The 60,948-nt window shown below is 44.2% G+C and overlaps 2 protein-coding genes across 12 annotated transcripts in view; both read left to right on the forward strand.

The window, feature by feature from the left end:
• LOC110537710 (protein Aster-B) overlaps positions 1 to 5,015 on the forward strand; it is a 174,680-nt gene extending 169,665 nt beyond the window's left edge. For all 11 annotated transcript variants that reach the window (XM_021623988.2, XM_021623980.2, XM_021623981.2 and 8 more), the window contains one exon: positions 1 to 5,015. This exon is cut by the window's left edge and continues 238 nt beyond it. The gene's annotated coding sequence lies outside the window, so the exon portion shown is untranslated.
• Positions 5,016 to 19,759: 14,744 nt separating this feature from the next.
• Positions 19,760 to 48,518, forward strand: LOC110537711 (dapper homolog 3). The gene is made up of 4 exons (XM_021623991.2): positions 19,760 to 20,227; positions 36,084 to 36,213; positions 41,928 to 42,056; positions 45,929 to 48,518. Exons 1-4 carry the CDS (start codon positions 19,979 to 19,981, stop codon positions 47,644 to 47,646), a joined length of 2,226 nt encoding a protein of 741 aa, XP_021479666.2. The 5' UTR covers positions 19,760 to 19,978; the 3' UTR covers positions 47,647 to 48,518.
• Positions 48,519 to 60,948: the final 12,430 nt, after the last annotated feature.

A 60,948-nucleotide genomic window follows, 5' to 3' on the forward strand; every position in this document is an offset into this window, starting at 1 on the left:
GACTCCACTCCCACCGCCCAACGTCTGGCAGAAAGTTACCTCATCACCACCAGGACAGGATTGGGGCGGACGCCGTCTGCACCGTTGCATCATGGGAAAAGACAGCGGTGCCATGACCTACATTGGCCTAAACTCTTGACTTTTTTATCACCTCGTTCTCTGAGAATGTTGTACTGTAAAGTGTTTTTTGTTTTGTTCGTTTTTTTGGGCCACGTACGGACAAAGCAAAGATAGAAGGGATGGGTCAGGGAAGCTTGCATTTCTTGTCTCCGTCTGAGAAAAAAATAACGTTTTCGGTGGAGATGTGTATTGAAACGTCGGCATATTTGTCTCAGAAGAGCAAAAATAATACTGGGTCAGGGTTCCTTGTGTTCCTCCATAGCCTTTTTAGGAACTCTTGGACAAAGTTTTGGCGCTGCAGTATCCCTTTTTTTTTTTACAGACCTTTGGACTCTGGGACCAGGTTACGATCATAAACGGAACCACAATCAACATGCAGTGTTTCAACACAACCCATCATTTATAGGATAGAACCTCCAGGAATCATAGTATATTATAAATGCATATATATATATATATACATATATATATACGAATATGAATATATTATAATAACGTATATCTTTTTTTTGTAGAATTGCAGTCAGGGCAAATTTTTACCAGGCTTCCATGGTGTATCAGGGCAGGTTTCCCTGAAAGCTTGTGCCATGGCGTTGTGTTTCTATGTTTGTGTTTGTGTGTTCATGTTTTCTAAGGCATGCTCTCTACTGCGTGTAGAGTACCCCCTACCCCTTTGATTTGTATTCGTGGACAGGGGAGCTAGCCATAGCTTTTAGCAGCAGTGAGAATGTATTGGATAACTGGTTACGTTGCCAGCTTGTTAGCATACACGGATGAGAAAGCGGTCAGCTTTTGCAGAGGTACACAGTAGGTGTTTCTCAATATGCATACTACCGTGCTCCACACTGTCATGCTCCGAGTGCATTCTTAGAAGACGCTCTCTTGAGTACATTCTTGTGAGGACGAGAGTGTGGAGAACGCATAAAACATTACATTTGAGAAGCACACCCCTTATTGTATTCTCATGCTGCACTTCCCCATTCACGGAACTGTCTTCCAGCCAGGACAATGACAATAGAGATGAAACCAGATATACACAAAGCAAATTGTTTTACTTTATAACTATCAGCTAGCTACATGTGCATTGTAATTATCTAGCTCATCAGATAGTTTAACAGGCAAAAAATGACCTAAAACTAATGTCATGCAAAGTAGATGTCAATTCTTCATGGTTAGCTAGCTAACAGTTCTTTGTGACCATCTGGCTAGCTAACAGTAGTAGCTAGCCAGTTAGCCCTATTGACTTACTACGGGCTTGCGATCTACATATACTACAGTGGGTATTGTAGGCAGGTAAACATGCCAAAATTAACACAGCATGTATTTATTAACGTATCCAGATAAAATATTGTAGTCAGGCAACATATGAGATGTCAGAGTTTATTTTCTCTCACTTCAGCTAAAATAATATCTGCCATTGATTTCTAATAATTTTGTGTCATTTTTTTGACATGGTTGCATCATATTTCTGTGCATACTTTCCATTGAAACTTGCATTGATTCATGCTTCAAAATATGTACAAACAGAGTATGCATTTGAGAAGTGCCCTCCGTGCTCTGTTTCGCATACTTTGATTTGGACTCACACTCCTGTGCTTCACTTTGCGTGCTCGGAGCATGATAGTATGCATTTTGAGAAACGCCCAGTATTTTCCAGTGATGCAACGTTCTTCCGGGAACAGGGCTTTCTTGGCCCTAGCCAACCCCAAATGTTATATCAACGTTGTGCTTAGGTTTTATCCATATACGTCTTCAACCTTGTCCCTCAGGATGATTTGTTTTAGGTTATGGATACATCTATTCATTGTTGCCAAGATTTACGTGTCAAGTTTTATGCTAACGTATCATTTTTTTTAAATTTTGGACAGTATTGTTATCATCTTTTATTTAGCTGCTTTGTGTTGTATCAATTCATTTGTGGCTGTCCTGTATTGGCTGGAATAGGATGTACTTGGGAGTGTACTGTATAGGCATTGGTATAGTGATTTTACACATTCGATGGAGCTTGAATGTGTCTCTACCGGCACTTCAAAAATAATTTAGGTTGTTTTACCCAGTATTTGTTATCAGCCCAAATACTGTGTCAGACAGAGAGAACATAATGATCAGTGTTATGATCATGTGGATGTTAAACTACGTCGCTCGATGAACCTTCTTCACAGGGCACCTGGTTGTTCAGCTGTTAACCACAGACGGAGTGGACAGTATTTTAGGGAGGGTATTTCTTCGGAGAGGGGCGTCATTTTACGAAGGGATACTGCAGCTGAACCCGAAAAACTTTGATCACTACGAAATATTTGATGATTAAAACTGTGAACTTCCTCATTGAAAAATATGCTTGAAGCTGGAAAAAACAAGACTAGCGGAAATTGTACAGTATTCAGAGGCAGATATTTAGGGATTTATTTATGTACAGTGTATACGGGAAATGTAAAAGAAACGTTTGGGGAAACGGTCAGTGGTCACCCACTGCAGAACTGGATTCAAATACAGTACCATTTGAAATCATTTCAAATATTTCAGCTGTGCTTGATTGAGTTTTCCTGGCTTTTATGGACCAATAGAAAAGTCCTAAAACTGCAGACACCACCCATTTGACACTCTAGGCAGGCTAAAACAAAACTCAAAGGTATTTTAAAGATTTCAGATAGTATTTGAACTCGGGTCTGACCTACTGTACTCCTCTGTCTTCCCAAAGATGTCTGTTGTGGGCTATGTCCTGGCATATTGGATGTGTCAAGTTGACACAGTCAACCATTCCCAAATCGTTTGTGTTTGTTGATTTAAAATGCCCCAAATGTAAAAATGTACAAGAATGGTATCAACTGTGGCTAAAGCTAGAATTTTAGTATCTCCCCATCTGTCTATGGAAGAAGCATAGCTATCAAAATAAATTTTCATTTCGAATTGAATTTCAACAGCTAAACACTTCCATATTTGCTTTGCCACCCATGTTTGTTCAATTGGTTGGACTCTCAAGGTTTCCTGTGACGACTTTGGAAACGAACAAAGCCTGTGGCCGTTGATTCAGCCACTAACTGGTATGTTTGAGGGATTGGGATGAAGACATACACAGTGCACGGTGTGCAGAAGTAACATTTAGGCCAAAATAATGATGTCAACGTTACGCATTGGGATACCAAGCTTTAGACATGGGTCAAATTCACTAAGACGCAAACGGACGAAAACAGAGAAGGACGTACCTGAATTTGTCCAATAAGAAACACTAGTTTTCCTCTACAAAGCATTTTGCTATTGTGTGCGCTAATGACTATGACCCTGCACTCATTGGCTTTGCAGACAGTGGACCGGCACAACTCACGTACATTCCAAAAAGAGGAGGGTTTCATCTGAAAGAAGAAACGACAAAATATGCAATGGATTGATACAGTGGGTAGCACTTCATACAATATGAATGCGAGTCATTTACAGCATTGCTGAATGATTTTCCCCACTCCCTTGCGCTATGACATGGTCAATGTTGCTGAAATGGCCATTTGACCTAGTTCAGGTCAAGTTGTTAAGCCTAATTTTAAGAGTGATAATTGAGACGAGATCTATTCATGGCAGATTAAATGGTATTCTTGAGGAAAAGGGCCCGTGATGAGATTACAATGATTTATACTGTACCTTACATTTTTCATCAGTCGACATGACAATCATTTCTGTTGACTTGGTGAGAGGAGTAGAAAGCGGTCAACCAACGTGAGATGATGTGCAACCAAAAGGTGACCCTTGGAAAGGTGACCCTTGGAATAAAATGGAATACGCAGCAGGAGGAAACAACGCAACTTGCCGCTCCACCACTCGTTATTGATTTTGTTGCCGAGGAGGGTCGCACAACTGTGTGCAAGTACATATTGTGCTCTTCTATCGTGTGTGCAATGCTGTTGAGGTGGGAAAAAAACAGTGTTCGTTGATTGCAGTAACTTTGTTGTTGTAATTTCTCAAACGGACGTGGCTGTTTCACCATTAGGGATTCAAAGAAAACGCTTGATTAATCCGATGCAATACATATATTTAATACATTATCTAACATTTCGATAGTAAGCTGCCTTCGTTTGAGTTTCTGAAAAACGTAGAGACCCTTTGATGACCCTTCTATAGAGAATGCATGCTAGATTCCTGTCTCATTCGATTTAATTCATGATCTCAGATGTGTTCTATGCATAGGTGCTTTATATATGCAGGAATGCCTCAAATGGCCCTGAAAATGAAATTGTTAAATCGTGTTTTTAATAGAATGGTCAGTAAGCATGTCTGAGTGTCTGAGAAAACAAACAAAATATGTTGCACCCAAAAAGTAGTGTTCTTAAAAACCTGAAACTGAAAGAGCTTTCTTTATTCATTTGAACGCTCACAAAGCTGCAGCTTGACCTGTTCATGTTTGCCAAATGATAGTAAATTCTAAGGAAATTATGAACAATATGCACAATATAGGTAGAAAATAGTGTCTTAAATTGAGCATGAGACATAAATAGCGAATTGAAAGGATGTATTTTAGAGCTTGTGTTTGTGGTTAAGTTTCCATGACAATCCCACGAAGCCTGACCTCCAATGCTTTCAAACCCTTCACTTCAGTACACACACGAGCGCACGCACAAAGTTTTCCATCTCAGAAACACTTGTTGTGGTATTGTATATCCTCTGTGTGTGTGTGTGTACAATACCTGATATGTTTTTTTTAAGTGTTTTGATCTCCTATATATATGACTGAAATATTTCTACAGATAATACTGTATGTATATGTTGTGTATAGCTCCGGTGTACACAGACTAGAGAAACCCATCCACGCTGGGCGTGGTCTTTGGGGGGAAAACTTTGAAAGGAAAAAACATTCTAAAAGCTTTATTGGTTTGTGGAGGAGTAGAGATGAAATAAAATAATGGAAAGTATGACTCGTGTCTGTTTGACTCACCCCGTTCAGCGGTCTGTTTGTGTGTTCTTACCAACAGGACAAAGGAACTGTGATATTATTTCAATATGGGTCAAGTATTTTTCTGTACCCCTTTGAGCAAATTTCACATGGCTTCCATTTGTGTTTGTGCTACATTTGGTCATGCATTCATTCATTCATTCATTCATTCATGTAAAGTCAATATGTTCATTCATGTCTTTACTCTGATAGTGATGCTGCCATGTTACCAGGATATTTCTAAATTAGACATTTTATAGCCCTATTTAAAGGATAGAATAAAGGAGTGAATGCATTTAGAATTTCAGCTCTTCATCATTGTTCATTCATGTCCTTGCCTATGATTTCCCATGTTATCTGAGGTTGTGTTCCAAATGGCACCCTATTCCCTATATAGTGCATTACTTTTGTCCAGAGCCCTACACAAACATACATTCAGAGACATCCACTGAGTGTACAAAACATTATGAACACCTGCTCTTTCCGTGACATAGACTGACCAGGTGGATCCAGGTGAAAGCGACAATCTTTTATTGATGTCACTTGTTAAATCCACTTCAGTCAGTGTAGATGAAGGGGAAGAGACAGGTTGAAGAAGGATTTTTAAGCCTTGAGACATGGATTGTGTATGTGTGCCATTCAGAGGGTGAATGGGCAAGACAAAATATTAAAGTGCCTTTGAACTGGGTAGGGTAGTAGGTGCCAGGCGCACCAGTTTGAGTGTGTCAAGAACTGCAATGTTGCAGGTTTTTTCATACTCAACAGTTTCCTGTGTGTATTGAGAATGGTCCACCACCCAAGGGACATCCAGTCAACTTGACACAACTGTGGGAAGCATTGGAGTCAACATGGGCCAATATTAGGAACGTGTTCCTAATCTTTTGTACACTCAGTGTGCATTCCCTACATAGGGAATAGGGTGCCATTTGGGACTCACTTGGCTGGGTCGTTCCCCGAAATGAGTCTCTTTTGCATCCCTTTGATATTTTAAGTAGAAATTGTACACCAATATTGCATTTTAAAAGCCTGTTATATTAAATGATGTGCTCTTTGATATAGACCATATGGAAAATTCTAGAATTCTAAAAATAAACAATTTTGACATTCCTCTGTGCACTCTGTGACTTCTAGGAAGATTTTAACCCGAAAATGTCTCACAAGTTTTTACCATCATTGTAAAGCCCTAATTATTTTATTGCTTTGACAAAGACTTTTCTGAAGATTATTGTTATTAGGGATTCATTAAAAAAAAATAAAACGGTCCCTTATTTTAAGGTCAACCCTGTTATGTGAGCTGAACTCTCGTAATATGGTGAAAATATTCCTTTTTAAATATTTTTTTTCTAAAGAAACATTGAACATCTAATGGTGAAATCATAATGTAAAAGCAGATGAGCTGGTTCTACACTCTTTGGGCTTTTACTGGTGATTTGTGGTAGAAAACTGAGTGGGTCGAGCATAACACGTCAACCTGGTTACCATTAGATAGACAGGCTAAATTGTTTTGTGAAGCTTGCATTCCCAGTTGCACACAACACACTTCCATCCCCCCTGTCAGAAGGTGATTTATGGCTGATTTAAGGTTAAATCATTGTCAACTCAGTTACTTTATTTGGCACTTAGTAGGCACTTACTATAGTAATTTTTTATGTAATCTCTTGAGATGGGAAACCTTGTTTTTTTTATTCAGTTGAAAATGACAGAATGTGAATATTAGGTTAATTCATATGTTTTTTGTTCACCAAGTTACACTACCCAAAAGGGGCTCATTTCGTGGAACAACCCATCTACTGTATCTCCCAGAAATGAGCAGGCTAGAGTAGTGGCCACTGCAGGCCGCATGTTCCATTATAGGCAAATGTTCCAGACACTTAAAGATGAGCGAAGAGGACAACTGTTGTTATGTACACCCAAGGTGTTAATTAGATAATATGTAGCACTAATGTGATTAAATTGTGTGAGTGATTGAGTGAGCGATCGTATGCATATAGCCACCAAATGGCGTCTTCCCCTTGTTAGGCTATAACGTACCCAATCTACAGGCAGAAAGTAGGTATCCAGTAGGCTACTTATCAGTGAACTAATTGCAACCAACCTTTGTTCTTTTGTTTCTAGTACAAATTATGTATAGAACCGGCTGTCTCCCTTGCTACTAGACAGTCATATGATGGCCTTATGTTGAATGTAATAAAAAACTATCCACCGGATGTGTACCAAACTTACTAAAAATGGCAGTAATAAAGCCTCTCTTGAAAAAGCCAAACATTGACCCAGAAAAAAAAAAAATATCGGCCTATATCGAATCTCCCATTCCTCTCAAAAAATTTAGAAAAAGCTGTTACTGCCTTCCTGAAGACCAACAATGTATACGAAACGCTTCAGTCTGGTTTTAGACCCCGTCATAGCACTGAGACTGCACTTGTGAAGGTGGTAAATTACCTTTTAATGGCGTCAGACCGAGGCTCAGCATTTGTCCTCGTGCTCCTAGACCTTAGTGCTGCTTTTGAAACCATCGACCACCACATTCTTTTGGAGAGATTGGAAACCCAAATTGGTCTACACAGACAAGTTCTGGCCTGGTTTAGATCTTATCTGTCGGAAATATATCAGTTTGTCTCTGTGGATGGTTTGTCCTCTGACAAATCAAATGTAAATTTCAGTGTTCCTCAAGGCTCCGTTTTAGGACCACTATTGTTTTCACTATATATTTTACCTCTTGGTGATGTAATTCGGAAACATAATGTTAACTTTCACTGCTATGCGGATGACACACTGTACGCTGTACATTTCGATGAAACATGGTGAAGCCCCAAAATTGCTCTCCTTGGAAGACTGTGTTTCAGACATAAGGAAGTGGATTGCGACAAATGTTCTACTTTTAAACTTGGACAAAACAGAGATGCCTGTCCCAAGAAACAAAGAGATCTTCTGTTGAATCTGACAATTCATCTTGATAGTTGTACAATCGTCTCAAATTAAACTGTGAAGGACCTCGGCGTTACTCTGGACCCTGATCTCTCTTTTGACGAACATATCAAGACTGTTTCAAGGACAGCTTTTTTCCCTCTACGTAACATTGCAAAAATCAGAAACTTTCTGTCCAAAAATGCTGCAGAAAAATGTATCCATCCTTTTGTCACTTCTAGGTTAGACTACTGCAATGCTCTACTTTCCGGATAAAGCAATAAATAAAATTCAGTTAGTGCTAAACACGGCTGCTAGAATCTTGACTAGAACCAAAAAAATGTGATCATATTAATCCAGTGCTAGCCTCTCTACACTGGCTTCCTGTTAAAGCAAGGGCTGATTTCAAGGTTTTACTGCTAACCTACAAAGCATTACATGGGCTTGCTCTTACCTGTCTTTCTGATTTGGTCCTGCCGTACATACCTACACGTACGCTACGGTCACAAGATGCAGGCCTCCTTATTGTCCCTAGAATTTCTAAGCAAACAGCTGGAGGCAGGGCTTTCTCCTATAGAGCTCCATTTTTATGGAATGGTCTGCCATGCGACCCCTAGGAGGTGTGCATCACTTGAGTGGGTTGAGTCACTGACGTGATCTTCCTATCCGGGTTGGCGTCCCCTCTTGGGTTGTGTCGTGGGGGAGATCTTCGTGGTCAACACTCGGCCTTGTCTCAGGGTGGTAAGTTGGTGGTTGGAGATATCCCTCTAGTGGTGTGGAGGCTGTGCTTTGGCAAAGTGGGTGGGGTTATGTCCTGCCTGTTTTGCTCTGTCCGGGGGTATTGTCGGACGGGGCCACAGTGTCTCCCGACCCCTCCTGTCTCAGCTTCCAGTATTTATGCTGCAATAGTTTGTGTCGGGGGGCTAGGTCAGTCTGTTATATCTGGAGTATTTCTCCTGTCTTATCCAATGTCCTGTGTGAATTTAAGTATGCTCGCTCTAATTCTCTTTCTCTTTTTCTCTCTCTCTTTCTTCATTTTCTTTCTTTCTTTCTCTCTCTCTGAGGACCTGAGCCCTAGGACCATGCCTTAGGACTACCTGGCCTGATGACTCCTTGCTGTCCCCGTCCACCTGGTCGTGCTGCTGCTCCAGTTTCAAGTTTCCAGTGGTCAACTATGAACATTTGAACATATTGGCCATGTTCTGTTATAATCTCCACCTGGCAGAGCCAGAAGATGACTGGCCACCCCTCATAGCCTGGTTCCTCTCTAGGTTTCTTCCTAGGTTTTGGCCTTTCTATTGAGTTTTCCTTAGCCACCGTGCTTCTACACCTGCATTGCTTGCTGTTTGTGTTTTAGGCTGGGTTTCTGTACAGCACGTTGTGCCATCAGCTGATGTAAGAAGGGCTTTATAACTAAATTTGATTGACATTTGATTGATAGCAAGAGACAACAAGACATCACACAAAACAGCCACAACTGTCTGTAAGAGTGTCCATGATTGAGTCTTTGAATCAAGCGATGGAGATAAAACTGTCCAGTTTGAGTGTTTGTTGCAGCTCGTTGCAGTCGCTAGCTGCAGCGAACTGACAAGAGGAGCGACCCAGGGATGTGTGTGCTTTGGGGACCTTTAACAGAATGTGACTGGCAGAATGGGTGTTGTATGTGGAGGATGAGGGCTGCAGGCGGCTGCAGTTTATATATCTCAGATAGGGGGGAGTAAGGCCTAAGAGGATTTATAAATAAGCTTAAACCAGTAGGTCTTGCAACGGGTATACAGAGATGATGTCTCGTCCTGACCTTAGTTCTTTTGTTATGTCTTTGTTTTAGTATGGTCAGGGCGTGAGACGGGTGGGTTGTCTATGTTTGTTTTTCTATGATTTGGTATTTCTGTGTTTGGCCTGGTATGGTTCTCAATCAGAGGCAGCTGTCAATCGTTGTCCCTGATTGAGAACCATACTTAGGCAGCCTGTGTTCCACACGGAACTGTTTCGGTTTTTGTTATTTCACGTTGTTATTTTGTATTTTTTCTGTGTTCTATTAAAAGTATCATGAACACTTACCACGCTGCGCATTGGTCCTCCGATCCTTCTTACTACTCCTCGTCAGAGGAGGAAGAAGACCGTTACATATGACCAGTTTACAGAGGAGCGTAGAGTGCAGTGAGTCCTATAAGGAGCATTGGTGGCAAATCTGATGGCCGAATGGTAAAAAGGGGTTCTTCATGGAAGATCATAGGAAATCCCAGGACACAGTGTCTATAACATTGTAGTAAGCTCACATAGTTGCTGTCACATACTCCACACAGATGTCACTGACTAGTGGGATATCCATTTCACACTGAGCCAACAATGTACGTACAGCATTCTTATAAATACATTTTTTATCAGGTTTTTGCTTTGGCAGACCATCTTTATTGGACATTTGTCAATGAAGCTCATGAAACTGTTTGTCAAACTGTTTTGTCTTCTACTTGTAACCCTGAAAATAGAAACCGACTTCAATGTGAGGCTAAATACGAGGGCATTGCATTTCAGATTTTTCACTGGGGGAGTTAATGGGACTGACTATGACTGACACCAAACTAGAGTTGTCTTGGGGGTTGTTTTAATATGGGTGTCTTTTTTTGTGTGTTCGCATGTCACAAGCGTTTGTACATTCACTCTGGTGTAAAAGTACACAATCAGTCTCTCACCTATCTAGATCACTTGAAACAGTCTAACCACTAACCAGGTTCCGTGTCTTTAAGTTGCCTCAGGAAGAAATACACAAATCCAATGCAACAACCCAGCAGTTTGTAGCTTGAGCACACCGTTTAAAAGGGGTTAGAAACCATAAATCACGCAGGAGTGATGGTGGGACTCAAAGAGTTAAAGGGCAGCTGAACTTCCCGATTTGACGACGACCAAATTCAAAAAGAAATGTGAGTTATAGATTTATCATTCTCATTGAAAGCAAGTCTAAGAAGCTGTAGATCTGTTCTAAAGCTTCCTTTTCTTAGGTTTTGTTTTTGCATCTTTTTTTGCATATTGCACCTTTAAGAAATTCATGACTGAATTCAAACCTAGGTTCATTTCTTGGGTGTAGTTTGGTGTGGGAGTCTGTGTGTTCACAGGTGGGAAGAGTTAGCCAAATTATTTTGCCAATTAGCTTTAGGTGGCTGGTGTGCAACCATGGCAAAGTTGATTTTGGAAAGCCTATTTGTGGGGCTAGTTAGGGACTGTCAATAAATGACACAATGTAAATGAGACAACCTTTTGTCTATCCATGCCGGCTTCGTGGGCCTGACACATGAAACAGTCTCAACAATTTCTTAATGCGCATCCTGAAAAAATGGGTAATGGGAGCACTTCAACCACAACATTATTATTCAACACTGTAGGTTTTTGCAGAAAATACATCGTTTTTTTTCTCTGTGTGACGTCATTACGTCCTGCTGTTTTATCGACACAAGATAGTTACGTGGAAACACACTCTAGCAGGCAATTTTCACATATTTTCCATGCAAACTTTCTAAAATGTTGAGAAAAAAATCACTGGACAAGTTAATGGAAACATAGCTAAGATCCACTCACTGGGCACAAACTGAATCAATGTTGTTTCAACCTAATTTGTCAACGTATTGTCACATAGAATCTGTGGAAAATACCCTGGATTGGCAAAAAGTCATTAACGTAAACGTTTGTTTTGAGGGTGAAACTTCTTACCACAGAATTATGTCATCATGGTAACCAATTTTCAACATAGCTTATACACGGTTTGTCTATTTTGCATTTGTACCTTTCATACAATGTCAGATATTCAATGGTATATCCACTATCAGAAATTAAACAGGCTGGGCAGCACCTCCTAATCTAGAGTCTATCTACAGTATCCATTTGGTCTCCGATCCAGGGTTTTCACCAAGCCCTACTTAGCTTTGATATTGTTTCCTGACTACTACCAATGTGCTATCGTGAGAATGAGTCTTGAGAGATCTCTTAATAACTAAATAGATTCACTGTTGCTATCCAAGTCATTCCAAAGGAAAGGAACAAATTAAATGTAACCATACTTTATAAGTCATATATCATCAATAATACTATTTAGGGCTTTTTGGCATTTGCAAAGTCATCAACAGCTATTGTTAGGGGGCGGCAGGTAGCCTAGTGGTTAGAGATTTGTTCCAGTAACGAAAGAGTGCTGGGTCGAATCCCCAAACTGGCAAGGTAAAAATCTGTTGTTCTCCCCCTGAACAAGGCAGTTAACCCACTGTTCCCCCAGTAGGCCGACATTGTAAATAAGAATGTGTTCTGAACTGACTTGCCTAGTTAAATAAATGGAGATGGAGATGTGAATCCAACATATCAAGTAATAATTTGTAGACAAACTGGAATTAAATTCAGACCAAGTCAGCGGCCAAACACAATGTTGCTATTTGGGGAAACAAATATATTTGCTAGTTAACCATATGTTTAATAAAGTTGATAGCTGTCAACATGTAGCTAGCTAACATTACCTACGGTAAATCGAAACTGCAGGGGGGTTAACTCCCACCATCATCACTCCAGCTAATAATGTTCGGTTTCTAGAAAGGAAAAGCAATATATTTGCTAGCTATATTTTAAACAGTTGTTACTGACTATTGAACACTTTTTGTCAAACTACTTTGTTCCACTGCCTGTTTATTGATTGAAAAAGTTGACAAGAAATAGGCCCCTCCTACAAATAGGCTGTATTGTTTTGGTAAGATTTGGTTGAAAAGGCTTGTTTACATTTACATGAGTGTTTAGTTAGCCAAGTTACTGACTGACTAGGCTCATTATTATTCATGTTTTTGTTGTTATTGCATTTCAGAAGGAGTAAGGTCACTAGAAAGCAGAATGCTGCCAGACAACCACAGGACCCTAGAGGTATTACAGTCAATGCTTATGAACTGGATATTGGATATGAATTGCCCGTTTATGTCAATGACACTAACAAAATGGTTGAATTGTTCAGCAACATGTGCAGTAAATGGTAACACGGCTTTGGTGGTGAAAGGTACTTAATGTATATATTGTCATCTTCCCATCAGGCCTCTGCATGCTGTGACATGGGTCTGGATGGTGATACATCTACTTCCAGCTGCCTGACTGTTACTTTACCTGACAATTAAAGCGAGAGTCTCCTTATCTCTGTCTCGTAGCCATTTAACATGTTAACGTGTATTTTATGTAGTCACTCATTCATACAAACTGCCACAGTAACAATAACTGACTTATATTCACTTGTCTATTTGTCCTATTCTTCAGGCTAGTGTGGTATATATATTTTAGTTGGCACAGCTGTGTGATGTCTTATATACTTATATTCAATACAAATTGAAGTCTGCATGTTGTTTGATGTTTAAGTTACAATAGTAGTTTGTGAAAAACAGGCTATTTTGTAACAACTTTTAAAAAACGAACATGAGTAGTTATTATCCTCCAAATTTGGCCTTTGAAAAGCCTTGATACTCTAGTTGCATTCCTTCCTCAGGGAACTGTCTGCTGATAGCTGACAACAGGGTGGCAGTTGTTTTAATGTGCAGCGCTAGAGTTCCATGGCCCAGCAGACTCACCTGGGGATAGGGGGATGGACACGTGTTAGTTTGTCTGGGTGACTTGTCTGGAGGAGATGGCATGAGTTTTGGAGTCAGTACATTAAATCCAATCCAACCAGTGGCCCTGGATAATATGCTGTATGTCATCACACAGACAGACAGCCATAGTGAAGGAGGTTTATGTAACAGTGTTGCTTCCGTCCCTCTCCTCACCCCAACCTGGGCTTGAATTAGGGATGCGTAAAATATACAGTACCTCAATGGCATTCAAAGAGAGGAGTGTGCTGTCCATCAGAAAAGTTGCAAAGACTATCCTTCAACCAATTAAAAACGTAAAACAGTGTATTTCCTGACCAAACAGCTGTGTTGGATATGCGTTTCATGCATTTTGGTTTATAAACAGCCTTACTCTGTGGTTCAATTTGAATCTTCCCATTGGCCCATGGCCTCCTGCCAAAACCCTCTAATGAGTCTCTTTGACAGGTTACTCCAGGGGTAGACAGGTTTATGATGTATAGGGCTTCTCCACTCCTCTTATGAGTGGAGAATTATATATATTTAAAAAATATGCATGACATTTATGACATTGAGTGCTCCATGTTCCTGCTGGTAGCAGGCCTTAACCTGGATGCATGGAAATGTCTTGCAGGACTCCTGCATTGGAGTACGGTTGTATATATCTCCACCAGGCTCCTGGAAATCAAATAACAAACCTGCATAGATTAACAAAATAAAATGGTACTTGCATTTAGTCAATTGAAGTCATGGCAGCCATATATGTTTTACACAGCAGTGTACAGGTTTTTGTTCCAGCACTTCACTAAAACCTCATTCAACTAACTGTGGTCTAAATAGAACAAAAACTTCAAATTAAAATCAAATCAAATTTTGTCACAAATACGTGTTTAGCAGATGTTATTGCGGATGTAGCGAAATGCTTGTGTTTCTAGCTCCAACAGCGCAGTAATATCTAACCAGTAATATCTAACAATTTCACAACAATTCACACATCTAAAGTAAAGGAATGGAATTAAGAATATATAAATATTTGGGCGAGCAATGTCAGAGCGGCATAGACTAAGATACAGTAGAATAGGATAGAATACACACTATGCTGAACATATGAGATGAGTAATGCAAAAATCATGAACATTATATAAGTGACTAGTGTTCCATTATTAAAGTGGCCAGTGAATTCAAGTATGTTGGGCCTCTAATGTGCTAGTGATGGCTATTTAACAGTCTGATGGCCTTGAGGTAGAAGCTGTTTTTCAGTCTCTCGGTCCCAGCTTTGATGCACATGTACTGACGTCGGCTTCTTGATGATAGCAGGGTGAACAGGCAGTGGCTAGGCTGGTTGTTAACCTTGATGATCTTTTTGGCCTTTCTGTGAAAATTCGATGTTGTAGGGTTCCTGCAGGGTAGGTAGTTTGCCCCTGGTGATGCGTTGGGCAGACCGAACTACCCTCTGGAGAGCCCTGCGGTTGCGGGCAGTGTAAATACCGTACCAGGTGGTGATACAGCCCGACAGGATGCTCTCAATTGTGCATCTGTGAAATTTTGTCAAGGTTTTAGGTGCCAAGACAGATTTCTTTAGCCTCCTAAGGTGTTGAGCCTTCTTCACCACACTGTCTGTGTGAGTGAACCATTTCAGTTTGTCAGTGGTGTGTACGCAGAGGAACTTGAAGCTTTCCACCTTGTCCACTGCGGTTCCATCGATGTGGATAGGGGGTTGGTCCCTCTGCTGTTTCCTGAAGTCCACGATCAGCTCCTTTGTTTTGTTGACGTTAGGTGAGAGATTATTTTACTGGCACCACACTCCCGGGGCCCTCACCTCCTCCCTGTAGGCTGTCTCGTCATTGCTGGTAGTCAGGCCAATTCCTGTTGTGCTGTCTGCAATCTTGATGATTGAGTTGGAGTTGTGTGTGGCCATGCGGTCATGGGTGAACAGGGAGTACAGGAGAGGGCTGAGGACGCATCCTTGTGGAGCCCAAGTGTTGAGGATCAGCGAAATGGAGGTGTTGTTTCCTACCTTCACCAACTGGGGGTGGCACATCAGGAAATCCAGGACCCAGATGCACAGGGCGGGGTTGAGACCCAGGGCCTCAAGCTTAATGATGAGCTTGGAGGGTACTATGGTGTTGAATGCTGAGCTATAGTCAATGAACAGCATTCTAACATAGGTATTCCTTTTGTCCAGATGGGATAGGGCAGTGTGCAGTTCGATGGCGATTGCATCGTCTCTGGATCTATTGGGGTGGTAGCAAATTGAAGTGGGTCTTGGGTGTCAGGTAAGGTAGAGGTGATACAGTGCCTTGCAAAAGTATTCACCCCCCTTGGCGTTTTTCTTATTTTGTTGCATTACAACCTGTAATTTAACAGTATTTTTATTTCATGTAATGGACATACACAAAATAGTAAGTAAAAAAAAAAAATAATAACTTGTTTAAAAAATTAAAAAAAAATATTCACCCCATTTGCTATGAAGCCCCTAAATAAGGTCTGCTGCAACCAATTACCTTCAGAAGTCACATAATTAGTTAAATAAAGTCAATTTCTGTGCAATCTGTGTCACATGATCTGTCACATGATCTCAGTATATATACACCTGTTCTGAAAGGCACCAGAGTCTGCAACACCACTAAGCAAGGGGCACCACCAAGCAAGCGACGCCATGAAGACCAAGGAGCTCTCCAAACAGGTCAGGGACAAAGTTGTGGAGAAGTACAGATCAGCATTTAGTTATATAAAAATATCAGAAACTTTGAACATCCCAAGGAGCACCATTAAATCCATTATTAAAAAAATAGAAAGAATATGGCACAACAAAAAACCTGCCAAGAGAGGGCTGCCCACCAAAACTCACGGACCAGGCAAGGAGGGCATTAACCAGAGAGGCAACAAAGAGACCAATGATAACCCTGAAGAAGCTGCAAAGCTCCACAGCGGAGATTGGAGTATCTGTCCATAGGACCACTTTAAGCCGTACACTCCACAGAGCTGGGCTTTATGGAAGAGTGACCAGAAAAAAGCCATTTGATAAAAAAATAAAAAAAATAAAACACATTTGGTGTTCGCCAAAAGGCATGTGGGAGACTCCCCAAACATATGGAAGTAGGTACTCTGGTCAGATGAGACTAAAATTTAGCTTTTTGGCCATCAAGGAAAACTCTATGTCTGGCGCAAACCCAACACCTCACATCACCCCGAGAATATCACCCCGAGAATATCATCCCCACAGGGAAGCATGGTGGTGGCAGCATCATGCTGTAGGGATGTTTTTCATCGGCAGGGACTGGGAAACTGGTCAGAATTTAAGGAATGGTGGATGGCGGTGAACCTGTTTGAGTTTCTGCCTATAGGAAGGGAGGAACAAAATGGAGTCATGATCAGATTTTCCAAAGGGAGGGTGGGGGAGGGCACAAACACAAAACAGGAAACAACTACCCACAACCACAGGTGGGAACAGGCTACCTAAGTATGGTTCTCAATCAGAGACAACGATGGACAGCTGCCTCTGATTGGGAACCATACCAGGCCAAACACAGAAATACAAAACATAGAACAAAACAGAATGCCCACCCCAACTCACGCCCTGACCAAACCAAAGTATAGACATAAAAAAGGAACTAAGGTCAGGATGTGACAGTAACGTAGTTACTTTGTATAAATAACTTTTCTTCTCCCCATCAAGTTATTTCCTGAGATTTGCGAATCGCTTTCTACAAACTTACAAAACTTTCTACAAGTTTATGAATCTCTTGGTAATGTGACAACAGTGACAGAACCCTGAGCGTGCACAGAAAAAAATCTGCACATGTATTTTTGTTTCACAGCGGAGTGTTCATAGTCATAAATGTTTTAGTAATAATTCTGAAATGTGCTTGCATATCTTATTGAATATATTCAAATGTCAAGTTACACGTTTGGGACCATAGTCAAATATTTCACACATCATGATACAAGTTTACGAAATTAAATTACACATTTCCAAATTGTCCTTACAACCACGAATATCTATGTGTGACCACGCAATTCAAAATTCAAATTTACGTGGTTCTGTCATCATTATTATCCCATAATCATGTAGGCCATACCCGCACTGTATCTGCGAGTTCGAGCTGTTGGCTATGTACCAAGACCAGAGTGGACATATTTGCTATATATAACGCAACATTTTTAGTCCCAAACCATCAGTAGAGCTGAAAATGCGATGTAAACCCTTTTAACTAGTATTTGTTATTTGGTACACGGGAAATTAACTGCAACAGTTATTTTTATGTGCACGCACAGCCATTTATCTGCAACAAGTAATTTGATGAAAACACGCCACTGGGTACAAACTGGTTGAATCAACGTTGTCTCAACGTAATTTGTCAACGTATTCTGAGGGGGAATCCTTGTGGAAAATAGATTGGATTTGAAAAAAGTAATCAACATAAACGGTTGTTTTGAGGGTGAAAGTTCAACCACAGGATTATGTCATCATGGTAACCATTTTTTTTTACATAAACAAACCTTGTATAAAATATGTTTGAATTTGTATGTTTGAAACAACATGAGATTTTCAACGTTATATCCACTATCAGAAAAAAAGAAGTTTGTGCAGCATCTCATACTGGAGAGTTATTGATCTACAGCTAGCCCTTTGGTCTCCCATCCAGGATTTTAGCCAAGCCAACCACTTAGCTTTGATATTTGTCATTGAATACTACACATGTGCTATCCTGAGAATAATTATTGAGCGATCTCTACTGAATAACCAAATATATTCCCTATTGCTATTGAAGTCATTGCAATGGGTAGGTTTAACAGAGCAAATTCAATTTGTCATACAATATATCATCAACAATACTATTTAGGCCAATACAGCATTTGCAAAATCATCAACAGCTATTGGTTCCAACCCAGGGTTTGGCTAAACCTTTGGTTGACTTCAAATGTAATCTACAACTTAATAATCAATATGTTGGATTCACATCTCCTTCTCAACCAAATATCTATGTTAAAGAATAGGACTAGATCAAATCAAACTTTATTTAAAGTCCATTTAAAGTTTGATTTGATTTAGTCCTATTCTTTAACAATATTATATTTTATATTTGTTTGAGATGAAGACATAAATCAAACATATCAATGATTAATTTGTAGACAAACTGGATATTCAATTGTGTTTGGTTGTAAATGCAACCAAATATCAACACTTGAAGGAGATGTATCTTCTGATTGGATAGTTCCATCTGTGCCACTGACTTAGTCTGGCTTTAATTCCAGTTTGTCTACAAATTAATAATTGACATGTTGGATTCATGTCTCATTAATCTAGGTTAAAGAATAGGACAAAATCAAATCAAACTTTAAATGCACTTTAAATGAAGTTTGATCTGATTTTAGTATGTCACTAAAGTGACATGGACAGATTTTGATTTGACTGTATTTGTCTTCTAATGTAATCACAGAAAGCATGTATGTTCAAGATAGCACGCAAATGTCACCGGTCTGTGGAGATCTTTACATTTGCTATAATAATCTGCGCTGAATCTTGAACAGCATTGTTCACTTACACTATGTATTTTTAATGTAATCACAAATGCATTAGGTTGTGTTAATAGATGAAGCACAGATGTTGTAAGTTGTTGTATAAATACGCAATAGGCTTATCTGATACAAAGTAATGAATGTTGTTGTGCTTTTAAATGGTTGAAAGCATAGTGATAATACATTGAGAATTCAACAAACTTCTGGCTGTCTTTTTGAATGGGTGAATAAAAGGTTGAAGTCTCGTTGATCAACATCTCAACCCAATATAATCAAAATATCCACGTTGACATGACATGGTGTGCCCAATGGGACATCTCTGGTAGGAAAATGCGTATATTGTTTTTATGCGGATTTTAGAATATGAAAATCGCATGAAATTTTGTCACCTATTGGATGGAGACCTAGCTGGTGACTGCAATGGGTTTAGGCGAGGTAGCCAGAGAATGTGCATGGATTTTCATTAAAGGCTGGCCTGGTACAACTTGATCAACGTGTTCCGCTCCCTTGGTGTCAACTTTTACGCATTAAAATTGTCAGAGGGAATATGATGTTGCAAGCAATGGAAAACTAAGGAGAGCTCAGTGTCCAATGGCATCTTAAAGAGTAGAATACCTTTTGAATATTAACTATTTTGATGTTCTGGGCAACCAATGGACCCTCGGAAAAGGCCGGGCATGCTAATGTCAAATTGACAGCTGCGGAATTGGAATCCAGCAACAGCATTGAGCCAGCAGGAGGAATGGGTTCGGTTCTGGCTACAATGTTGCGCAGCTGTAACCTAACGCTTGCTGTGGCTACTTCGAATATCATGAATATCAAAGACTGAAGTAACTTTGAAATTAAAGAATATATGCAGAACATTTAGCCGTACTTGGATACTAAATAGGAAGGAACGGCTGAAAAACGATCGAAGAAGAGTCAAAGAGCAAGGAGAACGATGTACGGAGCGTTTTCTTTCCCAATGACAGCGGAGCGCAGACGGAATAAGGAGCGCCTTGAGGCGAGTTTGGCCGGTATATGTGAGTTGGAGCTACTGAAACAGAGCCAGGAATGCCTAGTGCTCAGCGCCCTCTCCATCCGGGACTCTGTCCCAGGACGCCCGGCATGGGGCAACCTCCAGCCGACCCGGCCTTCTCCCGACACAGCCAACTGTGCGCTGGAGGACTTGAGTTATAGGCGCAAGCCGGTAAGACTTTCGTATTTTACTTAAAATTGCATATTAAATCGATAAAACATTTTCGTATCGATCTAATTCATAGTCTCTTGTTGGACATTTTTTTGGTATTAGTGCGTGGTTATGCTTTTCGTGCTCTTGGAATGAAATTGGCTCATAGCCTAGTGTATCTGTGCGGAATAACAGTACCATCACAAATGTTGACCCGACACCCACATAGAGTGTGCTCAGAGCGCGCGTGACTATTTAAGGCAAAGTTGGTGTATTCTGCGCTTGTGTTTTTTTCATTCCATTGTCTATTGACGCTGTTTCGAAAAATATGTTCACCTGGCTATATTTTCGATATCAGGTCTTGTTTTGAAAAGGTCGGACCGTGCCCACCATCATACTGTAGCATCGACCCTGAAGGTTGTTCATAGTTTCGGGGATAATCTTAGTGTCCACCATTGGTTGGGACACCTGTCAATTATTTATCTAGCCTACTCGGTACTAATCCTATGATGAACTATAATATCTCCATATTTTTTATTGTGTTTTGCAATTCGTATTTCTCTTTCTGATTATTATTTATTTAGGCCTATTGCATGTTATCTCCTGGCTGCTTTTTAAAGAGACATTGGCCGAATTCTATGAATTACCTAGGCTTAATTAGGTATGCCTAAAACACATGTTAAAATATTTTTAGAAGTTAAGATATTTGTGCAGTCATTGCACAGGCAGTTGTTCATTGACCAAGCAATGTTGCCTGGCTACCCAGACTCCTTGCTCTGGAAATACACTGCCATGCCCATGGATATTAGTTTATTCTCAGCAATAAATCTTGTTCTGACTACCTTACCTACCCTTCACCAAATGAGAACACATTCGGAGCCATCTGATTGGTCCAGAAACCGATGGGTCGGGCCAGAGCCAGAATACATGTAGGTAAAGTGGCCGTTTGAAAATTATCCTTGCTATCAAGGATCCTTGGGACATCCCTACCCCATTGAAGTTGAAATGTAAAATAGTAAGGGTTAAGGTTTCGAGTTTGGTTCTCTGTGGCTCAGTTGGTAGAGCATGGCACATACAACTCCAGGATCGTAGGTTTCGCGACCCACTGAGGCCACCAATATGGAAAGTGTATACATTCATGACTGTTAATCGTTTTGGCTAATAGTGTCAGCTAAATAGCATATATTATAGGTAAGGGTTATAGTTAAGGTCAGGGTGAGGGTAGGGGTTAATGTTAGGGTTTAGGGTAGGGACTTCCCAAAGATTCCGGATAGCATTGGCCGTTAGAACATTCGTAATTAGCTTTGATACTCTGATTGGTTAGAGACGATCCAATCGCTGATGACTTTGTACAAGCCCCTCTTGCTCCTTGACACCATAAAAGTGTTGGGAAGATCAGCTCTTTTTACTGACTCTTGAAATCTTCGACTCGTTCAGTCAAAATAATACATCTTTCGACTCATTTAGTTCATTTGAGTCAGTAATGCCCAGAGCACACAGGACCCCCTACCGGCCAACGATGAACTGAAAACTCGAAAAAAACGAAAGAGTCTACAAGCCTCTCGTTCACATGCCCTTCACCATAGGGGGCTTATTGGAGCCGTCATTTTTGACGGAGACTTGTAAACGTGGGCTTTAAACTATTTACATTTGATTGCTAGTCATACAACAAATATACTTTTTTTTAGACATTTGAAACGAGTTCTGGTTGTGGCCGCAACCGGACTAGATTGTGAACGACTCTTGGCGGAGTGCATTGCTTGTCTGCCGTGAGGGTGATGAGCACAATATTGTCCGTGGACTTCAGCCACCCAAATGGTTCGTTCTCGAGTTCCAGTTTGTTGAGCAGAGGCCGTCTATGTTTTGGTTCTACAAAGCTGTGTCTATAATAACATTCAATATTCAATTGATTGCATTCATTCTTGCACCACGCGATCAACTATCAGTCTGTTTCTTCTCTCTGCTGCCGGCAGCATGATCTATTTTCCCATCGTGCAGGTGAAATGAACAACTTAAATGAAACGGGTCACTCAGAAAAACAAATCATGACTCTCGAATCAGTAAAAAGAGTAGTTAAAAAAGAACTAATCGTTCATGAACTGCACATCAATACATCACAAACGACTTCAATGGATTGCTGCGTTGCAAATGACAGAGCAAGGGAAGAATTTGCTGTGAGTTGTCAGACTACAAGGGCTGTACTTGATGCAAGTGTTGCTATCGCCTCATCATGGTCTTGGGTGGTCTCCATAAAGCATGGATTACAATAGCATTGGTAAACAAACAAGACAGGACAAGTATCATTTTCTCCATTGATTAAATTGGTGATATGGGGATAACCTGGACATGGCTTAGAAAATTTGCCACGGGCTACTAAAATAAGAACCATATATATATATATATATATATATATATATATATATTTTTTTTTTATATTTTTTTTTTTACCCCCCTTTTTCTCCCCAACTTTGTGGAATCCAATTGTTAGTAGCTACTATTTTGTCTCATCGCTACAACTCCCGTACGGGCTGGGGAGAGACAAAGGTCGAAAGTCATGCGCCCTCCGAGACACAACCCAACCAAGCCGCACTGCTTCTTAACACAGCGCGCATCCAACCAGGAAGCCAGCCACACCAATGTGTCGGAGGAAACACCGTGCACCTGGCGACCTTGGTTAGCGTCCACTGCGCACAGCCCGCCACAGGAGTCGCTGGTACACGATATCCCTACCGGCCCCTCCCTAACCCGGACGACGCTAGGCCAATTGTGCGTCGCCCCACGGACCTCCTGGTCGCGGCCGGTTAGGGTGCAGCTAGCGCTGCAGTGCCCTTAAATTAACCACTGCGCCACCCAGGAGGCCCCTGAACCATATATTTTATGTTAATTACAATTTACTTGCCCCGGCAGTGAACTATCTCGCTGCCTATAAATAGCATCTTAAAAATTGCCTCCAGCATCAAGCAAGAAATTTTATGTGAATGTAATCTAAATGGTTTCCTTGCCTTTTAGCTTTCCATCTAATATAGACTGAAAAACGACACGCATGACTTGCACACAACCCCTATATAGAGGTCACTTTAAATCTCTGTCTCTCTCTGTCGCTTCGGGCCACTGTGTGAAGAATAGCCACAGATTAACTGGAATATTGATAGGCCATTGCTCTTGTGTTGTTCATTTTGCATCGTTCGTGCCCCGGGTGGTCGAGGTTTGCGCGTTTTAGACCATTCCATTGGTCCACATAGTGAGTCATGCAAAACAAACTCACTCAATGATCACCTTGTGGGCAATTTGGTTCGGCGCTAATGCTTGAAATATTTTTGAAGGATTGTCTTTGTGGGTTTTAAACAATAAATCCTTCAAAATGTTCATTATGTGGACTATCCAGTATCTGATGATTTTATATGACTATTTCTACACAAAAGAAAGATATTGGGCCATGCCGTTTCGGGGCCCAGATTAAGCCTAATCCTAAAAAGCATGTTCACTGGAGATTCTCAATTTTAAGTAATTTTTGTCCAATGCTTAATCAGCGCAGCACAAGTTATTCCTGGCCCACAATATATGCACCAAGCAAAAGATCGGCAATCAGTATTTCTCCAAATGCTTTCCTACATGTTACAAATCCATCATTGGGAGCAGATCTCCAATGGAGGAGCTATTCATTAAGTTACGTATAGGTCAATCAATAGGAAATAAGGATTTTGCCATCTGACCTCCTCCCCACATAAAGGGCTGTGCATCCCAAATGGCACCTTATTCGCTATATAGTGCACTAATTATGACCAGAACATATGGGGCTCTGGTCAAAAGTAGAATGTAAGGCATAGGGTGTTATTTGGGACACATCCAAGCTGACCCATTGCAGATAGCCTGCTCTTAGACCAGACCTCACATCTGCCTGATTCATAACCAAACAGTGCTTGATTCTCCTTCTGCAGTGTGATAAAGATAAGGCAATAACCAGGGCCAGGTGTAAGGGATTGCTGTGTGTTTGTTTGTGGGACTGTGTGTGTGGGCATGTGTCTGTGTGTGTCACAGGAGAAAGTTGAGTGGAAGATGCTGCCATGTGGTTAAGGTTGGAGGTGTGTGTGTGTGCGTGCCATGTGCGTATGAGTTTGTGTGTGTGTGTGCGTGTGTATTTGTGCGTGAGCAGACCCTCCAGGTTTATTCCTGAGGCAGTGGTGCTGACAGCCATCTTAAAACAGACAACAGCTGGGAAATCACATATGGTCCCCATTTCAGAGGAAAAGTGTGTGTTTGTGTGTGTGCTTAAAAGAGAAAACGGATTAATGTGTTTGTGTGTGAATATGGAGGACAGATTGGAGGACAGATTGTGTGTATTGTATTTGTGATATCTAATCAGTGCTGCTATGTGATATCAATGTATGTGTGGGAATGTTATTCAAATAATATGTTTGTGTGTGTGTGTGTGTGTGTGTGTGTGTGTGTGTGTGTGTGTGTGTGTGTGTGTGTGTGTGGGCGCACGCGTGTGTGAATGTGCATGTGTTTGTCCTCCCATTAGCAGGCTGTACTGTAAGCCCCCCCATGGAGCCTCTTGCAGCTGTGTGGCCATGTGTCACCGGAGCTTCTCATATTGTGACACTCACACTCTACTCTAATGTTTAATGTGTGTGTGTGTGGGTGTGTGTGTTTGCGTAGCCTGTGTGTGTTTTGTGTGTGTTTCATGCCTAGCTGTGTTGGGTAAACATTGTGGAGTGTCAGGCGAGTGTGTGTACAGAATCAAAGCAGTAGAGCGAGAGAGAGAGAGAAGGGGGGTTGTTGTCACTTCTCTCTTGTTGTGGGGTCTCTAGACACACTCTGGGGTGAAGTTTCCCTAGGTACACTTCTAGGATCAGATTCCCCTCCCCTCCCCAATCCTAAACATAACCATTAGTGTCTATGGACAACTTCACCCTACTCCCTCTACACATAGTTCCTGGGATGAGGGGAGTGGGTAGAAGCTCCAAACCACTGACGTAGGGTCAGATCTTTTTCCATTCCCCTAATGGTTTGTATAAGGGAGTAATCTGATCCCAGATCTATGGCTAATGACAACCTTGACCTCGAACCCTCCACCATCTCCAACCTCCTGAAAAGAACCCCCATGTTGGCTTGAGGTGAAAATATGTGCAACACAATTATGGATCTCCTCTATCACCACCACCACCACCCCCCAGCTCCACGGAGGCCGACTACCAACCTCAGTACCCAGCTTCAGGGCTCCCTGCTTGGCTTCGCTGAGCAGCAGGCTGCCTTCCCTCCCCTGCTGGGAGTTGGAGGATAAAGCAGGGGCATAATTAGCCGTACTCAGTGCTGAGAGAAGCTGTTAGCGGTTGTTAGCAGTGAGCCGCGATGCAGGCTGTTAATAATTGATGGGAACAAAAGGTTTAATTGCACAGGAATCCTGCCTGAAGAAAGACATAAGTGGAAGCCGGGATGAGGACTGTGTGTAGACTCGAATGGAGCATGCTTGTGGGTGTATTGTAGCTGGGTAGAAAGGGATAGGAAGTTGTAATGTATTGTAGTGCTGGTGTCTGTCTGTTAGGGTGAGTGTTTTTTGGGGGGAGTGTGAAAGGGAGAAAAAGGGATAGGAGAGGGCTGAATAATTGATTAAGGGAGATGGAGATGCTTGTGGAGATTGATTTAGTGTTGCTCTAAGGGGATTGCTGTGTGACTTGCCTTCAATCTCTCTCACTCAGTCGCTCCTCCGAACTCTCTCTTTCTCTCCTTCTTTCTCTCAATTCAATTTCAATTTAAGGGGCTTTATTGGCATGGGAAACATATCTCCCTTTTTCTCTCCTGTCCTTTTCCCCTCATTTTCCTTTTCTCTCCCTCTCTATCCCACTTATGGAGAAGGCACCTCACTTTGTTGCCGTGACAACGCTAGGGGTGTTACGTCATTGGGTTTACCTAACAAGCTTAAGGCTGTGTCCCAAATGGCATCCTATTCCCTTTATAGTGCACTACTTTTGACCAGGGCCTATGGGGAATATGGTGCCATTTGGGATGCACAGTTAGAGTTGATTTTACTTTGGGTGCTTCCAGCAGGCCCTTTGGGGGCCCCCGTCATCAGCAAACACAAACACACCACTGTGATTTGACCTGTCAGAGAGCCCTGCACAAAGGCAGCGTGGCCTCCCGCGTACTCACACACACTACACTGCTCCACACCGCACCACACCACAGCACACTGCACAGTGTGGGGGCTTCTGTTTGAGCTGGATGGTTTTGTGCCCTCCAGTGTGGTCTGTATGCACGTGCGTGTGATTGAGCGAGAGTGTGTGAATGCGGGTGTGTGCACACTATTGAACAACTCACAAAGCAAAAAAAGTCTATACAGTTAAGCACAATGTGACTTCATTCAGCTGCACCACTCTGGAAACTCTGTGTGCACGTCCCCAATGGTACCATATTCCCTATATAGTCCACTCCTTTTGACCAGGGCCCATAGTAACCCAGCAATATAATACTTTATTAAAAGATAAACCCACTCCAAAACGATATTTTGGTATTTTGTTAGTCCACACACTGTTGATACAATTCCAAAATGTTTTGATTGTCAGCAGTCAAGTTTTCAAGATATTTTATAGTCAAGAAGCAATGTGAAGCAACTTGCCACATCATCAAGATGATGCCGAACTAGAGGAAATATGGGAAGGTTCGAGGCCTGCAGGAGAGGTACTAGGAGTTAGGCTAGACTCCCAGAACTTGCAGGGAGAATGCATCTAGATTTAATCACTTTTTAAAGATGGCTTGAATCATTTAGACTAGGGAAATGAAATGTGTGTGAGGTAGGGGAGGGGGAGAGAAAGACGCTTTACTGTAACTCAAGGCAATTGCTGTTTATTAATATGTTTTAGATTATGAGCCTTTTCAGCGTTAATAATGATGGTATTGGGAAACAAAGGTTCTAACGCTGAACTTAGCTTTAAGATTATTTTGGGAAACCGGTCCCAAAGCTACTTACAGGCGCAATTAGGGTTAAGTGCTTTGCTCAAGGGCACATTGACCGATTTTTCGCACAGTCGGCTAAGGGATTTGAACCAGCGACTTTTCAGTTATTAAACTAACGCTCTTAACCGCAAGACTACCACAGCCTTGTGCGTGTGGGGTGCGTGCGTGCGAGAATTACCTGAGTTAATGTCATGCATGCGCTGGATAAAAGGACCTGTGTGTGGGTTTAGGAGCAACTCATGTGAGACCGCATCGGTTCAATAGGCACTTGCTTCCTTTATACACACATACACCTCACAGCCTCTATGTGTAATCCCTAAGATCAAACCTCTGTAAACCCTATACAGGTCAAACTACAAAGGCTCTGGTCCTACGTATATCCTCGGATTAACACTCCAAGTGCACCAGTCAACTCCACTTACAATCCATTTAGTTCACATGGAGAACAGGGAAGTGTTCCCCTGCTCTAGCAGGCTTTTGTTCCAGCCCAGAACTATCTGTCGTAGTACTAAATCAAATCAAATTGTACTTGTCACATGTGCCAAATACAACAGGTAGACCTTACTGTGAAATGCTAACTTACGAACCCCTAACTGACAGAGCAGTTTATAAAAATACGGATAAGAGATAAAAGTAACAAGTAATTAAAGAGGAGCAGTAAAATATACAATATATACAGGGGGGTGCCGGTACATAGTCAATGTGCAGGGGCACCGGTTAGTTGAGGTAGTATGTAAATGTAGGTAGAGTTAATTAAAGTGACTATGCTTAGATGACAACAGAGAGTGGCAGAGGTGTGAAGAAGGGAGGGGGGCAATGTGAATAGTCTGGGTAGCCATTTGACTAGATGTTCAGGAGTCTTATGGCTTGGGGGTAAAAGCTGTTTAGAAGCCTCTTGGACCTAGACATGGTGCTCCGGTACCGCTTGCTGTGTGGTAGCAGAGAGAGCAGTCTATAACTAGGGTGGCTGGAGTCTTTGACAATTTTCAGGGCCTTCCTCTGACACCGCCTGGTATAGAGGTCCTGGATGGCAGGAAGCTTGGCCCCAGCGATGTATTGTGGAGTGCAATAGAGACTTCATCATCTGTGGATCTGTTGGGGCATATGCAAATTGGAGTGGGTCTAGGGTTTCTGGGATGATGGTGTTGATGTGAGCCATGACCAGCCTTTCAAAGCACTTCATGGCTACAAACATGAGTGCTACGGGTCGGTAGTCATTTAGGCAGGTTACCTTAGTGTTCTTGGTCACAGGGACTATGATGGTCTGCTTAAAACATGCTGGTATTATAGACTCGGATAGAGAGAGGTTGAAAATGTCAGTGAAGACACTTGCTAGTTGGTCAGCGCATGCTCTCAGTACATGTCCTGGTAGTCCGTCTGGCCCTGCGGCCTTGTGAATGTTGACCTGTCTAAAGGTCTTACTCACATCGGCTGCGGAGAGTGTGATCACACAGTCTTCCGGTACAGCTGGTGCTCTCATACCATGTTTCAGTGTTATTTGCCTCGAAGCTAGCATAGAAGTAGTTTAGCTCATCCGGTAGGCTCGTGTCACTGGGCAGCTCTCGGCTGTGCTTCCCTTTGTAGTCTGTAATGGTTTGCAGGCCCTGCCACATCTGACAAGCATCAGAGCCGGTGTAGTACTTTAAAAAAAATATATATTTCACCTTTATTTAACCAGGTAGGCAAGTTGAGAACAAGTTCTCATTTACAATTGCGACCTGGCCAAGATAAAGCAAAGCAGTTCGACACATACAATGACACAGAGTTACACATGGAGTAAAAGAAACATACAGTCAATAATACAGTATAAACAAGTCTATATACGATGTGAGCAAATGAGGTGAGATAAGGGAGGTAAAGGCAAAAAAAGGCCATGGTGGCAAAGTAAATACAATATAGCAAGTAAAACACTGGAATGGTAGATTTTCAGTGGAAGAATGTGCAAAGTAGAAATAAAAATAATGGGGTGCAAAGGAGCAAAATAAATAAATAAATAAAATAAATACAGTAGGGAAAGAGGTAGTTGTTTGGGCTAAATTATAGGTGGGCTATGTACAGGTGCAGTAATCTGTGAGCTGCTCTGACAGTTGGTGCTTAAAGCTAGTGAGGGAGATAAGTGTTTCCAGTTTCAGAGATTTTTGTAGTTCGTTCCAGTCATTGGCTGCAGAGATCTGGAAGGAGAGGCGGCCAAAGAAATAATTGGTTTTGGGGGTGACCAGAGAGATATACCTGCTGGAGTGCGTGCTACAGGTGGGTGATGCTATGGTGACCAGCGAGCTGAGATAAGGGGGGACTTTACCTAGCAGGGTCTTGTAGATGACATGGAGCCAATGGGTTTGGCGACGAGTATGAAGCGAGGGCCAGCCAACGAGAGTGTACAGGTCGCAATGGTGGGTAGTATATGGGGCTTTGGTGACAAAACGGATTGCACTGTGATAGACTGCATCCAATTTGTTGAGTAGGGTATTGGAGGCTATTTTGTAAATGACATCGCCGAAGTCGAGGATTGGTAGGATGGTCAGTTTTACAAGGGTATGTTTGGCAGCATGAGTGAAGGATGCTTTGTTGCGAAATAGGAAGCCAATTCTAGATTTAACTTTGGATTGGAGATGTTTGATGTGGGTCTGGAAGGAGAGTTTACAGTCTAACCAGACACCTAGGTATTTGTAGCTGTCCACGTATTCCAAGTCAGAGCCGTCCAGAGTAGTGATGTTGGACAGGCAGGCAGGTGCAGGCAGCGATCGGTTGAAGAGCATGCATTTAGTTTTACTTGTATTTAAGAGCAATTGGAGGCCACGGAAGCAGCGTTGTATGGCATTGAAGCTTGCCTGGAGAGTTGTTAACACATTGTCCAAAGTACGACTCAATCTAAGTCCTGTATTGATGCTTTGCCTGTTTGATGGTTCGTCGGAGGGCATAGCGGGATTTCTTAAAAGCTTCCGGGCTAGAGACCCTCTCCTTGAAAGTGGCCACTCTAGCCTTTAGCTCAGTGCGGATGCTGCCTCTAATCCATGGTTTCTGGTTGGGGTATGTACGTATGGTCACTGTGGGGACGACGTCATTGATGCACTTATTGATGAAGTCAATGACAGATTTTGTGTATTGGAGTCTGTGCTAGCAAACAGTCCTGTAGCTTAGCATCTGCTTCATCTGACCACTTTTTTATTGATCTAGTCACTGGTGCTTCCTGCTTTAATTTTTGATTGTAAGCAGGAATCAGGAGGATGGAATTATGGTCAGATTTGCCAAGTGGAGGGCAAGTGAGAGCTTTGTATGCATCTCTGTGTGTTGAGTATAGGTGGTCCAGAGTTATTTTCCCTCTGGATGCACATTTAACATGTTGATAGAAATGAGGTAAAATTGATTTAAGTTTCCCTGCATTTAAGTCTCCGGCTACTCGGAGCACCACCTGTGGGTGAGCGTTTTCTTTTTTTGGTTATGGCGGAATACAGCTCCTTCAATACTTTCTTGGTGCCAGCCTCTGACTGTGATGGTATGTAAACAGCTACAAAGAATATAGATGAGAACTCTCTCGGTAAGTAATGTGGTCTGCAGCTTATCATGAGAAACTCTACCTCAGGCGAGCAATGGCTCGAAACTTCCTTAGATATCGTGCACCACCTGTTGTTTACAAAAATACATAGACCGCCTCCCCTTGTCTTACCTGACGCCACTGTTCTATCCTGCCAGTACAGTGCCTTGCGAAAATATTCGGCCCCCTTGAACTTTGCGACCTTTTGCCACATTTCAGGCTTCAAACATAAATATATAAAACTGTATTTTTTTGTGAAGAATCAACAACAAGTGGGACACAATCATGAAGTAGAACGACATTTATTGGATATTTCAAACATTTTTAACATATTCAAAACTGAAAAATTGGGCGTGCAAAATTATTCAGCCCCCTTAAGTTAATACTTTGTAGCGTCACCTTTTGCTGCGATTACAGCTGTAAGTCGCTTGGGGTATGTCTCTATCAGTTTTGCACATTGAGAGACTGAAATGTTTTCCCATTCCTCCTTGCAAAACAACTCGAGCTCAGTGAGGTTGGATGGAGAGCATTTGTGAACAGCAGTTTTCAGTTCTTTCCACAGATTCTCGATTGGATTCAGGTCTGGACTTTGACTTGGCCATTCTAACACCTGGATATGTTTATTTTTGAACCATTCCATTGTAGATTTTGCTTTATGTTCTGGATCATTGTCTTGTTGGAAGACAAATCTCCGTCCCAGTCTCAGGTCTTTTGCAGATTCCATCAGGTTTTCTTCCAGAATGGTCCTGTATTTGGCTCCATCCATCTTCCCATCAATTTTAACCATCTTCCCTGTCCCTGCTGAAGAAAAGCAGGCCCAAACCATGATGCTGCCACCACCATGTTTGACAGTGGGGATGGTGTGTTCAGCTGTGTTGCTTTTACGCCAAACATAACGTTTTGCATTGTTGCCAAAAAGTTCCATTTTGGTTTCATCTGACCAGAGCACCTTCTTCCACATGTTTGGTGTGTCTCCCAGGTGGCTTGTGGCAAACTTTAAACAACACTTTTTATGGATATCTTTAAGAAATGGCTTTCTTCTTGCCACTCTTCCATAAAGGCCAGATTTGTGCAATATACAACTGATTGTTGTCCTATGGACAGAGTCTCCCACCTCAGCTGTAGATCTCTGCAGTTCATCCAGAGTGATCATGGGCCTCTTGGCTGCATCTCTGATCAGTCTTCTCCTTGTATGAGCTGAAAGTTTAGAGGGACGGCCAGGTCTTGGTAGATTTGCAGTGGTCTGATACTCCTTCCATTTCAATATTATCGCTTGCACAGTGCTCCTTGGGATGTGCTCCTTGGGATTCCGCTAGTCTTTGGTGAGTAATCGCAGTCCTCATGTCCAGAAGTTATTATCGGTTATAAGTGACGGTAGTTGCAACATTATGCACAAAAATAGCACAAAGTTAAGTTTCAAACAACGCAGATAAACAAACAAAAAAACACAATCGGTTGGGGGCACGTAAAACATCTGCCTTCTGCTCCTGCGTCATTATTACCCTGATAACCCTCAAATTAGTTAGTGTTCATCAATCACCCTCTCTAACTCTTGTGTTCATCAATCACCCACTCTAACATCTTTACCCTCCCACTTATTTTCCCTCCTCCTCCTCCTCCTCCTCCTCCACTTCAGCAGTTAGAGTTCCTCTGAGCACAAAACCTGACTCAGTCTTACCAGAGAGAGAAATGGTGGAGGGGGTAGTGAGAGACTGACATCCCAGGGTGGTATGTTTGCATCCCTTGTTCCCCCCCTCTTCCCTGAGGTTGTTGGACCACCCCTGCCACTGACTGGAGTGGCGGGGCCTGCTCCTTGTCCTATGAATCGCTCCACTGTGGAACCCTGGAGGGGAGAGAGGAAGGGGGAAAGGACAGGCCACTAGGGTTATAGGAAGGGGGTGACAGTTTTGGAGCTGACATTTTGTCAGAGTGATTGACACATGGATTTAACAGAAAAAAAATGAATTTGTGATGAAAAGATACATCTCTCTATTTAATGCTGTCTTGATCTCTCTCTCTCTTTCAATTGAATTCAAAAAACCTTATTGATTTAGAAAGTTAGAGCACTTACATTGTCAAAGCAAACATAAAACAAGGATGGTTGGGTAAGACAGGATGATCTTTCTCTCTTCTCTCTCATCTGTTTCTCCTTCTCTCTATTTACATCTCTCTCCTCTCTCTCTCCCCCCAACTCTTCCTCTCTTCCTCCATTTCAGCCTCTACCCTTTCCTCTTGCCCTTCTTTCCAGTAAGTTCCCCATGTTTAGCTGGATGGATCAGCATGCCTGTGTTTTCACCCCACAGCTCCCCTGCTTTCATATGGTACTTTTTACTGGGTGAGAAATACCTGATTCAAACAGGGATGCCCAGTTCGTTCTTAGCTGCACTGTGGAAACCTTCCCCACTTCATCAGATGTTTGGCTCCCCTGGCGAGTCTAACAGCTATCAGCATAATTCCCCCTCTCTTTCTCCTCTGTATACAATATGGCACATTATCTCTGCCATATTACCCAGCAGGCTTTTCTGCCTTCTCAGCTGGTGGAACCATACCGATGTTATGAGCCAGCAGTGTGTTTGTGTGTGTGTGTGTGTGTGATTCAGCAGTGATTCGGACATTCCTATAAAAAGTAAGTCATCTCCCAATGCTGAATTTGTATTTTTATCCCTCACCTGAACCAACAAGATGTGTATAAGCTGTATTTCAGAACAATCCTAATGGTCGAAAAGCAATATATTAACTGATTAGAACAAGTTACGTGCTAGAAATCAGCTCTTTACTGTTCAATGTGTATATGGAAACTTTTAGATTTGGTCTCAGATCATGGTAAGCATGTAAGGTTGGAGAAATCATCTTACTCTGTACACATATAGGGTTGAGTTGTGTCCCTCATTTGCCCTCTCTCCCTCTATCTACCCCCTCTCTCTTTTTCTCTCTTTCTCCCTCGCTTCCCTGCTATGAGCATTTCGGTAAATGGACGCTCGATTGGTTGATTGATTATGCAATTTATTTATTGATTGAGTAAGAGATGCTCAAGGTTTGCCCCCTATAATGCTTCACTAAGAGATTTGAGAGTGGTTGTCTTGTATTTTACTCCCCCCTCTCTCCCTCTCCCTCTTCTCTCTCTCTCTGGTTCTCCTTCTGTCTGTAATATATTCGGTACTGCTGTGCCGCTCATGGGGCGAAGGCTGAGGCCTGTTGTTTTGACAGTTTTAACCTCCTCCAAAGCCGATGCTGTTCCCATCCTTCACCAACCATTTGTTTGAGAGATTTGGCAGAGGCTTTGTGTGTGTGTGTGTGTGTGTGTGTGCACCCGTGTGTGTGTGCATGCGCAACCGTGTATGTACAGTGCCTTGCGAAAGTATTCGGCCCCCTTGAACTTTGCGACCTTTTGCCACATTTCAGGCTTCAAACATAAAGATATAAAACTGTATTTGTTTGTGAAGAATCAACAACAAGTGGGACACAATCATGAAGTGGAACGACATTTATTGGATATTTCAAACTTTTTTAACAAATCAAAAACTGAAAAATTGGGCGTGCAAAATTATTCAACCCCCTTAAGTTAATACTTTGTAGCGCCACCTTTTGCTGCGATTACAGCTGTAAGTCGCTTGGGGTATGTCTCTATCAGTTTTGCACATCGAGAGACTGACATTTTTTCCTATTCCTCCTTGCAAAACAGCTCGAGCTCAGTGAGGTTGGATGGAGAGCATTTGTGAACAGCAGTTTTCAGTTCTTTCCACAGATTCTCGATTGGATTCAGGTCTGGACTTTGACTTGGCCATTCTAACACCTGGATATGTTTATTTTTGAACCATTCCATTGTAGATTTTGCTTTATGTTTTGGATCATTGTCTTGTTGGAAGACAAATCTCCGTCCCAGTCTCAGGTCTTTTGCAGACTCCATCAGGTTTTCTTCCAGAATGGTCCTGTATTTGGCTCCATCCATCTTCCCATCAATTTTAACCATCTTCCCTGTCCCTGCTGAAGAAAAGCAGGCCCAAACCATGATGCTGCCACCACCATGTTTGACAGTGGGGATGGTGTGTTCAGCTGTGTTGCTTTTACGCCAAACATAACGTTTTGCATTGTTGCCAAAAAGTTCCATTTTGGTTTCATCTGACCAGAGCACCTTCTTCCACATGTTTGGTGTGTCTCCCAGGTGGCTTGTGGCAAACTTTAAACAACACTTTTTATGGATATCTTTAAGAAATGGCTTTCTTCTTGCCACTCTTCCATAAAGGCCAGATTTGTGCAATATAAGACTGATTGTTGTCCTATGGACAGAGTCTCCCACCTCAGCTGTAGATCTCTGCAGTTCATCCAGAGTGATCATGGGCCTCTTGGCTGCATCTCTGATCAGTCTTCTCCTTGTATGAGCTGAAAGTTTAGAGGGACGGCCAGGTCTTGGTAGATTTGCAGTGGTCTGATACTCCTTCCATTTCAATATTATCGCTTGCACAGTGCTCCTTGGGATGTTTAAAGCTTGGGAAATCTTTTTGTATCCAAATCCGGCTTTAAACTTCTTCACAACAGTATCTCGGACCTGCCCGGTGTGTTCCTTGTTCTTCATGATGCTCTCTGCGCTTTTAACGGACCTCTGAGACTATCACAGTGCAGGTGCATTTATACGGAGACTTGATTACACACAGGTGGATTGTATTTATCATCATTAGTCATTTAGGTCAACATTGGATCATTCAGAGATCCTCACTGAACTTCTGGAGAGAGTTTGCTGCACTGAAAGTAAAGGGGCTGAATAATTTTGCACGCCCAATTTTTCAGTTTTTGATTTGTTAAAAAAGTTTGAAATATCCAATAAATGTCGTTCCACTTCATGATTGTGTCCCACTTGTTGTTGATTCTTCACAAAAACATACAGTTTTATATCTTTATGTTTGAAGCCTGAAATGTGGCAAAAGGTCGCAAAGTTCAAGGGGGCCGAATACTTTCGCAAGGCACTGTATATCCTTGTATCTCAGTATATATCTAAGATGTGGGGGGAATGACGTGTTACTATTCCACTGTTTTGTTCATTAAAAAATATATTGTCACATAGGTGCAGTGAAATGTTGTTTTACAGGGTCAGCCATAGGAGTACAGCACCCCTGGAGCAAATTATGGTTAGGTGCCTTGCTCAAGGGCCCATCAACAGATCTTTTCACCTTGTCGGCTCGGGTATTCAAACCAGCTACCTTTCGGTTACTGGCCCAACACTCTATCCGCTAGGCTACCTGCCGCGTGTTGTAATAGCAGTCATCAAATGTGAAGGTTGTTTGCGATCTGGGATTGTCTCTGGCTTTGTTGCTGACCCTGGGAGATGAGACTGTGTGTGTAGAACATCCAAATACAGTCTCTAACCCTGATTATATTTCTCTCTTTGTGTTCCAGAGCAGTCTACAGTGTAGTCCTTGGGGTCTGATGGCATCTCTGGAGCAGCAGGTTGGAGAGCTGAGGGTTAATACAGCGGATAACGCAGTGGAGCCCCCGACTGACGTGGTGGACTATCGGCCCCGCTCTGGTAACATAACTCTACACAAATTGGACCCTTGAGTATGGTTGCAAAATTCCCAGGTTTTCCAGATATCACGGTTTCAAGATTCCTGGAACAGGGAATAAGCAGGAAATCTGGGAATCCTCCAACTGGGATTTCTGGAAAACCTGTGATGGTAAAGTTACCAGAATTTTGCAAACTTTTCCGTAAGCCATTTGTTCAATCTATCATCTTTCTGCTAAACAAAACATAGCCATTGTCGGTAGTATGACAGAAAGTGTAAATTATGTGATCTACTATGTGTAACGGGGGTGGTTGCGTGATGAGTATCCTTACCCAAGACCAGAAGACTTGTGTTAGCTCCTATAAGCTAAACTACAGGACTGTTTTGCTATCACAGACTGGAACATGTTCCAGGATTCTTCCGATGGCATTGAGGAGTACACCACATCAGTCACTGGCTTTAAGTGCATCAATACGTGCATCGAGAACGTTGTCCCCACAGTGACTGTACGTACGTACCCAAACCAGAAGCCATGGATTACAGGCAACATTCACACTGAGCTAAAGGGCAGAGCTTCGACTTTCAAGGTGCGGGACTCTAACCCAGAAGCTTACAAGAAATCCTACCATGCCCTGCGACGAACCATCAAACAGGCAAAGCGTCAATATAGGGCTGAGATTGAATCATACTACACCGGCTCCGACGCTCGTCTTATGTGGCAGGGCTTGCAAACTATTACAGACTACAAAGGGAAGCACAGCCGGGAGCTGCCCAGTGACACGAGCCTACCAGACGAGCTAAATCACTTCTATGCTCGCTTCGAGGCAAGCAACACTGAGGCATGCATGAGAGCATCAGCTGTTCCGGACGACTGTGTGATCACGCTCTCCGTAGCCGACGTGAGTAAGACCTTTAAACAGGTCAACATACACAAGGCTGGGGGGCCAGACGGATTACCAGGACGTGTGTTCCGGGCATGTGCTGACCAACTGGCAGGTGTCTTCACTGATATTTTCAACATGTCCCTGATTGAGTTTGTAATAAGCAGACCACCATAGTCCCTCTGCCCAATAACACAAAGGCAACCTGCCTAAATGACTACAGACCCGTAGCACTCACGTCTGTAGCCATGAAGTGCTTTGAAAGGATGGTAATGACTCACATCGACACCATTATCCCAGAAACCCTAGACCCACTCCAATTTGCATACCGCCCAAACAGATCCACAGATGATGCGATCTCTACTGCACTCCACACTGCCGTTTCCCACCTGGACAAAAGGAACACTTATGTGAGAATGCTATTCATTGACTACAGCTCAGCGTTCAACACCATAGTACCCTCAAAGCTCATCACTAAGCTAAGGATCCTGGGACTAAACACCTCCCTCTGCAACTGGATCCTGGACATCCTGACAGGCCGCCCCCAGGTGGTGAGGGTAGGTAGCAACTGCCACGCTGATCCTCAACACTGGAGCTCCCCAGGGGTGCATGCTCAGTCCCCTCCTGTACTCCCTGTTCACCCACGACTGCATGGCCAGGCACGACTCCAACACCATCATTAACTTTACAGATGACACAACAGGGGTAGGCCTGATCACTGACAATGATGAGACAGCCTATAGGGAGGAGGTCAGAGACCTAGCCGGGAGGTGCCAGGAAACTACAGTGGACAACAGGAAAAGGAGGACCGAGTATGCCCCCATTCTCATCGACGAGGCTGTAGTGGAGTAGGTTGAGAGTATTAAGTTCCTTGGTGTCCACATCACCAACAAACTAGAATGGTCCAAACACACCAAGACAGTCGTGAAGAGGGCACGACAAAGCCTATTCCCCTTCAGGAAACAAAAAAGATTTGGCATGGGTCCTGAGATCATCAAAAGGTTTTAGAGCTGCAACATCGAGAGCATCCTGACTGGTTGCATCACTGCCTGGTACGGCAATTGCTCGGCCTCCGACCGCAAGGCACTACAGAGGGTAGTGCGTACGGCCCATCACGGTACATCACTGGGGCTAAGCCGCCTTCCATCCAGGATCTCTACACCAGGCGGTTTCAGAGGAAGGCCCTAAAAATTGTCAAAGACCCCAGTCATACTTTTCTCTCTACTACCGCATGGCAAGCGGTACCGGAGTGCCAAGTCTAGGACAAAAAGGCTTCTCAACAGTTTTTACCCCCAAGCCATAAGACTCCTGAACAGGTATCAAATGGCTACCCGGACTATCTGCATTGTGTGCCTCCCCCTAACCCCTCTTTACACTGCTGCTACTCTCTGTTTATCATATATGCACAGTCACTTTAACTATACATTCATGTACATATGTACATACTTCCTCAATTGGCCCGACCACCCAGTGCTCCGCACATTGGCTAACCGGGCTATCTGCATTGTGTCCCGCCACCCGCCAACCCCTCTTTACGCTACTGCTACTCTCTGGTCATCATATATGCATAGTCACTTTAACCATATCTACATGTACATACTACCCCAATCAGCCTGACTAACCAGTGTCTGTATGTAGCCTCGCTACTTTTATAGCCTCGCTACTGTATATAGCCTGTCTTTTTACTGTTGTTTTATTTCTTTACCTACCTATTGTTCACCTAATACCTTTTTTGCACTATTGGTTAGAGCCTGTAAGTAAGCATTTCACTGTAAGGTCTACACCTGTTGTATTCGGCGCACGTGACAAATAAACTTTGATTTGATTTGATAAGCTAATGCCTAGTCTTTAGCTTAGTGGGCTAACACAGTCTTGTAGTGAGCAGGACACCCAGCTTCCAACCCAGTCTGTCACATATGTATGGTAGTGAGTGAGTAAGTAAGTCAAGGTACTATTCACACATAGCGGGGATAGGCCTAACCATGAGCCTGCTCTAGTTCCAACCCTCCATGCTCTAGTTCCATCTGAGCACGTCACCATCTGATGCTGAGGCAGAGAGAGAGATTACCAAGGCCCATCTAGTTTCTGTCCTCGGCTCAGAGGCTGACATCATTATATGAGGTAGTTTGGTAGCCTGGCAGCAACAAAAGCAGGCAGACACGTCTGCTCTATTTTAGAATGGTAACTTAAATTACCCCACAGTGGGCCTATTACTGCTCCATATAGCTATCTCACCCCTATCTCACCTCTAACTCCCCTCACTCTTACTGTATAGTACTGTATATTTCACAATAGTCCTTTTGGAGCAGTGGCGGTCGGTGTCGTTTAAGATGAGGGAGGACGATAATAATTGTTCTGACCATGGCCTTATTTCTATTACAGCATATTGGTCATTCATATTCCATTCACCCAGCTCAATGTAACATTGATTGGTTTTAGCTACTACATGAAACTCAAATTTTCCAGTTACCCATCCTTTGGGTACTACAACCTAGCCTATGAATGACATGTTGCAACTTAGGTGCACAGGTAGCGGGAAATTTGAGTAATCAAGGTGACAGACAGTGAGTGACACATTCAATACCGCCTTGCACACTCTTGCCTGCATCTAGCTGATCTAGGGTGTGATAATTTGTCAAAAGTTTCTATTGGAAAAAATGCAGGTATGTTTATCCCCGTTTCGTTCTGTTTGCTTCCGTGTAAGAACGTTTTTCAACAGAATCGGCGGTATGAATACACCCATGATCAAACGCAAACACAATTCACTGTCACAGTGGCCACATACAAACATTCTGATCACTTTGATCATTGTAGCTATAATCTTTCTCGCATTTATGCGCTCTCCTCCTCTCATCTTTTCCCTGGCTTGGACTTCAGTGCACAACACATCAGCTGTCTGTAACCAGGCGAAAAAACCTTTCCAAGCCAAACCTTCATATCATAACCGCTAACTGCTACACAGCCCACATCATTATCACCATTATTAGCTAAAGTCATAGTCAACATAGCTACTCGTAGTAAACCCGCTACAATCATGCAGTACAGTCAGTAAGCAGTGTTAGCAGTTACATGGGTGAGCCGCGGGTGGCAATAAATTAAAAAAACCAAAAGCTTACCTTGACTTGGAAGAGTTCCAGTGTTGGATAGCCATAGCGATCTAGCTAGCATCCCTCTCTGTTTGAGACGGGTGTTTGAGTAGGCTAAACTAGCTAGCTGTTTTCGCTAGCTAAGTGAAAGTGAAAAAAACATACAACAAAATATCTCTCTCCCTCTCTCTTTTGAAGAAATTAATTTGTTCAAAACTGTTCAACTATTGTCTTTCTCTCTCTTTGAGTCAGCTATTCACCACATTTTATGCACTGCGGTGCTAGCTAACGGTAGCTTATGCTTTCAGCACTAGATTCATTCTCTTATCCTTTGATTGGTTGTACACCATAATCAGTTCATGCTGCAAGAGCTCTGATAGGTTGGAGGGCGTCCTCCGGAAGTTGTCATAATTACTGTGTAAGTCTATGGAAGGGCGTGAGAACTATGAGCCTCCTAGGTTTTGCATTGAAGTCAATGTACCCAGAGGATGACGGAAACTAGCTGTCCTCCGGCAATAACATCGTGCTACCCTACAGAATGGTGCTGAGGCTACTGTAGACCTTCATTGCAAAACAATGTGGTTTAATCTATTATTTGGTGATGTGAGTGTGTTTAGTATAGTTTTATCTATAAAGGATAACTTTTTAAATATTTCACTATTTTTATTTTTATGAAATTCACTGAGGACGATGGTTCTCCCCTTCCTCCTCTGAGAAGCCTCCACTGATATTGAGGGACTGTCTAAGGCTGCGCTGCTTGTGTTCTTTGTGAATCAAAGCAGGAAACAGTTCCAAAGCCCACATTAAGTTGATAAATGCATTCAGTTTTCCGAGGGAGCATTTTTGCTGAGAGTTTAAAATGACTTGGCTTGAAGAGCTGTAAGCCGTCCAACGAAAATTTACTTTCAGCTCCAGCCGAAGATGCCAGGAGTATAAAATCCACGGCTAATATTGGGTCAATTACCTCAAAGTATGCACAGCCGGCTGGCGATTTTGAAGATTGAGGATGGCACATTGAAAAACACTTTGAGAAGCCTTGAGAGTTTAAAAAAGGAAACATTGAGAGGCATCAAATGCCTTGAGGAATGCGTAAATGACTAACCTGCCGTTCACTTTCAACATGGAAAAACTTTGGGATACAAGGCCGCAGTATATCTGCTAACAGTCCTGTCTTCATAACTGAATGTTCATCAGCTATAGTCACACACAAATAAATGTTGTGTGAGTCTTTTGAGTGGGGTTACTCTTTTGATCCAGACCTGACTACCAGCTCAACTCTCTGTTGTTGTTATTTTCGGGAAAGACAATAATAAACAAAAAAGGAAAAGCTCACTAAAAAGATTACAATTCAATCTATAGAGAGGCCAATATAAGAGGGACCCACCCGCCTACAGCTGACAAAGTTTCAAAAGTGGTAGATACAAATGAAAATGGCAGGTTCTTTCTTTTCAAATCAGTTAGTGTTCCGGTTCATAAAAAAAGTAAACAATACACTATATACATACCCAATAACTGTAGAAACAACCATCCACAGGAACTACAGACTGTTGCACTTGCATACCAGTACTCCCAAATCGTCATTTGGCTGAGACGTGAGTGGTATTGGCCCTATGTGCCTCAGTTGGTAAGAGCATGGAGGTAGCAAAGTTAAGGTTGTGTTGGTTAATTTCCCGCAGGGACCTCATACACATACGAAAAATGTATGCGTTCACTGTACTGTAAGACGCTTCAGATAAAAACATCTGTTAAATTGTATACATCTGTTTGCAGGATTCTATGAGCTGAGTGAGCACCTGTCTCCTATGGGTCTGTCTGATTCCTCTGGGTTTGGAGAGCCCTCCCCCAGCACTGCCCGAGCCATCCGCATGGTCTACGCCAACGACAGGCCCAAATCAGCCGGTAAGGGACGACACACGCACACACACACACACACACACACACACCAGTGGAGGCTGCTGAGGGGAGGACGGCTCATAATAATGGCTGGAATGGAGCAAATGGAATAGCATCAAACACATGTTTGATATAGTTGATACTGTTCCGCGTCTGCCATCACCACAAGCCCGTCCTCCCCAATTAAGGTGGCACCAACCTCCTGTGACAAACACGCCATGCAAATGCAGTACAATCAATATAGCCTACAGGCATACCTAAGCGAAGAATTCAATGGATTTTATTAGTGTTTTTTATTCAGTTTCAATAACGTCACAGTTGCTCAGCAAATGCATTTACCCAGATATAGAGCAATATCCATTTATATTCTTGGGCATCTGTTTGATTAGGTCAGACCGCATAGTTACTAAATGTATATTAGTCCACATAGACAGTACAAGATGGCAACAATGATGCCAAGCTGGCACTAAGTCCCCCACAAAGCAGCGGCCGGCAGAAGCACATTAGAGCCAGACGCCATCAGACTCAATCAGCGCTCTCAAATAGCCCAGACTATAACGAGTTCTGGACGCACGGCAAAACAAACACAAACCCATTTCTTTGGGTTGCATTAAAGCGAAGGACCTATACTAATGGATTCTCTTCTACTTGAGTTCCCCTCCGTAATTGGCTTCTAGCTATTAGATTAGGAAGATGTGCTCTTAAAGGTACACATGTTTAAGTTGTATAGTATTGCATTGTACTTTTATTTTCTGGACAATGCACTCCAATATCAAAGTTTGGCAGATGTTTTGTCAAGAAACCAGGCATGGGATGTGGACATATCTGTATCTTGGCATGAGACTACTTTTGAGGTCTGAACAAACTTTGGTTCTGGAGTGTAATGTCCATTTAAAATCAGCATCCCACATGGCATCCTTTTTCCACTATAGTACATTAAACAGGGAATAGGGTACTATTTGGGACACAATGTTTTGTATAAGGGACTTGTAAAAAAAGGGGACATCTTGTGCCCAGTGACATAGATAAATGAGGGGACTGGTTGTGCTGGTGGAGGGGTGAAAGGAGAGTCTGCTTGTTCTGGCTTTGATGTGTAATTGCATCAGTGGACTGTCCTGCCGTGATTATGTAGAGGCCTTGATTATAGTCATGGGATTTAGACATGGCTGCCGTGTGCATACTCAGTCGGAGAGAGAAAACAGAAAGAGAAAAAGACCCACTGTACCATGTTAGAGACACACACACGCACACACACACACACACACACACACACACACACACACACACACACACACACACACACACACACGCACACACACATACACAATGCCAGACATAAATCAGGATACAGGAGACAGTAATATGTTAAAGTGCAGGTTAGTTGGTCTGGCCTTGACTGTGGCTAGCTGATGTTACTTAAAGGAATGCTTCCCAGTGGGAAACAGGCAGACAAGCTTAGGGAAGACAGAGGTTGTGTCCCAAAATGGCACCCAATACCCTTTTATAGTGCATTACTTTAGTTTGACATAGAGTTGAGTAGAGCCCCGGTGTCCTACCTCAGCTGTTTATTCTATCTGTGTGTAAGGAGGATTCAACAGAACACTGTGTCTGCGCTGCTACGGGCTCTGTTGAAAAGTAGTGCACTCATTAAGTGATAATGCCCTAGAAGCCGTGGTTAGGAGGATATATTGGCACGGGTGTTGTTAGACCCGGGATGAAGTCGAGGGCATTTTATACAACAGTATACCAACATATTAAAATAATGATTGACATATTTTCATAAAAAACTTGATTTTGATTAATTTATTCATGGTATTTTCTTCCTTCCATGAAACATAGTCACCAACACAATTTAGGGTTGCTACCCAAGGCGGCTGGTCATTTTGGTTCGATTGGCATTGCTGCCAGCCAAGCCATCTGGTTGTTCATTCTATTGGCATCGTTGCCAGCCAAGCCGACTGCTCATTAGTTCTATGCGTTCTATGCCAAGCTAGCCTAGGCCCTAGCTATCTAAGCTAAATGGCTGTAGCAGATATTTAAAAAATACTTTCATTTGAAAAAAAAACCCAACAACTTTCATTTGAACTGATTTTACTCAATGAAACAATACCTTCACGTTGTTATCCCCGCAGCTGAGCGAGCTAGCTAGTTAATGTATGTTACTATGACAACCAGACCAACTTGTTGTTTGTCTTGTCCGTACACTTCCTATGATGAGGTGGAAATCAAAATGTTAACAATGTTGCAAAGGTCAGAGAGGCAGTCAGCAAGGTTGAATAACAAATGTTAGGCTTAAAGAAATGGGAAATAATGTCCAGATGCTTTTACATTTTTTTTTATTTTTTTTTTTTTACGGTGGATGAGCTCATAGGACAGTAGATTGCGCAGTGAGATGGAACAGTAAATCGGCATTTCACCATCATAGCCGGTGGTAGTTGTGAAATAGACACTGTCTGGAATGCGGTTTTAACCCATCAGCATCCAGGATTAGACCCACCCGTTGTATAAATAGGGAATACATGCGATAAAGAGATCAGTCAAACACGACCACAACAATGGAAATGCCATGGAAACGTGTGGGGAAAAAAATCCCGATTCTCATAATTTTCCCCCCACCAACATTAACCAACATTAAGGCTATTGTTTATATGTGTATTTCACCAATCAACTGCATTACAGTTACAAACGACTTTGACTACCAACACCAATTTATGTATGCTAGCTATGCTACTAGCTTATTCGAACAGGAGTTAGCATAGCAGTCACTTCTTCTAAACCTGAAAAGGTTATTCTAAATGTTAGGCAGCGAAAACAGCCAAACATCATATCCAAATCGGAGAGAGTTACCACATGGAGGACCTGCTACTATTCATCAGTCATGACTGATATCCATATTTGTTGAATGTGCGCCAATCCGGTGTCCTTCTTCTATACCCCACGGTCTGCGTTCCATTGACCTCTTTACCGCATCTATGGGGTGCCTTTTAGAACACAGCCTGTGTTCTGTCTGTAACTGTTGGCCACAATAAGCAGTGTCCGGTGTTTCTGCAGCTGTGTGTATTGTATTCACAGCTAGGGCTACATCCATGGTCCCTGGTATATGTTTGCTCATTCACATTAGTGGGTTTGTTTACCTACTTCCCACAACCTACTCTGTTTTTTTTTTTAAAAAAGGTTCCAAAAAGGTTACACAGCAGTCCACATAGGAGAACCCTTTTTTTGGTTCCAGGTAGAACCCTTTTTGGTTCTAGGGAGATCACAATTGACCGGTTGGTAACGACTATGAGGACACTCGAAGAACCCTTTTAGTTTCTAGATAGCACCTTCTTTCTCTGGAGAGTGTAAATTGAATTTAATTAAATACATTTTCTTAATCCCACGTGGGGAAATTGGATTTGTCACCAGCAAGACACATACAGCAACAACATACACGTGCATACATTGAATACACATAGACAGAGCACTGATGGATGGTGAAACAAGCACAACCCATGACATCCTTGTATTATTGTATTAGTCCCTTGGCTTAGCCAGCACCCGTGTTTTGCAAATAGTGACAAATTTGGTCAAATTCATCTGGGATAAGGGTTAAGTCTCAGTTGTGGTTAGAAACATTTGTTTACCTGCAGGGTTACAATAACATTTTAGGGGGTTTAGGTGGATCAGGTGACAAAGCTGTTTTTTTTTTTTTACAGATGCTCTCGTTCCTTTCCATAGTGCGCCAACAACCATTGATTTGTGCGTTTTTGACAGTGATTACAAAATCACGCTTTAGACGCAGCCTTAGCCTATGTCTGTGGGGTTCTCTCTATTGCTGTGTCACAATCCCAAATCTTTTTGTGTCTGATTATAACCGTGTTACTGGTTCTGTTTTCCAGGGGAATTCTTCGGGGCCAATCGGGACAGACAGCCAGAATCCGGGTCCCGCCCCACAGTCCCCCGCTCGTTCTCAGCCCCCTACCCCACCCTGGAGGGCATCGCCGAAGGGGCTAGTGAAGGGGAGGGGGAAGACGAGGCCTGGCCCTGGGACACCAGCAAAGGGCCTGGAGGAGTGCTGGAGCTGGGGGGAGATACGGTGGAGGGGGAGCCCACAGAGGAGGACTACCGCCAGGCCCAGCGTGTGGAGACCTACATCCTGGGTTTGATCCAGCGCCGTGCCTTGCCCCTCCGGCCCTGCAAGCCCCGCACCAGCCTGGGTCTGCACGAGGCCCGCACCGCCATCACCGTGGCCCGCCAAAGCAGCGTTTGCCGCAAGGAACCCGATCCTCGGCCAGCCACTGACTCCATCCCTGACCATCACTCCTACTCCAATCCCCACCACGCCACTGCTGCAGTTTCCCCCAGCAGTTACGAGCGTCCCCCTCCATCCTGGGCCTGCCGCAGCCTGGACCAGGAGCCTTTTGCAGTCATGGCCCTGGTCCCTGAGGACCCCCCTCATCACCACCACCAGCACCCCCACCCCCACTACCCCCAATCCAGGCAGACCCCCCTGGCCAACACCTGCTCTGCCTCCCTGGACTACCCCTGCAGTGAAGCTCCATCCCAGGAACCTAGCAGCAGTGAGCCCGACTCACCCCAGCAATTCCACAATGGCTACCCGGCCCTGCCCCCATCACGCTCGCCTCCCCCGCCAGACGAGCAGTTGGTCAACGCCCAGTATATCCCTGCCCAACCATTCCGGGCCACCACCACCAGGGCCTCTGCACACTCCCACAAGGGGCCCAAACCCAGCCGGGGCACCTATTATCCAGAGAGAGGCTCCCAACAGCAGCCGGCCCCACAGCAGCTGCAGCAGGCCAAGTCTAGAGCCGCTGCCAAGAAGTGTCGCTTCAGTGAAGAGAGGGAGAGGGAAAGGGAGAAGGAGAGAGAGAAAGAAAGAGACAGGGAGAGAGAGAGGGACAGGGAGCGAGAGATGGAGCGGCCGGGAGGCTCCAAGAAGCCAGGAAGACGGGCCTGCAGGTCCCAGTCAGAGAACAGTCTCAATGGGCAGAGAGGGGTCCCTGAACGCAAGTACAACACGGTGGAGAGAGACGGGGGAGGGTCAGGGAGCAGCCGCGGGAGCCAGTCCAAGGGGAAGAGGCCCCAGCCGGGCAGCGCCGGCTACCGCCGCTGGCGCTCCACCCTGGATCTCAGCCAGGACGAAGCCGAGCAGCCTCCACAGCCAACCCCAATGCCCCCAGCCGACCATGGCTCCAGGCGCATCCGCAAACCCAGGCCCCCACCTTACACCTATGTCAACCCCCTGCCCCATCATCATCCCCACCACCCCCATCTGGAGTACCTGGACCGGGATCGTACGTACCTGTGTCGGCCTGAGGAGGGCTACACGCACCCGGGGCAGGGTGAGTCTGAGTCGAGTCTGAGTGAAGCCGACACGCCAGCTTCCAGCTCGCTGTCCAGCGATTCAGACGAGAGCGGCGGTCTGGTGTGGCCCCAGCAGCTGCCCCCTCAGCTCTCCTCCCCCACGCTGCCCTCCGCCCCGGCTGGGGCCCCCCTGCAGCCCAAAGCCTTCGTCAAGATCAAGGCCTCACATGCGCTCAAAAAGAAGATCCTGCGCTTCCGCACGGGCTCCCTCAAAATCATGACCACCGTTTAGAGCGCTACCCTGCACCAGTGTGGAGAATCAGCAGTGGGGATTAAGACACTTTAGTGACTCTCGCTATACATGGTTTCCTTTAAGGAGTAGCACTGTCATTTTTGGAGAGCAGCGGATATATAAGACAGCAAACATAACTCAGTGCACTGCCTAACTGTACATGCATACATAGATTCTTTAGCTTTCAGTGCAGCCTTCACAGGCCTCAGATCTGCCAACAACTCTCCTGTACACAGAGCTGAGCCTGAGCTCTAAACTCTGATCTCTGATCAGTGCAGCTTTTTGCTGTTGCCTGAGCCCAGCCATTTGAGGTCTGAGATAATATGATTTGTGGCTTGATTTGGTGCTAGTGGTCATTTGAGTGACTGAAGTGGACACAAAACTGGGATCCAGAGATTAAGCACCCCCATCCCCCCCTTCTAAAAAGACCTTGCACCCTTTCCAAAAAAGGCCCCTTTCCCTCCCGACTAACAGAGAGTACTGTGAACATGATATGAGCCCTGTGATGTGACCTGTGTCTCAGCATCAACGTGTCTGTAGCCTAGGTTGCATTCCAGGCTGACTACATGGCAGACATTGCATTGCATCAACCAATGGATACATGCCATGTCATCAACTGCATAACGCAGTCAGGCATCAGATTGCTAAATCATAACATATGGTTAGCTGATATGTTACACACCTACAGTATCCAGGTGTTGCGAGATCAGGCACATGTCTGCAATGTAGTCTGGAAAGTGGCCCTCCTCTGCACATGCTCACCTGTGTGGTGTGGCGGACACACTCCTGTATTTATGAATGTAGTCTGTAAATAAAATGAGCTGGGACCATGGAACCTTTAGGGACCACAGCGGTCTTGTCTCTCGACCATCCGCAGTCAATGTGTGTTTTATTACATTTACATTTACATTTTACCAACTGGGCAAAAACTGGTTGAATCAATGATGTTTCCATGTCATTTCAACCCCCAAAAATCTATGTGATGACGTTGAATCAACGTGGAAAACTGATTGGATTTGCAAAAAGTCATCAACTTAAAGGAATTTTAACTTTTAACCTAAATCCAATGGCATGTGAAATGTTTTGTTGAATTCACGTTAGTTGAAAACTCAAAACTAGACGTTGAACTGATGTCAGTGTCAAGTTGGTAGTCATTTAGCGGACACTCTTATCCAAAGCGATTTCTAATTAGTGCATTCATCTTAAGATACCTAGGGGGTGGGAGGTGCCATGGGATTTATTTAAAGAGCAACTTTTTTTCTACTGTAAAAATGTAGCAAAAGTGTTATACCTGAGTATGTCACAACGTCAATGGAGGTTGGGTTTATTTCAATCTTGCCCACATGCCAACAGCTGGCAGCATACAAGGAATCATCCATTTGGAGTGAAGCTGTATGCAACCAGATTGTAATGCCCATGGTAAATGTGATTTGACTTTGGATATCACTATGGGACTAGTTAGGGAGCATTAGTAAATTACACAATGTATATGGGACAATATGTAAAAATTTCAATAGCTCCAAATTTCAATGACTTAAAAATGTCAAACCTACTATAAATTGTAGAAATATTGAAAGCAGTTAATGAGAAAAACGAATAGGTGTGCAACCTGAACATATTGTCTCATTTACATTGTGTATTTTATTGAAGGCCCCTAACTAGCCCCTGAGATAGGCTATCCAAAGTCAAACCAATGTTGCTATGGTCGCACCAGCTGGCTGAAGCTAATTGCTGAAATAATTTGGTTAACTCTTCCCACCTGCAAACACACACATGGGGCATCCACATCAAACCACACCCCAATACAAACTCACGTTTGAGTTCAATCATTGCCACTAGCGTTTCAAATCTAAAATGAGGCCAAATCAGGAACTGCAGTCATCCTTTAAGATACACTAAAGAGGCACGGTTTTGAATGTTTTCGGAAGATGGGCAGAGACTCCACTGTTCTGACATTAAGGGGAAGCTTGTTCCACAATGATGATGACCAATGTTGAATGCTACTGTCTGTGGGGTTATTCATATTTTTGTGCAAGCACAGAGAAGAGATTTTATTGGGCGAAGAGAGATAGAGTGAGAGACAGTGTTGGTAGCTTGTTAAAGCTGTGGTGCATAGTTAGTGTTATATGTTGATTTGCCCCAAGGTCTACCGCACAAAGGACATGGGCAATCACAGCAAGTTGTGACACAGCCTAGGAAAGAACCAGGGTCTGTAGTGACACCTCTAGCACCGCACTGCCTTAGACCCCTGCACCACTCGGGAGGCCAGATGCAAGGAATCAAAGAAAAACTTTTGAGGAAGAGCCATGCTGACCGATTTGAGGGGAAGAAACGAGAACCAAGATGTACATCCATCGTTTCTTTTTTATTTTATTTAACATTTTATTTAACTAGGCAAGTCAGTTAAGAACAAATTCTTATTTACAATGAACCAAGACGAACATCCATTTCAGAGCCGGGATAAAGCTACGATGGGATGAAAGACAAGCTTGCCATAATGGCTACCGATAACATGATGAATGATAATAGAGATACATGATACACGTTTAACTTCTGACAATTGAAACCATGTGGCACTTCCCTCTGACATTGTAGCCAGTCCAGTTGCTCTATCTTATTGAGATAAAACGAAAACTACAGTTCCTGAGTCTCAAATGGCATCCTATTCCCTACATTGTGTTCTACATTTGACCACAGCCATATGGACTCTTGTCAAAAGTATTGCTTAAGGTCAATCTCCTCAATAGGTTGCCATTTGGAAAGGAAACAGTATCTTCTGTGCTGGGTGGTACCAATGGAGCCAACCACGCTAATAACCTTTCACTTGAGTAGGTGGAAGAACACACACAGCTAAGGGAACACACACATTTAGCAATAAAAAGCAGGTGATGTAAGTGTTAAGTGAAAGAAAAGGGGGAGGTGGAGGGGATTAAGGAGGTAAGCGAATGGGTAAAGGGAGCGACAGAGGGAGAAAGGAGGGAAAGCAGGGTAGATGGAGTTGGAAAGGCAGAGGGAGAGCAGTAGAGAGAGGAGGGGAGGAAATGGTTTCTGGGTAGAGATGGTATCTTGTTTTTGTTGTTGTCATGCAGGTCTCGCCTGCTGTGTCACCAACGTGGCTGCAGGCTGCAAGGCACTGGACAGGAATTCACTTGAATATAAACACTTAATCAATTTCTCCCCCCGGAGAACTAACAAGATAATTATCCCCATATGTAGCGGAGCAACATCCTACACACACAGGCATACACACACGTGCACTGGCATACACGTTACACTCACTAACATGCACTGCCATAGGCACACACACACACGTATTGAAGTCAATGTACACAGAGGAGGACGGAAGCTAGCTGTCCTCCGGCTACACCATGGAGCAAACCCTACAGAGTGCTATTGAGGCTACTGTAGACCTTCATTGCAAAACAGTGCATTTTAATCTATTATTTGGTGACATGAATATATTTAGTATTGTTTTATCTCAAAAGGATTTTTTTTTTAATGTTTTACTTTTTTTTCTGACATTCACTGAGGAGGATGTGCCTCCACTGAATTATACACACACACACTTGCTCTGACACACTCATGTCCCCTCACATGCAGACAGTCACATGCACACACACACACACACGCACGCACATGTCTTGGTGCAGCTGTAGAACAGACCACTATTGAGTGAATTAACAGTAGGGCGTGTGTGTGAGGCTGGGGGAAGAGAAGAGGACAAGGAGATTTCTGGGATATGGCTGGGTTCTGACATTATGTCTGACATTATGACGCTGTTGTAGTTGTGTTGGAGAAAAGAGAGGGAAGGAGAGGAATGAAAGACTGAAGAAAAGAAGATGAGAAATTGAGAGAAACTAGCTGAAACTACTCAGCCCCTCACGCTAAGCAGTCCTGCTGGAAGGAAAGAGGGGGAGAGATTGAGGGACGGAGAGAGAGATGGAGAGAGAGGGAACTCAAGCGAAAGAAAGAAGCCTCTGTCGCCTGTTCTCCCTCTCTTCACTAGTTCAATAATTTGCTCTCATGCATTCCCCTACCCACCCACCACTCCTTCTCTTTCCCTCCCTCTCTCTCCCTCTCTCCATCCCTTCATCTGGATATGGTTAGAGAGGCATGCTCCCTTCAGGGCCAGGAACCTGGGGTATTTCCTGAGAGCAAGCAGGGAGAGACAGGAGAGGAAGGGGGCAGTCAGCCAGAACTGGGCCCGAGGAGGAAACCAAAACCCAGAAAGAGAAACAGAGGGTGGAAGGGAGGGAGGGGGAAAAGAAAGGAGAGTCAAACTCAACTGAATGGAGGCCCGGCCGAGGCCACATCTGGTTTTGATTTGAAAGGGAGAGAGAGAGGAAGGGGGGGGGGGGGGGGGTGATGGTGTATACAGCGTGAAGGAGGAGAGGATAGAGGAGAAGGCTTTATTTCTGGCACTTGTTTGGTTCTAGAGTGATTGACCTATTTTTTTCCTCTTTCTCTCTCGTTTTTTATTTCTTTCTTTATCTCCTTGCGCTCTGACTTTAATGAGTTGGTCCGGTTCTCAGGAGACAAAGCAGAAGCAGCAGCAGTCTGAGCAGCCTTTTGCTCATTTTCTCATTTTTACTCTGTCTGTGTGCTTCCTCTGTCTCTCCTATCTCTGCTCTGTCCCACTCCTCACTCCTACTCCCTCTACATACTGTACATGCGCACACACGCACGCACGCACGCACACACACACACACACACACACACACCTACCTCTACACACATACACACACACCTACCTCTACACATACTTAGACACACACACACACACACACACACACACACACACACACACACACACACACACACACACACACACCTACCTCTACACATACAGTACATAGACACACACAAGTGCAATCATACCCACAAATTGAAACACATACATCATGTCTGCCATTTCCATATCATGCCCTACATAGAGAGGTCTCATACACGGGAAGTATGTGTGCTGTCGGACCGCAGTTCTGCATACCACAGTCTGGTAGCCCAGCCAGCAATGTTGCAGGGGCAAAGAGGGGGAGAGTGGTGAGGGTATGAAGGAGGAGGGGGGGTGAAAGTGTCTTGTTTGGTGGGGAGGGGGCAAGGTTGGTTGTGGATGGACTTGGATAACTCAAGCCTTCCATCTCCCATGACAGACATCTCCCCCCAGGGTTCAGCCTATAGCTGGCCCCCAAACCCTCTTCCCTCGAGTCCAGGCGGTAGGAAAGACAGACAGAAACACAGCAGAGCAGCGCAGCAGACACAGAAAGCAGAAATACAGAGGCGCACGTGCGTCTGACACCTAACAGCCGCTGTGACGCCATGCCAACTGTGCAGCACAGGGTTATGTGTGTGTGCACGTGTGTCTATAAACACAGTGCCAGTATGCATGGAGAATAGACACAAATCAATGTACATCTAACATTTCACACTTACTTCTCCTGGCATGTACGGTGCAGGAACTTCGGCTCTAATATACACTGTCTGGAACAGTTGATCTCTCCACTTGGTTTTCAATGGACCCTCACTTCTTCCTGCTGTTCTCTTTCTTTATTTCTCCCTCTCTCTATCTTTTATTTATCTCTCTTTCTTGCTCTCACGCTCTCTCTTGGTCATGCCCTGATCTGTTTCACCTGTCCTTGTGATTGTCTCCACCCCCCTCCAGGTGTCGCCCATCTTCCCCATTATCCCCTGTGTATTTATACCGGTGTTCTCTGTTTGTCTGTTGCCAGTTCGTCTTGTTTGTCAAGTCAACCAGCGTTTTTGTTTCAGCTCCTGCTTTTCCTGTCTCTCTTTTCTCGTCTTCCTGGTTTTGACCCTTGCCTGTCTTGACCCTGAGCCAGCCCGCCTGACCACTCTGCCTGCCCCTGAGCCTGCCTGCCGTCTTGTACTTTTGCCCCACCTCTGGATTACCAACCTCTGCCTGACCTGACCCTGAGCCTCCCTGTCGTCCTGTACCTTTTCCCCTGTTGCTGTAATAAAAATTGTTACTTCGACATGGTCTGCATCTGGGTCTTACCTTTATCCTGATAGTACGAACTGGCCATGACTGACCTAGCAGACCCGGGCCAGCTGCACGACGCCATCTCCTCCCAAAGAGTCACTATCGGGAGGCACAAGAAACTGCTTTGTGGCCTCATGGAGGGGGTCCAAACGTTGGCTGGATGCCATGACCGGGCATTGGACAGTTTGCTGGAGCAATTCTGTGGGTTGTGGGAACGCTTCAATGGAGAGTCGAACATCTGTTGGACATTTCCTGCAGTGTGCCCTCATTTTCGAGCTTCAGCCCTCCTCCTTCCCCTCGGATCACTTCAAGATAGCCTATCTCATCACGCTCATGTCCAGGAGGGCTCTCACCTGGGCTACTGCTGTATGGGAACAGCAGCTGGTCATATGCGGTAGTCTGGAGGGGTTCGTGAGAGAGGTGAAGAAGGTTTTTATGCCCCGTTCTCCGGGAGAGAAGCTGCCCAGAAGCTAATCCAGTTTTGGCAGGACTCTTGCAGTGTGGCCGACTATGCAGTGGATTTCCGCACGTTGGCAGCGGAGAGCACGGATCTCGCTTCCCTCATCACTTTGACCATCCGAATCGATGGGAGACTATGGGAACAACGGAGGGAGAGGAAATTCGAATTCGCTCGCACGTCCGAGTCATCCCGGAAGTCCCCGACGATCTGGTTGCCAAGAGAACCCGAGGCTTCCCAACCTTCCCAGAGAGTCGCCGAAGACGTCTGAGTCACCGCTTCCTGAGCCTATGCAACTAGGTAGAGCAGGGTTATCGCCAGCGGAACAGCAGGGTGGCAGGTAGCGTAGTGGTTAGGGCGTTGGGCCAGTATCAAAAGGTTAATATGTTGAATCCCTGGGCTGACAAGGTGAAAATCTGTCATTCCCTGAACAAGGAGGTTAACCCACTGTTCCCAAGCTGTCATTGTAAATAACAATTTGTTCTTAACTAACTTGTTAGGTTAAGTTTAAAAAAAATACAGGATCAACACAAAGAGTTATCTGTATTGTGGCCTCTTGTCCTTTAAAGAGATCAGGCTCACTAGTAGGAGCGAGTACTCTGGTGGGCCATATGGAGAACTTTCCTGCTTCCCATGCTCGTACCCCTGTTCATGCCATTCTGCTGTGGGGAAACCTAAATCTCTTCGGGTCCTCATTGACTCTGGGGCCGATGGGAGTTTTTTGGACGCTACCCTGGCTTCCGAGCTGAACATCCCCACTCAGCCTCTCTCCACTCCCATGGATGTTAGAGCACTGGATGGGCGCACTATAAGCCGGGTCACTCATATAACCACTCCCATCAACCTACGGGTGTCAGGGAATCACAGCGAGACTATTCAAGTGTCCTCAGATTCGCGTGGCATTGGGATTCTCCTGGTTCCAGCGACACAATCCCCTCAACAACTGGTCTACTGGTGCCATCATGGGCTGGAGTCCATTCTGCCACGCCTAGCGTCTGAAGTCAGCGCAACCTGCCCCAGGACGTCTTCCTGGGGCCCCGGACCACTCCGCCATTCCCAGGGAGTACCAGGACCTCGTGGATTGCGTAATTTACCTTCTCCCTAGCACCACTCTGCCCAGGGACGACTGTACTCGATATCGGAACCGGAGACCAAGGAAATGGACAAGTACATTGGGGACTCCCTAGCTGCAGGATTTATACATCCTTTGTCCTCTCCCGCTGGAGCAGGGTTCTACTTTGTGGAGAAGAAGAACAAGACCCTGCACCCATGCATCGACAACCGGGGACTAAATTACATAATGGTGAAGTTCCTCGACCTTCAAGCTGCTTCAGGGGTCCACCGTGTTTTCCAAGCTGGATCTACGGAACGCCTACCACCTGATGCGTATACAGGAGGGGGATGAGTGGAAGACTGCCTTCAACATGGCCAGCGGCCACTACGCCTGTGTCCCAGGCACTGGTAAATTATATTCTCCACAACATGTTGACCCGTGCCGTCATCAATCATCAATCTACGTTGATGACATCTTTGTCTTCTCCCACTCCCCACAAGAACATGTGCTCCACATCCGACAGGTTCTTCAACGCTTCCTGTAAACCAGCAGAAGGCAGAGAAGTCAAGTTCCATTGATCCATCATCCCTTTTCTGGGGTACATCATCTCCGCTGGGAGTGTCCAGATGGAACCCGGGAAGGTGTGAGCGGTGGTGGATTGGCCCCAGCCTTCGTCCAGGGTGCAGCTGCATTGTTTCCTGGGGTTCTCCAACTTCTATCACCTCTTCATCCGGGGTTACAGCATCCTGGCTTCCCACCTGTCAGCACCCACCTCTCCCAAGGTTCCATTCACGTGGTCCCCTGCTGTGGAACACCGCCTCACCACTGCTCCCATCTTGGTTCATCCTGACCCTTCCCATCAGTTCATGGTGGAGGCCGATGCATCGGATGTAGGAGTGGGGCGGTCCTGTGCCAGCGTTCTGCCCTGGACCTGAAGCTACATTCCTGTGCCTTCTTCTCCCATTGCCTCAAAGCCACAGAGATTGTATGGACCGACCACAAAAATCTGGAGTATCTCTGCACCGCCAAATGCCTCAACTCCAGGCAAGCTAGATGGGCCCTGCTGTTCACATAGTTCAACTTCTCCCTCTGATATTGGCAGGGATCCAAGAATGTTAAGCTGGATGCACTGTCTCGCCATTATAGCCCCACCGCTGTTGCCCTGGAGCCCGACACCATCCTTCCCACCTCGTGCCTGGCCACGGCACTCAGCTGGTGTATAGGGAAACAGGTCCGGGAGGCACAGTGGTCCCAGCTGAACCCCAGGGGGGGGTCCTGATAACCGGATGTTCATGCCTGACGTGGCGCACTCCTCTAGACTGGCCTGTCCCTTACCGTCCCTGGTCCCGCATCTCCTTGGACTTTGTCATGTGCCTTCCCCCATCTGATGGCATCACCGTCATCCTGACTGTGGTGGATCGGTTTTCCAAGGCCGCCCATTTCATTACTCTCCCCAAATTACCCTCTGCCAAGGAGACGGCCCAGCTCATGGTGCAGCACGTCTTCCGGATCCATGGACTGCCGGTCAACATGGTCTCTGAGCGGGGTTCTCAGCTCTCGTCTCAGTTCTGGAAGGCGTTCTGCACCCTCATTGGGTCGTCAGCCAGCCTGTCCTCCGGATTCCACCCCCAGTCCAACGGCCAGTTGGAGAGAGCCAACCAGAATCTGGAGACTACTCTTCGCAGCCTAGTCTCCGCCAATCCAACCACGTGGAGTCAAAAACTGGTATGGGTTGAGTACACCCGCAACACCCTACTTGCTCTGCCACAGGTCTCTCGTCCTTCGAGTGTTCCTTGGGATATCAGCCTCCGTTCTTCCCCGAACAAGAGGAGGAAGTCAGCAATCCCTCTGCCCAGATGTTCATCCGCCGCTGTCACTGTACCTGGAAGAGAGCCCGGGCCACTATCGATGTTCCCAAACAGATTTCACTTGGTTTCCCAAATTAAGTCCTGGGAAGCTGCTGGAAAAGGGTTGGCGAGCCCATGACATACAGTTTGGGCGAAATACCACCTGTTGTGTGGAGAGAGGCTGCATGCTCCTCAAACAGTGGTTGATGCATGGAATGAAATAACCGAACTAGCCTACTACCCAAAATGAGTGAAAAACTAACTGGCCTCCAATTACTATTGGAGTGCATACTAATGACTTGTGTTTTTCCCTACCCTGTTCCTAACCATTTTGATAACGGGCCATTCTAAAACAAATTGTACATATTAGTAAAGACAAGATTAAATTGAGAATAGTATGATATGATCAGTAGAAGAGATATTTTGATTTATTTAGAATTTCTTTTGACTTCTAAGGCATTCTAAGGTTTGTCGTCCAAAAAGTTGACTCAAGTTTGCCAAAAAGCACCTGGAAGTACCTGGATGATCACCAATACTTCTGGAAGAATGTTCTATGGACAGATGAGTCCCATTATGCCTGGCGAAAACCAAACACTGCTTTCCACAGTAAAAACCTCATACCAACAGTCAAGCATGGTGGTGGTAGTGTGATGATTTTGGGATGCTTTGTTGCTTCAGTACCTGGACAACTTGCCTTAATAGAAGGCACCATGAATTCGTCTTTGTATCAGGGAGTTCTACATGGAGAATGTCAGGCCGTCCGTCTGTGAGCTGGAGCTGAAGCTGAAGCGCAGCTGGTTCATGCAGCAAGACAATGATCCAAAACACACAATCAATTCTACATGAAAATGGCTTAAAAGCAACAAAGGTAACGTTTCGGAATAGCCTTGTAAAAGTCCAGAACTAATCCCAATTGAGGTGTTGTGGCAGGACTTGAAACGAGCAGTTCATGCTTGAAAACCCACTAATGTTGCTGAGCTAAAGCAGTTCTGTATGGAAGAGTGGGCCAAAATTCCTCCACAGTGAAGTTAGAGACTGATCAACAACTACAGGAAGCGTTTTGTTGCAGTCATTGCAGCTAAAGCTGGCACAACCAGTTATTGAGTGTAAGGGGGCAATTACTTTTTCACACAGGGACATTGGGTGTTGCATAACTTTGTTTATGAAATAAATGAAATAAGTATATAATTGTTGTGTTATTTGTTCACTCAGGTGCCCATTATCTAATATTAGATTTTGGTTGATAACATTCAGTATTGAAAAATATGCAGCAGTAGAGAAATGAGAAAGGGGGAAATACTTTTTCACGGCACTGTAGATGTTCCAAAGGCGCGCCTCAGCAGCTTGTATGCAGCTTGTATGCAGCTTGTATGCAGCTTGTATGCTGCTTGTATGCTGCTTGTATGCTGCTTGTATGCGGCTTGTATGCAGCTTGTATGCAGCTTGTATGCAGCTTGTATGCAGCTTGTATGCTGCTTGTATGCTGCTTGTATGCTGCTTGTATGCTGCTTGTATGCTGCTTGTATGCTGCTTGTATGCAGCTTGTATGCTGCTTGTATGCTGCTTGTATGCAGCTTGTATGCTGCTTGTATGCCGCTTGTATGCTGCTTGTATGCAGCGTGTATGCCGCTTGTATGCCACTTGTATGCAGCTTGTATGCTGCTTGTATGCTGCTTGTATGCAGCTTGTATGCTGCTTGTATGCCGCTTGTATGCCGCTTGTATGCAGCTTGTATGCTGCTTGTATGCAGCTTGTAAGCTGCTTGTATGCAGCTTGTATGCTGCTTGTATGCTGCTTGTATGCTGCTTGTATGCAGCCTGTATGCAGCTTGTATGATGCTTGTATGCAGCTTGTATGCAGCTTGTATGCAGCTTGTATGATGCTTGTATGCAGCTTGTATGCAGCTTGTATGCAGCTTCTATGCATGGAGGCCAGGAGGTACTAAACATTTTATCTTAATTAACGGTTAGTTACTGTGAGACCGGCAGGCTTTTGCATGACAATAACCAGCTGACGAAATGTAATTGACTGCGACAGCCCCATGTCATGTGATATCTGGATTTGTGTCAGTTGTACAGCATGTTCCAACAAATGAGGGGGTTTTGCCTGACAACTGACAGATTGGTCTGTAGTACAATGTAGTTGTTCCTTCAAGGTCCAAGTTTCAAGATTATTTGACACTTAGTTCTATCATGAATATGAAATGTCATGTTTGTTTTGACATGAAACCCGCTAATTAGGCTTAATATACAAGAGGAGAGTTGTGTTGCTACTCTTTGTACATGTCAATGACCACTCTAAGTAAACGTAAGAGTAAAGAGTTGCGTTGAATTGAGTAAAGATATCTTCTGTTGAATCTGACAATTAATCTTAATGGTTGTACAGTCGTCTCAAATAAAACTGTGAAGGACCTCGGCGTTACTCTGGACCCTAATCTCTCTTTTGAAGAACATATCAAGACAATTTCAAGGACAGCTTTTTTCCATCTACGTAACATTGCAAAAATCAGAAACTTTCTGTCCAAAAATGCTGCAGAAAAATTAATCCGTGCTTTTGTCACTTCTAGGTTAGACTACTGCAATGCTCTACTTTCCGGCTACCCGGATAAAGCACTAAATAAACTTCAGTTAGTGCTAAATACGGCTGCTAGAATCCTGACTAGAACCAAAAAAATGTATCATATTACTCCAGTGCTAGCCTCTCTACACTGGCTTCCTGTCAAAGCAAGGGCTGATTTCAAGGTTTTACTGCTAACCTACAAAGCATTACATGGGCTTGATCCTACCTATCTCTCTGATTTGGTCCTGCCGTACATACCTACACGTACGCTACGGTCACAAGACGCAGGCCTCCTAATTGCCCCTAGAATTTCTAAGCAAACAGCTGGAGGCAGGGCTTTCTCCTATAGAGCTAGATTTTTATGGAACGGTCTGCCTACCCATGTCAGAGACGCAAACTCGGTCTCAACCTTTAAGTCTCTACTGAAGACTCATCTCTTCAGTGGGTCATATGATTGAGTGTAGTCTGGCCCAGGAGTGGGAGGGTGAACGGAAAGGCTCTGGAGCAACGAACCGCCCATGCTGTCTCTGCCTGGCCGGTTCCCCTCTTTCCACTGGGATTCTCTGCCTCTAACCCTGTTACAGGGGCTGAGTCACTGGCTTACTGGGGCTCTCTCATGCCGTCCCTGGAGGGGGTGCGTCACCTGAGTGGGTTGATTCACTGATGTGGTCTTCCTGTCTGGGTTGCCCCCCCCCCCCTTGGGTTGTGCCGTGGGCGGAGGTCTTTGTGGGCTATACTCAGCCTTGTCTCAGGATGGTAAGTTGGTGGTTGAAGATATCCCTCTAGTGGTGTGGGGGCTGTGCTTTGGCAAAGTGGGTGGGGTTATATCCTTCCTGTTTGGCCCTGTCCGGGGGTGTCCTCGGATGGGGCCACAGTGTCTCCTGACCCCTCCTGTCTCAGCCTCCAGTATTTATGCTGCAGTAGTTTATGTGTCGGGGGGCTAGGGTCAGTTTGTTATATCTGGAGTACTTCTCCTGTCCTATTCGGTGTCCTGTGTGAATCTAAGTGTGCGTTCTCTAATTCTCTCCTTCTCTCTTTCTCTCTCTCGGAGGACCTGAGCCCTAGGACCATGCCCCAGGAATACCTGACATGATGACTCCTTGCTGTCCCCAGTCCACCTGACTGTGCTGCTGCTCCAGTTTCAACTGTTCTGCCTTATTATTATTCGACCATGCTGGTCATTTATGAACATTTGAACATCTTGACCATGTTCTGTTATAATCTCCACCCGGCGCAGCCAGAAGAGGACTGGCCACCCCACATAGCCTGGTTCCTCTCTAGGTTTCTTCCTAGGTTTTGGCCTTTCTAGGGAGTTTTTCCTAGCCACCGTGCTTCTACACCTGCATTGCTTGCTGTTTGGGGTTTTAGGCTGGGTTTCTGTACAGCA

The sequence above is a fragment of the Oncorhynchus mykiss genome, chromosome 12, assembly GCF_013265735.2.
Source record: "Oncorhynchus mykiss isolate Arlee chromosome 12, USDA_OmykA_1.1, whole genome shotgun sequence".
Lineage (NCBI taxonomy): Eukaryota > Metazoa > Chordata > Actinopteri > Salmoniformes > Salmonidae > Oncorhynchus > Oncorhynchus mykiss.

Bases quoted from the DNA above. Each gene is read 5' to 3' on its own strand.
- LOC110537711 (XM_021623991.2), top strand. From the start codon at position 19,979: ATGTACGGAGCGTTTTCTTTCCCAATGACAGCGGAGCGCAGACGGAAT. The intron at 20,228-36,083 runs GTAAGACTTTCG...TTTGTGTTCCAG, and splicing joins TGAGTTATAGGCGCAAGCCG to AGCAGTCTACAGTGTAGTCC. The intron at 36,214-41,927 runs GTAACATAACTC...ATCTGTTTGCAG, and splicing joins GGACTATCGGCCCCGCTCTG to GATTCTATGAGCTGAGTGAG.